Consider the following 72,089-nt stretch of genomic DNA (forward strand, 5'->3'; position numbering starts at 1 on the left):
TCTCACACCCAGGAGAGAAGTTAACCTACAATACAATACAAAAATTTTATGTTGCAAAAGGAATGAGGAGACTAATAAGAAAAATATGCAGAGATTGTGATGGTTGCATAATGAATAAACCTAAAAGGAACACATTGGGAAAGCTAGAAGGGACATTGTACACTCAAAACCCTTTTAAAGAAATTTCTACTGATATATTTGGTCCATTGAGTACAGAAGAAATGTTGGAAAGAGGAGAGGAAGGAAAAGGTTATGTTTTAACCATAACTGACAGGTGCACTAGATGGAGCGAAGTTTTTCCATTAAAGAAAATCGACTCGCAAGAGCTAATACATGTTCTTGATAGAAAATGGATAAAGGATCATGGTATCCCAAGAACACTGCTGTCAGACCAAGGGACACAGTATGTCTCAGAGAAGTTTAGTGAATTCCTACTATCGAAAGGAATCCAACATTTAACTACTAATGCGTATAATCCAACGTGTAATGGAATAAGCGAACGTATTAATCAAGTTGTGGGAAGAGTCTTAAGATGCTATCATAAACTATCATTGGAGGAAGTATGTAGGAGAATTAACATAGCACTTCAGAATAGTCATCATAGGGGAATCAATTTAAGTCCTTATGAATTAGTTCATCAAAAAAGTTTGCTAGACCCTCTAGGTAGAAAACTAAGAAACCATATTAGTGAAGCTTTGGAAACGTCAAGAAAATTAGGTGAACTCAATAACAGAATCAAGAATAAGGGAAGGAAGCTAACATTTAAATATCAAAAAGGAGATATAGTTTGGAAAAGAAATTTTATAAGAAAGAAACTTGAGCCTTATTGGATTGGACCCTTCAAAGTAATACAAATATCCGCTAATGGAAATAGTTTGATAATAACTGATAACATTAAGTCTTACAAGGTAAACATTAAACATGTTTTCCTTGATACAAGGAGGGGAAGAGATGTGGTGGTTATAAACACACCACATACAAAGAATATGAGGATGAAAGAAATAAAGCTCCCTGCTAAGTTAAAGATTTGTCCCTGTGCTAACTGATCTGATAATCAGTAAAAAATTTGCATCATGATCTTAACAGTGATAAGATCAGTGTTTGTCTATTTATGGAAGTGATCTTCCATATTGGGATGATGCAAAACTATATAAGAAGAGCTGGAGAAGAAAAGGGTATGAAGGAGATGATGAGAAGAAATCAAGATATGGTTTCACCCAGGAGAAACATGAGCCAGTCAAGACTCCATGGGGATTCCAAGAACATAAATAAAGACATTATTTATCAGTATAAACCAACATCAGTGTATAATCACTATGTGAAAACCGCGGAGGTACCCAAAGGGTACCACATTTACCTCCATAATTTTCTTTGAAACCCTCACCCTCATAGGCAAATTGGTTACTCCTTATTATTTTCTCCAATCCATTCACTTTCAAAAAGTTGTTTGTGGTATCAATAGTAAAGTGCATATCTGCTCCTCTATCCTTATCAAAAATAGTTTCCCCCCTCAACTCCCAAGGATCAGAACGTATCAATCCTTTTATTATTTCACTTGCCTCATTAAAGTTCATCACCCTCCTATATTCATTGTTAATGTCATTCAATGTAATGCTTTCTTCAGGTAATCCACAATGAACTACAAACCACTTGTTATCTATCACAGATGCCAATGGAAGCACTGAAAATAGTTCATTAAATTGGTAATATATTAGCGTACCATTGACATTTCCATATTTGTCTTTTAATTCCCGGAAAAATTCATATGAATTATTAATATTCATAAATTCGTGCTCTCCTCTATTCAAAAAAACATTGTCCGGATATACAATTCGAAGAAGTAAAAGAAAGATGAAGTTCTTCACTGAGTCAGCATTCTCCACAAAATCTCCATTAAATAGATACTTCTTGGATGTATCTATCACCTCAGTTGTCTCCTCTCCTTTAATCTTGGATAAGATGTCATAGATCTCAAAGAATTCTCCATGTGTATCACCAAATATTATCAACTCCTCTTTATCCTTCATTTCTATCTTTGTTATATTTTCTGATATCTCAGACATGTCATTATACCCTCTCTCTAACACAGCAAGTACTGTTTCTATTGGGAGTGGTACATCTTTTTCACGCAACTCTTTAATAGCCTCTTCAGCAAAACTCTTATCAACGACTACGTCTTTACTATACACCCCATACATCTTATTTCTTATATAATTAATACTATCTTCTTTGCCATTACTATACTTCATATCACAATATATATTAAGAGCTTCTAAATATTTTTTCAATTTAAGACACAACGCAACAACTTGCTTAAATATGGTATAGTTTTTGTTAAGCTCATAAGATGAACTGCAATATGCTATTATTTTACACTGATAATCCCGTAAATTATGAGAATAATCGATCAACTTCCGATACGCAGAGAAAAGTCCATCACGGATATTCTTTTCCTTAGTTTCCAAAAGTGATTGTATATTCTCAACTACCTCGTCTTCTTTCTTATCCAAGATAGAGGGATTTTCTTCCGCAATAATTTCTTTGAACTCAATAAATAAATCACTCTTCATGAAACCATTATCTTTTATCCAAAACATCATCATTTTACACTTTCCATACAATTCTTTCACCCCTTCTATTCCTTCTTCACAATTCTTCAATAACCCTTCCCGTTCTATATCCGATAACCCACCATCTTTCGTTTTATCCATTAATATCCTACACTCATTGTGACTCTTTGTTATTGCTTCATCAATCTCTTTACCCTTAATACAAAAAATGTAGTTTAGCACGTCTTTATCTTCCTTCTTCTTCGAAAGATAGTTATTGACAATACAACCCAGCAATCCACACTTTTCAAATCGTGATAGAGCTATGCTATAGCTTGAGCTATCCTTATTATCTGAAGAACGACTAACTGTAAAGTCACCAGCAGGTAAATCACCATTAAATATCAACTTTAAATCTTCTAAAACGACATTTATATTATCTTTAACATCTATACCGTTCATCTTCTCCTCAAGGCCACCAGCAGGTAAATAACCATTAAGTACCAAGTTTGAACGTTTTAAAATATCGTTCACATGCTCTTTAACATTTCCATTGCCTATATTCTCCTTAAATATCTTAACTAGATCACGGATATCTTCACGTAGCAATCCTATCCTAACCAAATTCAGACAAACCCAAGGTGATACACTCAAATCAACCTTCAGTGTATTTAAATGTTGTATGATCATCTCTAAATACCCATCCTTTCTTTTCATTATCTCTGTAATTTCAATATCCTGCTGAACCATTGTTACAATATCCTTGAGATCCTTTGACGTAATGCCATCTGGTGCTTCGCAACTTCCTGTATTGTTTTTAACTTCATCTTTAAAGTATCCAAAGTGTTTTATTAACGTGTCTTTGGCGAACCATTCTCTTCTCCTTTCATTATTGAATTCTACTGCCATCTTCTCTACTCTAAAACTCTGTACTACATAAAATAAAAAGGATAATAGTATTCCTTTCATAACAAGGGTTACTTTCTCTCATCTATTTATATTTTTTAAAAAAAATTTTAAATAATTCTTTAAATATAAAAAAATACCAAATTTGCAACAAGCAATTTAACACCGATCTTTTTTCTCCCAAAATATAAAAATATTCCATTTATATCTAATCTAAGATTATTTGATTGATAAATAAGTCCTTAAAAGTCACAATCTAGCAAAGGATAAAAGATTAACTGAATCTCCCTAAAATTAGTTGTTTATTGAGTGTACTATACCTGTTATTAAACATTACAGAATACATTAAAATCTTTTGATTTGATTGTTATATTGTCCATAAAATACTGCAATTTTTTTGGTATGCCCATTCCTCTTCTCCTTTCTTCAGAGATTAGCAAATAAAAATATCTCCCTTTTGATTGGTCCAGAAAAGACTCTCCAGACTTAAGAAAAATACCAAGAGATGTGAGAAAAGAGATGATAATTGTCATACCCTCCACGGGTATGGGAAGATTTATTTAAGAATCCTTTATTAAAATGCTTCATTGCCTTTTTACTCTTTCTTACTGTTCTTCCTGTCAGCAAACATAGGGTCATCACTCCCAATCTGTCCTTTGTTTGATCCAGATTTGTTTTTCATAAAAAATCTTTGTGACGTAGGGATTTTAATTAAAATGGTTTATAAGTCGCCTTTTTTAAGCAGCCTTGTGGGCTGGACCTAAGAATATCCTAAACCCAGAGGATGTTCTTTCCGGCCACATAGCTACACATTGGTACAAAGAAAGAATAAAAAATTTGCAAAAAAAATAAAAATTTTATATCCCAAAGTGATAAATTTATCATTTTATACAACATCAACCTTTATGGTATAGTTACGAACTAAAAGTATTCCATAAATAAAAAAAATATAAAAGAAGATAAGAAAGAATATCCATGGTGTTGTGTGCATTTGTAGTGATACTAAAATTTGTATATGGAAGTGTAGATGGAGAAGTCATGATTAAACTGAGAGATGGTGAATATGAATACAACCTTAAAGATGTCATGATATTCTACCATATAAGAAATATGTTAGGTAAGTCTCCTGAACCATTTAAAATAGATATAACAAAAGAAATATTTGATATGATTCTACTACTAAATAAACAGGAACCAAGTATTGATAACTGTGTAAAAGATGTGTCAAAAATTGATGTATTCTTGACAATAAACAACCACATTAAGTATAGTGATGACACTAAAAATCTGTATCAAAGTTTGCTGTTTTCAGTGATGTGGTCAATAGAGGAAAACTATAATTATGTAGTGATGAAAAAAAGTGCCTTATTGAAGAAAATATGGTTGCATGTAGTGACATATCCACACAAGAGATCACATGATCCTACTTGTAAGGAAAGTCGTAAAATGTGTGATAAATTGATTAACAATGGTATTATTGAAGGAGATTCCATGAGAGTACTGTTCCAAGTCTTTCTAGACATGACTGGTGTAAAACTTAGAAGGGATGTGTTGAAGACCAAAGAGGACAACAAAGATGCTGGAATACCCATAGAAGAGGTTGTTTTCGAACCACATGCTGTAACATATCTTAGAAATATAGGGTGTGAATCTTTCATTATTGTGAAGCTTTTCAATGATGATGGCTATTTTAACTCACTTGATATGACAAATAGTGACTTGAATTCCTCCGAGATACGTTACATTACTACACTCAGGTTAGTGAAACTAAAACTTTTCACACCTAACTTTACAGCTGATCAATTGAACATGATATTTGAGAGTGATATACTGAGAAAAAACTTGAAAGTGATGAACATTGTGTTCGGAGAAATAATAAAAGGTAACTTTACAAAGTTATCTAATTTCTCGTTAGAAGAACTCTATATCAGTGGAATGTATGGTTGTGAGATCGTTATACATCCCCAGTTTATCTACGATGGTTGCAAGCTACAGAAGAGTCTCAAAGTGTTAGATATGTCGGGATGTAAGATCACAAATAGTGAAAGTATAAGGATACTATCACATTCATATTCCTTGACAAAACTCGTCCTAGATTGTAGCGACTTTTTTGTTGCACACACTTTGTTCTGCAATGATAGATTTGTAGAGACTCTAAAGGAGTTGACAGTGAAGCTAACCAATGAGATCTCTGATGAGCTAAGAGAAAGAGGGATAGATTATCCACTGAATATAATACTAAAAAATGTGAAGCTACAGAAAAACTTGAAAAAGTTGGGTGTTAGTTTTATAAGAACAGAGGGGGGAAGTGGAGACATGTCTACACAACATATCTCACTTCTGTCACAGTTTAGCTTGGATGAGCTTTTCATTGCTGAGGTCAATGGTTCTATAGGCGAGATATTTGTTCAAGATAGTAGTATTGCCAAGAATCTCACATCTCTTACTTTATTTTTTGATAGTTCACACCCCCTCACTTTGAATGATCTCAAAGCCATTACTACTACTAACACAAAACTCAAAAAACTATGGATACGATGTACTAGAATGGAAGAAATCAAGTTGAAAGAAGAAGAGGTTGTGTTTAATTACTTAAAAGGCTTAGAAGAATTTCATCTCAGTTATGCTGGTAGTGGAGAAGACAGACAGTTTGTTTTGCAAAATCTAAAAGACTTTCCACTAACATCTCTATGTTTTGAAACGACAATTCAACCCTCTACTCTATTTTCTATCTTGGGTGATAATGGAAGACCAAGTATACTATCACAACATTTGGTTTCTTTGGTCCTCATTAGAATTTCTTTAGATAAGAATGATCTCATTTCTTTGTCAAATTATACTAAGTTACAAAGATTATGTTTCTATGAATGTGAACTAGCGAATGATATATCAACAATCTACTCATCTATATCTATGATTAAGTTAAGTGAGTTAGATGAGTTAAGTGAGTTAGGTGAGTTGAGTTTTTTGGGAACAAAAATTCAGAGTATTGAATTTATTGTTGGATTATTCAGGGATAATATTAAAAAGCTTGTTATAGGAGGTAAAGACTTGACACTTCAAGACATAAAAACCATTATTTCACTGTTAAGGAAAGGAACTAGAATAGAGGTACTACAGAAAACTCAGGAACAATACAACTCATTTCAACTAATTTCATACAACTCAAAGAAGATCTGCAGTTTGATTGCAGCTTTTGATCTTTTCTCTGGAATCACTGAATTCAGTGGGAGAGCATTTTATTTTCTCCATTCCCAACATCCATAAAATAAACTTCTAGTTGCTAACCACTCTAACATTTTCTATAGCCATCTCTACACTACTTCTATGATCAATCTCCAGACCAAGTCAATTGCCCTACTCGAGTAATAATCGTGAGTATGTATCCAGTACCTCGTTGTGACCATGACAAAGTAAAACAACAACTTTGTATCCACCTTTATATCACCCTTCCTGTGTTACACAGTGTGTTAGTTCTCACACTCTACCTTGCTCCAAGACTATAAAATGTCCTTTGGTGGACATGGTGATGAAAGATCGATTGGATATGGATGGAGTGAGTCCCAGAAAATTAGAGTGGAATGACCCAATGGTCTAAGGAAGGGTAGTAAATGCACATTCTATTCACGAAACATAGAGAGAAGGGTAACTCAAGATATGTAGGGGTATGGTATAAGATACGGATTCTTAGGTGTAAGAAGTGTTATACGAATAAAGAGGGGTAAAGATCCTGCAAAGATAGCATAACATGATCCAGCAAAGCTGTGTTCTTGAGAGTGTGAGGAGGAGTCAGTAAAGTTAGACCCGAACTCGCTACATTGGTGGATATTGAGCTTCTATTCAAGACTTGGTGTATGCTCTGAAGGAACAAAGACAATAGAGTGGTGAACATTGCACTCTAGTGGGCTTTAGAACTGGAAGTTAAACACTCTAGTAAATAATTTAATTGTAGATCCCTCCTTTGTAGCTTCCCAGTTAAAACCAGACCCAGTTCGGTTGAATAGATGAAGGGGCTCAAACAATTGTTGGGAATGGGATATTGTTCTCTTTACCAGAAAATCTAAATAATACAACCTTGTTGATGTGTAAAGGTGTAGTATTAGCGTAGCTTTACCCCAGTGTGGGAAATACAATGGAATCTCCTACAGCCCTATAGATGTATTTTTACAAAGGGTGTGGTCAGAGTCTAGCAATCCTCACGAGTGGTGCAACATTTATATGGTCTAAAAGAGTGTAGCTACCCTACCCACACCCTTCCGTAAGCGTCATTAAAGTTATTTATCTATATATGGCACACACTTTATTAAATTGCTCTTCCAAAAACGTTAGTGACCTCTGGATATTTCCAAGTGGAAGAAAAGGGTACATCAATGAGAATAGTGCAGTACATTATTATTTTTGTAGTACTCGTAGCAAGCTTGCTTTCTTTATGCAGTGTAACACTGGTGAGTGCGAGAAACAGCTCTGAAGTGTTGAATACTAGCTCTAGCCATGGTGTTGATGGAAAGAAGGACACTACCAAGCTTAGTAGAAGGAAGAGAGGTGTATTCCTATGTATAATTATAGCCATAATTCTAAATACAGGTGTGGTTGGAGCTATGACTGCGGGAATAGTAATAACGGAAAAGTTAAAGGACAAAAGATTAAAAACTATAAGATATTTATTGCGTACATACAACCATGAAATGTGTAACCATCCCATCTGTATACCTGATATCAAAATTGTAGATGCATGTTCCAAGTATTTGGATCTGGATGTGTCTTCGAGAATCTTCGATGCTTTTAGCCATGAGATTGAGGAGGGTAAAGTGTTCAAGGTTAATGATTTTTTGAAGGAATGCTTTGCAAGAAAGTTGGGTAAAAGTGAGATAAATGGTATAATAGTAATGTTAAATTGCTTTAAACAGGAATATGACATTTATATTCTACACAAAACTTCTAATTTCTCTACCATCATGTAGCAAGGATTTAACTCTATCTTGGATTCCAAACTTCAAAGACAACCTTTGGGTTTGAGATAATTAAAAATGACGTAGTCTCCATAAGATTCTATTTTGACATATTTTTTCAACAACTCTTTTCTAGTAAATGAATCCAGTACTGTCTGAAGATATGTGCCGAGTTAGGGTTCATAACATCAAAAGATATATTTATCAGGGTTATAATTTACTTATTTACCAGTACCTCTGTAAAATAAAATTTAAACATTTTTAGTGAAATTATTGAGACATATCATAGTATATCTCATTGCTTCTAAAGATCCATTCCAAAGCCTACCATTATGTTTTCTTCGCCAAATAAACACTCCTAGGCTATCTCCAATATTTCTAACCCTACTTCTTGGTCTAATCATTATCTTTAGTGTATTGTTATTTCCCTCAACCGTGTTTGTATTAACACCTGTCTTTGGATTGGTAAAGTTTTGTGTGTGATTGACCGTCTTATGCACAAGTCCCAGTTCTGCTGAGAGCTTGGAGTATCCCTTGAACATATCAGTATGGACTATAGATCCAGGCAACACATGTGTTCTTATAATTTAAAGCAGGGTTTCTGCAGAACGGTCTTGTACCTCAACCAAAAACACTTTTCTTTGCTCTGTCTTCTCAACATCTGCTACTACCCAAACACCGTCAACCCGATGACCTGATCACTTACTTCCAATGTTGAAGTTACTAACCTTCTGTTGCAAAAACACACTGACTGTACGACTAGAATGTCCACTCTGTGCCATAATTTGTGTTTTAGCACAGCGATTAAGCCAAAGATAGGCCATGTATAGGATCTGAGCACAGTTCAAATGACTTCCAAAAAGTGTGTGTTCTAGCTTATCTCAGTGTTACACTGTCTTCCACCACTTCTAATGATCTCCTTTCTACATTTCTTGCCATAATTTTCGAACACTCTGGACAAGGGGGCTTGCCATAAAGCACATCAGCCTCGTCTTTATCAAAGAGAAGCTTTAATATTGAAGAGATTAGTGGGATTGACACCATTAAATTTTGTTTTACAGGGTACTGGTAAATAGGTAAATTTAATCCATAGTTAGTATAAAAAAGAAAAGCTACCCATAGATGTTGAGTATATTGGTAGTGGCATTACATTTGATAAATAGTGAGATGAATTGCAGAGAAGGGTCACTTAAATATAATCCTGACAGGCTGTACTATCTCTCATTAGATTCATTTATGAACATTGTAGGGACTATAGGAGAAGATGATTCCATACCTGACTGTCTAACTAAATTGTTCCATTCAAAAAGAATGCGAAACCAGTTGCTTGAAGAAGTTGTGGATAAGATGGGGTTGAGCGAAGGATTAACAAATACACGTGACAATTACAAACTAACAATTCAAGGTGATGTTATTGATCGTCTCAGAAACTCAAAGTATAAGTTTTTGAGAATATTCAGATTCTTTTGTGAGGCTGGATGTTTAAAATCGCTTGAAATAATATGGGGAAGAAAGAATTTATTGGTAAGTGAACTAAAAATTGTATCCAAGTTTAGTGCAGAGGTGAAGTTGGTTGATCTAAGCGCTATTTCGATTTTCAAATTTTATCCCGTACTAGAAGCTGGGGGCTCAGTAACATCGCTTGGAGTAAAAGGTCATAAACTATCAAGGGTCAAATTCGAAAAATTGCTCAGACTTCCGTTAAGAGAGCTTTATGTTAATGTACATCTTCACTGTGGAAACATAGACCACAACTTTCCAATTCTTTCCTACCACCATGATTTTGGATCGTGTCGCAGTACTCCCATAACACCACTAGTTATATCGGGCTTTAGAATTGATGGCAGAAAAAGCGTAGCAATGCCCCTACAGCCATGCTCCTTGAAAAGTCTTGCTTTGGATTGTAGAGACTTATCTGTTATGTACACACTCTTCTTCTACAATCAAGATTTAATTAATCAGCTTGAAGAGTTGGAAGTAATGGGAATAGATGATGTTTTTTCTTTCTATGAAGTAACGAAGGTATCTACTTACAGAAAACCAAATGATGCTTTACATGAAAGGATCGTTAAAGAATTAAAAGAGGATGGAATAGAATCTCCACTGGATTTAGTACTAGGAAACAAGGGGTTACAAAGAAATCTGAGAAAATTAAAGATCACAATGTGTAATAGAGAATGTAATTCTACGACTCCACGTCTATCAAAGTTTAAACTGTTTGTAAATTTTATACTAAAAAAATTGAAGATCACAATGTGTAGTGGGGAATGTAATTCTACGACCCCACGTCTATCAAAGTTTGAAAAGTTAGTTGAACTTGTCCTCATTGACTTTAGGGGCTCACTAGAAGGTATTTTTGAAAGGGGTAGTAAAATTACTAGAACTCTCGAATCTCTCTTTATTGTGACTTTTGACTCTGTCGTGTGGTGGGCTGGATGGGACAGGTTCTTCTGTTAAAGGAACATCTTTATTTATTATTTTCTTACCCATAGTCCCGAGTTCCTTGGGGTATTAAATTCAACCCTCTTTTATACTCTCTTTCCCACTTTTGGCGGGAAAGAGAGGCTAATCACCTGTTTAACAGGATGATTATACAACAGACTCTAACACAAAGTTCTCTCCAAATGATCTGGAAGTCATTATCACCGATCCAGAAAGCAAGCTAGAGAAATTGATGCTAGCAGGATATGAGAACTGCATTGATTTGGTCACTTTAAAGAGTAACACAAAGGTTTTTGAGAGATTGAAAGAACTAACAACGTTCTGCCTTTGTTATTTATCTGCAGAGGGTTTGGATTTTGAAGAGTTGAGAGATCTTCCACTAACCACTCTATCCCTCTCCCTTCCACCATCTCACGAACTTAGTGTTTTATCACTTATCTTTGGTGAGAAGGGAAGCCCAACACTGATAACAAAAAGATTGAGATATTTGAGTTTCGAATCCTACTCCCTAAGAAGAGATGACATCACCGCTTTAGAGAATTGTGAGAGTCTCAAAAAATTATATCTCAAATGCTCTAAAGTAGAGAAGGCTTTGTCTGACATGGATCCATCAGAACTTAGGATAAAACCAGGTATAACGCTGTATATCTCTGTTCATGGAGACTCCTCTCTTGATACCACTGTCAAACTAAAAAGACTGTTCAAAGGTAGGATTGATGAGACTATTTTCGTTTGAATGATAGTTAGACCAAGTGTTACATCTTGTTATCACTCGGTTGCGTTCTAAATAACTCTAAAACAACACTTTTATTGGAAGCTCGCCTTATCAAACTATACCATCTGTAAGTCCTTTACTCACTTTGGTAGGGTCTAGAAGTAAAGCATCAGAGGAGTACCACTGGTGAAGTCAAGTCATCCCTCAATAAACAACAATTTTAATCGATATCCACCCATTCTTGCTTTTGTTGTAGTTGTTATCACGAACCATTGAAGATACCTCTTTGTATCATCCACAATTCACCAATTCAATTTATCAGAATGGGAGAGATGTTAAAAACAAGTTGTTAGGTCTACTAACAAGAGATAGCTTCTCAAACGTTCAAGTGAATGATTCTAATGGGAATAAATATAAGAAGAGAGCTGAGAAACACTCAGAGTTATCAAACATCTTAAAATCTTACACATTTCCTCTGGCGAAAGATAAAACTCCAGGATGTTCATTTTCAATTGCCTCTTCTCCTAGTACAAATCTATCTTTTGCTAATACTTCTTTGGTTTACAAAGGCTGTCCTCACAGCTGTATTTTCTGAGACATGTAATTTCCACCAGTTGCATCCAATTCTTGTTTATTCTTCAGACTTTCTACACCTGTCTTAGTTTCTGCTTCTTCCTAAATTGTGTTGATCAGTAAAGAGTAAGATCTAGGAAATGGTTTGACTATCCCTTTCCGATAGTAAATAGAATCTTTATTTGGTGTAAAGTAACTCTAATCGTAGATTAACATAAAGATCTCACAAAAATCATATTTACTTGAATTGGTCAATAAAAAATTTTAAATAGAGACCAATCTTGACGTTCCATGAAACTTTTCAAGGAAAGGACTATGGGAACAATTTTAAATTTCCTTTATTTTGGTGTGATATTAGAAACAGAGGGAGTGAGATGTGTAAGGAAGAAGAGAGTACCTAGGAAGATAGAAAGAAAGTGTATATTTATGGATAGCTTGGAAAGTTTAGATGAGCATGGTAGAACTGGTGGAAATCTACAAAATTGTAGAGGGGGAACGGAATATAACCAGTTTAAAAGGGATGTAAGTGTGGAGGTACGATCAAAGTTAATTTTCAATTTAAACACTTTTAGTGGTGGTACTGTGTATGAGTGTTCGGATATCCCTAACCAAGTATGTATATCACCCTTAAGTGAGGGTGATATATACGTGAAAAAGAGAAAAATATCAAATGAAGATATGAACAGTTCTTTTAATGTTCCAAAAGCTATCCCATCTTCCAGTCAAGACACGTCTTTACAAAGCTGTTCTATGAGTGTAACACCAGGGGTCTTACCATTTACGAGTAGTGGAAGAGTCTCAGGATCTGATCCACTGAGGTCGATCAAGGATGAAGTAACCCGATGGTTTTTCCTTGGTACATTTGATCCATGGTGTTTAATGAACTCCATCAGTGAGAAGGATGGAAGGTTTTATGAACTGAGCTACGAAGAAGTACTGAAGATATTCGAATTTGTGAGGAGCGAGGAGAATAGCTATTCCAGGGTTATTATCACAGAGGAGATGGTTAGAGAATTCAGTGACCATTTAATTAGAGTAGTTGAAGAGACACTAAAATACTCGATGTTGGTGTACTTCAGAGAAATGATAAGCTTTGGTGAGTTCTTAACGAGGAATTACAAACTTGGGTCGGTAGATCATCACTTCACCAATCTTTTTATCTTTCACTACCTTCTCTCCAGAATGGTAAGACACGATAACAACCTCAAGTGTAAAAGTGGTGGTAATAGCAGAGTTAAAAATAAGCACAATGCTAGAACTTCAGCTACATTTGGGAGAGATTTCCCCATATTCTATCTCTGTATCAAGGAGTTTCTCAGATCCTTTAACGATAAGCTATTTTATAACTTTTTTGGTTATTGCTATGAGAGAAGGTTTGGATGTAAAGAGTACAAAATTGGAGATGATGTGTACTTTGATAATGATTTTAAACTACGTAATGGGGTTGGAATTTATAAGAAATTCTTTTCACTTATCATTTTTGTTCTAAACGAAGATAGTCTCCAATATGTTTATGAAAATCTTGATGATATCACGAGATATCTCGTTACTAGAAAAAGTAGTGGATACAACAGGTTTAACATTCTAAAGATAGTTAAGATAGATGACCTCTTTTGTGGATATTTATTTTTATGCCATAAGCTTATTCCTATTATTTCAGACAGTTCCCATAAAAAGTCAATTCCATCATCTCTTCATAGAATTCAGATAGCACTATCTGTAATTGAAATGAAATTTAACACTTCTGATGATCAACAAAAGCGTATTGAAAGTATACTTGATCTTTCATCAATACTTTCTATACTTTTTAGTTCAATTCTCATAGACAGGTACGTTGGTACAACTAATGGTTCTTTGCTTAAATTGAATTATTGCTTATCAAAGTATAATTGTTAGAAATTTAATTTAGTAAAGTAGTTCCAATTATTGGCGATCTAATCAATGGTTCTTTGAGTTTTATCTCTCACCTCTTCTTTGTTAATTTATTACTTCTATCCAAAAATGGAAATTCAAAGGAGGGGCGAGAAATAAAACTAAAAGAACCAACTACCAGTTCTATCATAATGAAACGATTCAATAAGAATTAAACATCTTACCTTTCATCTCCCTTTTAGCTGATTGGCACATTGAATTTCTAGTTGGATGATCATTTGTCAATTTAAAGACTATCAAAACTTCTCCCTTTTCTTTTATTGGTTCTCTATAAAGCTATAAAATATATAATGAGGGAATTATTCAGTATTACATGAAATTTTCTATCATTAGATTCTTAGATTGTGCAGCTATACTCCTTGCAACCTACTTTTTGGGACTATCCATTTGTGTTGATCCTCCTCCAGCTGGTGGAGATGATAAAGGTAAAACTGATAAGGATAAAGGTGAGAATGAAGGATTTGTTAAGAGGCATAAGGTGAAGCTTGCGATAGGAGGTGGTGTTGGTTTATTGATTATTGGTGGAGTACTTATTGCCGTTTTTATGAAAAAGAGAAGAAGTTAGAAAGGAAAGGATATAAAGAAATAAAGAAGTTTTTATAACATAAAAATTTTTACTTGTACTTTCCATCTTCTTAGGTTCAGAGATTCGACCCTTTAAAAATGTAAAATTTGACCCTTCCTTCGATGGCTGCATATGATGACAAGGAAATTCATGTGGAGACGATCACAGCAAATGCAGTGAAACCAAGACAGGTTCTGATGCTAGAGGAAGGTGGGTCTAAGAAGTATGTTAGAGTAACCAACGTTTCTAAGGTAAAGACTGGTAAGCACGGTGCAGCAAAGGTTATAATATCAGGGAGGTTGCTAGATACTGGAAGTAACTCAGAAAAAACTTATAATGGTGGTTTTAACCTGAATGTGGTGGTTCCCAAGAAGAAGAACTACATTTTGTTGGATATTAGCGAAGAAACAAATTGTCTCTTTGCTAAGGCTAACGATTCCTCAAATGATCCACCCATTGAATTCAACTTCAATGACTTTCAGAGTGAGGATTTAGAGAAGATAAAGGAGGTATATAACTCAGCTAACGGTGTTGAGATCACATTTTGTGTTGTGACTGCACCTCAATATGTCTCTTTAGAAGATATTCGCTTATCTAAATAAAAAGTTTAATTTAATCGAGTTATCTTTTAGATCTTGGAAATATCACAAAACAAAGAATAGAACTGCAATTTTGAGTCCACTCCTTCAATGATTCTCAGGTGTGTGCGTCCAATGCACTTTAACAGTTCGTAGCTGTCTCTGTTCTTAGCACACCTAAAAAAAGATGAGATGAGGTCTAAAGGATCGAATTTATCATTCCAAAGATCATCAAAAAGTTTCAAGGCTTGGTCCGTCTTTTTATCGAGTAGTAGCTCTACAATTCTCTCAACGGCCTTCGGGGAAGGTTGACCTGTCACTCTAAGTATCACCTTATCTTTTATTACTCCATCGTTCCCAAGAGCAGATTGGAGGATATTTAGGGCCTGTCTCATATCACCATCACTGAGTGTTACTATCATCTTGATTGCTGACTCTTCCACACCAAACTGTTCTTTGGCTATAATACTCTTAAGATTAGAAAGTACCTCAGAATCACTCAATCTATCAAATCTTAGAACTGCACATCTACTTTGTATTGGTTCAATTATTTTAGAAAATGTGTTACATACTAAAATAAATCTACAATCTAGAGAACAGGTCTCCATTATTCTTCTCATAGCTTGCTGTGCCTGTATTGTCATTGAATCTGCTTCATCTAAAATAATGATTTTATACTGGTTATCCTCCAGCTCTATCTTCTTCATTGCAAAGTTTTTTATTTTATTTCTCACTACATCTATCCCCCTATCATCACTCGCATTTAGTTCTAGTACACACTCCTTGAATCTTTCATTTAGAATTGTTTTTGAGATTATCTTAGCACAGGTTGTCTTTCCTGTACCGGGTGGCCCTGTAAATAATAAATGTGGAATCTCTCTGCTCTTGAGAGCCAATTTTAAAATTTCTATCGTTTCTTTGTTTCCAACCACGCTGTCCAGTTCTCTAGGTCTATAACTCTCCACAAAAAGACTAACCATTCCCAAGGGGTTCGCTTTAACCCTAAAATTAAAGGGTGGGTTGTATCACAAGAACGCTCTTCAAATTTGTTTAACGGTGCTTTTAATTAAAATTCTCACTATTTTATAATCTTTTCCTTTAGTGTCTTATCACATCCCAGATGTGGACATTTTGGTTGTTTGTATTTTTTAATGAACTTCATCACTGCATCTCTCTCAAAGGCATGGTTGCATTCACTCTCAAACTTGTCAACGATAATGTCCTGAGTTATGGGGCATCTCATTTCAATCTTAACTTCCTTCACATCTATTGCTTCTATCTCTCCAATTATCTCTTTATATTCAGGAGAACTTTCTACCAATCTTTTTAGATATTCATAAAAATTAGCTCTTAATATTAAATTATCAGATTCTAATACCTTTAATTGTATTAATATCTCTTTATATATCCTTTTATCACTACACAGCTCCTTTATTAGCATTTCTTTGCTATCTCGCAGCAACTTCCGTCTCTCATTTATGATTTGCTCCATACTCCCCTTTGTAGGGCACATTTTGACGATTAAAAAATGGCTTGAGATTCTATAAGGTCCTCCTGTGTTTTAAAGTGTGTTGTTAAGCTTTGGGTATAACGCCACTTAAGAATCAGAGATGGTTTTGTAAGAGAATCCCTTCAATTGAAAAATTTGATTTTTGGAAATGTCTAATTGCAAGATTTGTAATAAAGTGGTAAGAAAGTCCAGTACACCTTGTAGTATCTGTTATTTGTCTTTTCATAATTACTGTGTAGATATCAAAAATGGTGATTATGTGTGTAGTGATTGTAGGAGATGTTATATCTGCTCTAAAGACGTAGATGAGGAAAGCAATACTAAACTTTTAGGTAAATGCTGTGAGTGTACAAGGTATTTTCATAAGGAATGCAACAAAGGAGTGATGGTGTGTTCTTATTGTAAAGAGGACTTCTACAAGAGCTTAAGCTTAGAAGAGATTTACACGGTAGAGAATCTTTTCAATAAAAGTATTAAAAATGAGGTAGTGGAGCATGAGAATGTGATAAGAAGATTAGGTGATAACCTTAAAGTAAGGAAAGAGAATATTAAAAAAATAATTTTTAATGAATTTACAATGAATGTAAATCATTTCTCTCCCTATCCTATACAATCTGAGATCTTTTATATCTGTGAGAAGTGTTTAGATGGATTTAATGATAATATCAGGTACTCTAGACATGCCCTGCGATGTGGAATGATTGTACCACCTGGTACACCGATTTATAAAGAGGGTGATGTAGTGATTTATGAGGTAGATGGTGCCATGGAGAAAAGGTACTGTAGAAAGCTCTGTCTGTTAGCAAAGTGCTTTTTAGATAATAAGACCCTTTACTACGACGTGGAACCTTTCATTTTCTATGTGCTAATGGATGGTAAAAGCTTTGTTGGGTACTTCTCTAAGGAGAAGGATTCTTCAAATTTTAACCTTTCCTGTATTGTAGTACTCCCAATATATCAGGGTAAGGGATATGCTCATCTCTTGATAGATCTAAGTTACATTTTAGGGGTCCTTGAAGGGAAAGTTGGTACACCAGAAAAACCCTTATCTGCTCCTGGGTTGAAAGTATACCAAAATTACTGGAAAGACTCAATTGATAGCTTACTTAGAAATTTAGAGGGTGAACGTGTTTCAATAACTTACATCTCTAGGTATACGGGTATGACATATGATGATGTAATCTATGGATTAGAGCTACTGGGATATTTAAAAATAAAAGAGAAGGAGTATTCCATTGATAGTTCTCACAGAAGTGCTCCAAAGGAAGTAAAGAGGTGCAAAATCAACTGTTTATTGTTGGATTAAGAAACAGAGGATAAAACATTAAATTTTAATTTTAACAAGGATATCTATGGAGTGTGGTTGGCTAACACCCACTTTTATCTGCTAATTTTTTAACTCCTAGCACTTTAGCTACCTTAAGATATATTTGGTATCTCTTTTCAGGCACTCCCTGTCCACCCTTACCACTACACTCTATAGGTCCATTAATGGCTTTGGTGGTTGCACCAAAATGATTGGCTGAGACTCCCGGTGCCTTCTTAACAACATTATTCCAGAACCAAAGGGCCGTTCCAACAGCCATATTCGGATCCTTTGCCACTAGATCCGGGTTTTCATACAATTTGTTTCCAAGACCTAACCCTTGTGAGGCCTTCTTATAGTTATCTGGCCAGGATAATTGTATCAACCCCCTACCGTAATATTGTTTTCCAGGGGCTCCTTTATTTGATCCATACTCTTTAGAGCATGCACCGGGATTTTGTTTACATTTTGTTTCTTCAAGATGTGCCAGACCTTGTGTTTCGTGGATGCACTGGGCTATGAACATTGCCGCTTCCTCGTTATTGGGAAGAGATGAGCTGATCTTCTTAGCGTAGATTTCCAAATTTTTTTCGGGTGGAGCCTTAAAACCGGCAGCCTTGACAGCCTCTGCAAGGTTTTTTGCTGTGACCTTTGCACCACCCTTTCCTCCCCCACTTGATCCACTCGACGATCCCGTAGGTTGTGAGCTACCATCTGAAGATGAGCTTGGAGGTATAGAACTCTTGGAAGATGGACCTGAGGATGTGGAACCTCCATTGTTCTCACCTCCAGGCGAAGGTATTCCAGCACTAGCATCCCCCGTTTGTTCTTGTGTTTCTCCAGTAGATCCTCCTCCACTATTTCCACCAGCTGGATCTCCATTGCCCCCGCTAGGAGCGATACCAGTATCACCACCACTTTCTATTCCATTAGGAGTGGTACCACCAGATGCACTATTCCCACCACTACCATCATTACTAGGTACTCCACTGCTACTTCCACCTCCCATTCCCTGTTGAGGGGATGAGATTGGTTCAATTGGTATAAAGGGACCGCCTCCAATCATTGGTCTATAGACGGGACTGATTTCTATTCCACCGTCAGAATTTCCTTTTACTATCTCAAATTTGATCTCAGAAGGAGATATTTGCGATGTTACAGTTTTAACAATTGTCACAGTCTTCATATCTTTCTTGTCTTTTTCTGATTTTGGCTCACTCTTCTCAATTACCGTCTTGGATGGCTGTGACTTAACAGTTTTTGTTATAATTATTAATTTCCCAAAATTGCCATTTCCCCCTTGGTCACTCTTATTATTTTCCATTTTACTTAAGTCACTCATACCTCTACCCCTTGAACTATCCCCATTTCCTTGTTTGGTATCATTCATTTCACCACCTAGTTTTCCTGAGGCGTTATCGTAACCCTGTGGTTTACTATTATCATTTTTATCACTGCCTTTACCACTTTCATCTTTCATTTCACCTCCCATTCCATTTCCAGAGCTTTTTTCCCTCCCATTTGACTGTTGGCTAGTTCCTTCTTTATTTGGAGCTGTTTGTGACATCTCTTCATCACTTAACATACAAGACAATACTTCACCTTTCACAGAACACTTCAAATTCCCCGGACAATCTGTTACAACCCACTCCTTGTGGAGACCACAAATATGCATTGCGTTATCTTTACACATTAAACTCCCTGGTAGGCATTCATCCTTCCCCAATACAACATACATTATTAATAAAATCACCTTTGCAAACCCTTTTCTAATCATTTTTACAGTTTAATCTTAAAACCAATTTTTGTTTTCCAACATCTTCTTTTCTTTTCTGTTTCTGTTTCAAATTTTGTATCACAATTGGTCTTTCCTATCCATCCTACCAAATCTCGTTTCATTTTACAAGAAACACTTTAAACTAGAGCAATTATCATATTTAACCTTTCATATTACCAGTGTGATAGGTCTTTCTTTTAATTTCAAAAAAATTACCTCACCCTCCACTCGATGAAGTTCAAAGAGTACAAGGAAAGAAAGCAACCGAAGAGTAGAGAGCATTTGGGTGATTTAGAAAAAAAGAAAGGAAATAGAGAAAGATTGAGAAAATTAAAAGAAAGGGATGAAATCCTCAATGAAATAGAAAATGAAGTAGAATATAAAACAGGGAAGGAATATTTTTTTGGTATGAATTCTTGTATTGAAAAGGATGGTTCCCTGTATAAGATATCATCTACCTCAGGAAGTGATTTGACTAAAAGATTAAGACTTGTTGAATCAGAGATTCTTAGAAGTGAAAAAAAGATTGAAAAGTATCTTTGTAAACCTTTATCAATACATACAAAATTTGGAGATGAATCTCTAGATGGTAGCACGGAATGTAACATCCCTTTGGAGATATCCCAACCTTTTGATTTTTCTAAATCAGAGAAGGTGGTTAAGAGATACAAGGAGTACACAAAAAGTTTGGAGAAAACAAAAAAGGAAATATTGGAATTGATAGATAAACAGAAAAAATAAAAATTTAGCCATTTTTAATTATCTCCTTGCATATTCCGTGGTCAAACTCCTCGCAGAATCTTTGTAGGTCCTCATTGAAATACTCCCTGTAGTTTCTGTGAATTACCAACAACAAATTGAGATGGGTTAGAGTGGGTAAAGTGGTCTTGAGAGATTCTGAGAGCATCTCTACGATTTTAAAAAGAACTGTTCCATCCTCAAATTTTATTTGTTTACATAAAAGACTCGTTAGAATGATAAGTGAAGTACTCTTCTCTTTACCAACAAGATATTCCATTAATTTCACGGTGTTTTTTAATTTAACTTGCATTAGGGCCCTTCCTATTACAATACTTTCCTTTTTTGTCATCTCACCCAGAGATTCTAGGAAATGATAAAATTCCTTTTTATTTACCAAGTCTTTGAGAATTTTAAAATTTTCACTTTTCAAACTTCCTTTCTTCTTTACTTCCTCCCTAAAAAGTTCAAAGAAATGCAAACTTTCATTTTTAGAACACGAAAAACTCAAAGGATCTACCGAAGAAGTGATGTTTTTCACTTTATTATAATTGTCACTATCACACCTTTGATAATTCATCTCCTTACTATCGCTTTCAATTTCCTCACCTTCATTCTCCATATAATCGCATCTTATCTTTGAGAAATCATAGAGTCCCTTAGTTACTGTCTTATTTCGTCTCTCCTCCCTTCTCCGTTTCTTTTTATGCATTTCTGGGGAAAGATAAAAATTATAAGATAAAAATCATTTTCCTTTTCATGGAGTTCCTACATTCATTTTTATGTTGTGATAAACTAGAGGATAGTTGGGTGGACACAACTTAACACCAACCTTTCTTACCTTTCTCTTAAAAAATTAAATTTTTTTTGAAGGTACCCTTTGGAGAAAGAATGGCAGAAGCAGAGACCGTTTACATAGGAGAGATAGTGCGTTTGTGTGGTAAATCTGGACCAGGTGGTGCACTAACAATGTGCCAAGTAAAGTTAGAGACAGGAAGGGTGATTGTGCGTGCATTTAGCGGTCCAATTAGAGTTGATGATAAGGTTGTACTTCTAGATTGTGAAAGGGAACATCGTCTTGGAAGGTTTTAAATAAAAGGTTTTATTTACACTCCAGGAAAGATGAAATATTCCTCCTGTGATGGTTCTCCCTTTCAGTTGGAATAGAAATCTTCTAAGAGCTCCTCGTTGGAAATGCACTTGGCTGAGTAGTGACATACCATAACTAGAGAGGGGAATATACAGCAGTAGTACTCCATAAACCCCTCAGGAAATGACGTGTAAATGTCCTTTACATCTTCTGGTAGTTCTTTGTAATGTCTCCCTTTGTTCCTTATAGCCCTAAGAAGACCCTTAACCGTTTCAAAGTTATAAGCCCTAAAAATACTCAAATCTTCCTCTATTTTGTAATCTATAGACTTATTCCACCTCCCACTGAAAATTTTCTTCTTGTTCCTTTCTAGCCTGTTGTTAACTCTTCTCCCTTCTTCATTCTTGTTTTCTAAGATATCACTCAAATTTGCTATGAAGTTGAACTTTTTATCGTTATCCCAGAAATAAGGGTGATTAGCTACCTGATTCATTGTCATCCTCTCTCGATATCTATTCTTTATGCAATGGCATATCAAATCATGGAGAGAATGATCTTTCAGATACTTTAATTTGTAATTATCCCTTAAAATGTTGTTTTCTATCTTTGTTATGTGATCTAAAGAGAGAGGATTAAGCTCTTTATTTTTTGGAGAGTCACCAAACAACTCTCCACTATCTTTAAGATTATTCTCTTCCACATCATCAAAACAGTTCTCTCCAACCTCGTTATAGTATAATAGCATTCCAAGGCTAAAGACATCGTTTGTGAGTAATGTGCCATGTTCTATATCTATAACCCTGTTATTATAAAGTATTATCTCAGACCCTCTCCAATTCTCGAGTCCAATGAGTTTAGGAATATCTTCACCCTCTATAATTGCATCTTCAAAATTACTGAGTAAAATAGACCCATTCTCACTTAGCATCACACTTTCTATTGAAATATTATTGTGAGATATTCCTTTACCATGTAAATACTTTATAACATTAACTAGATCTATCATCTCTTTCTTATTAATCTTTCTATTCACTCTATAACACATTTCTAACACAATATAAATATCCTCATCTATTATTTCCCTGTAATAATACTTTACAATGTTAAATCTTTGATTTTCCCTTAATATTCTTATCTCATTTTCATATCTCAAATCCTCCTTTTCATATTTCTTTATTATCTTTTTACTTTTATCAAACTCTCCCTCATAAAACCTTAGGTTTCTAACTTGAAAGATCTCATTCCCCAAAATTATCAAATTTTTATTTCTAGAGAAAGGTTTTACCATTCTCAAAGCTAGAACACCTAAAATCAGAGGTACACATCCACTGAGAGAGATAAAAATAAAAAATTTAAAATTTAAAAATTCCACTTTTTTTTGTATTTCATGGATAGTCTTTAAGCTATGAGATGTAGAAATGAGGTTAAAATCTCCTTTATAGTTGTTTTGATGCTCTGAACGTATTCTTTTTTTATCATTATAAATCTTAGAAAGATACAAATTGTTATTAAACAATACCACTTCATATACACTCTTAACATCAGAAATATCAATCTCCATATTCTTAAAGTTCAAAATATCACTCACAGAAGAGGTATCTCTGTATGAGCTAAATGGGTGATACAAAAAGTTAAAAAAGATCCTTTTTTTATAAAAATTGTCTAAATCCGTTACTTCTATTATTATTGATATCAAGAAATGGACTATATCCTTTATTTTATGTATTATCACCTCTTTATTACCAGTTATAATACACCTATTAAGAATTTTTGGTGTACTTAGAATTTCATGGATTGAAATATTTGTTGTAATGATGTCATCTAAGGAGGGTGTAGAAGAGGGAAGAGAGAGGTATTCCCCTATCTCTCCATTATTAATGCTATCCCTTCTTTTATAGCAAAGAAAACCATCCGAATTAATAAAAATGTTATCAATAAATGTCTTGGATGATATCTTTACCTTATTGGAATATATTTCTAAGTTTCCAGTTCCTACTTTCTCATTTCTGTTTTCTTCTATCAATCTTAGATTTCCTCTACTCTCCTTGTATTCAAGGATGTTATAACTTGAGTATCCTTCTAAATACTTAAGAGTGTCCTCTCTATAAGATTGTATTATTTCATGAATGTTACCTTCTTTTTCTAATATCTTGGTATCCTCAGACACAGAATAAATGTCACCACTTCGTGTTTCAAAGATGAGCTGAGATGGTGCTATGGTAAAGTGAAATAGTAAAAGGTAGAGGATCATTTTGAAGAAAATTGGTTTTAAGGGGAAAATTAGCCGAAGGGTGTTAAAAACTGAAGGGAATGTTTTTTTTCCACCGGGAGAGGGAGAATCTTTCGTGCACACTCATCGTGCCCATCTGTGAAAGTGGGCTGGGTACTACGACACCCTTCCAGTGTCCCTCAATGGTGGCAGACCCCTTTGGACCCTAGAGTGCGGTAATCACGGTCATTCTTGTGTAAAAGCACTCTCTACGTGACTACTGCTTGCCTAGACCAACCATCTTGTAGGCCTCGGTTCCAAGAAAAGTGGTGTAAGTGGAATGATTGAGAGGGTTGAATTTATAGTACTTTAAAGAAAGAGGGTTTTAGTAACTCCTTAGCACCCCAGCGATAGGATAAGATATTGAATTGGAATGGTTAGTAACGAGTATGAGAGGATAGAGGAAAGAAGAAAGAAAGAGGTAAATTTCTTAATTACGAAGTTAATAGAAGAAAGAAAGGTAACAAACAATAGAATAGAAAAGGAATTAGAAAGAATTGAAATGTTAGAAAGAGGTAGATCAAGTGATAAGAATATAAATCACATAGAAGAGAAGGAGGTATCTTTCACTAAGCTAAGAGAGTGTGTAACTGACTTAGAAATAGAAAGTGAGGATCTACAAGATATACCACCTAAAGAAATAGAAAGTAAGGGTATAAGTGAAGAGGAATGTGTCAAAACTAATATTCCCTTTGCTAAAGCATTGGTTGATGAACTAATACTAAATGAGGAGTATCCAAGGATAGAAAAGAAAATAAGGGAAGAGAAGTTAAAAAGCAATAATTTAGTAGAAATAAAGCTTAAAATAAACAAAAGGTTATCACAAACAAGCGCTGATATAAAACAAGTGGAGGTAATTGGAAAGGATATTTTGAAAATAAGCGAAATATATCTTTTTATAGAAATATTCACTCTAAAGATCTTAGAGCAGGGTAGAATACAAATTTCTACAAGGTTAGATTCTTACAAGGAATATTCCTACCTCTTTTTCATTATTCTAAGTAATTTAAGGGATGGAGTGGATGGGAGTAGCTCGAAGAAGGATCTTTTTTGGTATTTTAGAGTTCTACTCTTCACCAAAAAGGGTCTTGGTAGTACCTTGAGAGGGATATATTCCGTATACTTTGGTGTCTTGAAGTATTGTGGTTTTATAGAAGAAGCTTGGTTTGTTATTTCTGCTATTTTAAATGTGAAACCAAATGAATGCTCTCTTTATGTGGTAGAGGTGTTCTTTATAATTCTTGGTGATCTTTTAGAACAGTGGAATAGAAAAGAGCTCCTTAAAATTTGTAGATATACAAAAAATATTTATCTTGAAATGTGTACCAACGAAGCTCTCAAAGTTAGAGTCACTAACTGTATAGAAAGATATATGAAGTAGTAGTGCTTTAAGGAGTGTTTTATTAAAATGGAAATTCGTGCTATTAGGAAGAGTGCGAACTTACACTGTGACATTCTAGAAATAAAGAACTTACCTCCCTATAATTTAACTACCACAATGTATCACCCCTCTACCCTTCTTACGTACTACACGCCCCCACTCTTCCCTGGCCCCAAAATGGGTTTTAATTGAACCTCCATCTAACAATCAAATCCCTAATTCTATCTAAAGGCGAGAAGTTCAATCTACCCTTCAAAAGTCTTTCTTTTTCTATATGCTCATCCATGGACTCTTTAGCCCTGATGAACGACTTGATTCTCTCCAAGTTTATCTCATCAATCTTCTCTCTGTACTTCTCAGGGAGATTGAAGGATAAAAAGTTCTTTTCTTTGAAAATGCTCCATTGAACCTTTTCGTACTCCCTAAGAAAGTTCTTGCCTCTGTAAGATGAAATGGTCCCTCTAACATCGCTGAGCTTTAGAAAGTAAAGATTTGTTAGAAAATTAAGGAGTGTGAGTAGATCTGTGTCACTAGACCCTTTCCACTTATCTAAATGCAAGATGTTACCGGCAAACGCGTCTCTAAATTCCTTTCCAGAGGGGCCATCTTCGATTCCGCTTGTTGAGAGAATCACAGTGTTGGAGAGTGGTCTATTCAGATGCTTTGGTGTAAACTCTGATTTATCTTGTAGAAATACCCTGTAAGAAATACATCCGTATGGATCCATCTTACCCGAAAGATTCTCACCTTCTTGTAGTGGTAGATCTGTAAGGAGCACCAGTTCGTACAAATGCGCTAAATTAAATAAAAAGACGTCTGAGTATGGTCTTTTCGCTATTTTATTGAATACCAACCCGAATTTTGATTGGATGAGGAAGTCTTGGATGTCAAATAAAATTACAGGTTTTTGTTCCTTTTGACTGGGCAGGATTGGAACATACAAAGCCTTCTTTGTGAGACACTTGGTGATCTTTTCTAGAGATCTCTTTATGTACTGTCCAACTCCCCCACTCTCCCCGTCTTTTGGTTTACCAGTGGCATACACACCCAATCCCACAGTGAGTATTGAGGTGGAGAAGATTGGAAACTTTTGTGTCTTGCACTCCCTCTTTATGTCCAAAAGAAACTCCCTAATGGATCTTAGCATCAAAAGGGTATCTGGAATATTTTTGCCAAGACAACCTTTGGATCCTCTCAATGGGAGGTACTCTACAACGATCTTTTTTCTGGTTCCAAAGTCTTTCCATCACAGCTCTATAATTTATAGTCAAGAGCTGTCCCACAAGATACATTAATAGCGACTAGCCACATCCTCTATAATCCTCAACTTCACCTCTATATGGGTAGACCTGAACATCGGTTTATACTCCGATCCTTCCATCCTCAGAATGGTCTTGGTGTTTAAGAGATCAAACTCATCCAAAAAGTAAACATAAAACCCGGTTTTTATTGAATTACCACCCTGTTGTCAGCTTTGCAATTCTCTCAACGCGCTTCCCGACCATCCTTTCTGCATATCTTGCGATTAAACCTGTCCAGTAGGTAGATGCACTTAGAGGTATTCTCGTTGAAAGCCCTTAATTAGATCCTTCCACCTAAATATTTTAACTTACCTCCACCTCTTCTCTGTAAGAGCTGATGATCTCACCTAATGACTTCTCAAAGTCTGTCTCCTCACTCATCAAGGGGCCAAAAGTCCTTGACTTCTCTAGAAAAGGGTTTGTCGTTTGGTGGATGCTACATCCCTTGTTAATGTAGACTTCTAAACAACCTGCTCATTCTCAAGGCCTTTTGTCTCGGTGTCTCTTCAGCATGTCCCAGACCCGTCACATTTTTTGTTTTCCGGCTCTTAAAAATTTTGGAGTTTCCAGGCCTTAGACAGGAATGGTGAGAGGAGTGGAAGGCAATTCACCGCTTTTAAAGAGGTTTATAGAACATGGAATGATAAAGGCTGAATTGGATGACTACTTTAAGCAAGAGCTCCAGAAGGAGGGATATAGTGGCATGGAAATGAGGATGAACACCATTCCAATCCACATAACTTTGAGAGTGAACAAGACACATGAGGTGATAGGAGAAAAGATGTCGAGGATCAAGCAGATCAAATTTCTAGTTGCTAGGAAGCTGGGAGTAAGCGAAAACGGACTGAAGATTTCCGTTGAGATGGTCCACAACAGAGGACTGTGTCCTGCAACACAGGCTGAGAACATAAGAAACAAGCTTTTAATGAGTATGCCGCCCAGAAGAGCAGCAGTTGGCGCGTTGCGGAGTATTAAAGAGGCTGGTGCACAAGGGGCAATGGTCATCATTTCGGGGAAGGTGAGAGGGCAGAGAGCCAAGAGCCTCAAGTTCTCAGATGGTTTGCTCATTCACTCTGGACATCCCAGGGAGATGTACATGCGAGAGGCACAGTCCTCGGTGCTTCTGAAGCAGGGTGTCCTTGGCATTAAAACCTTCATAATGCTGCCGTTTGACAAGAACGGGGTAAATGGGCCCAGTAGGGAGGTTCCAGATAAAATCCACGTCTTTGAACCAAAAGGAGAAACATCTTAATTAAAGGACTACAGTGATATCGTTGTTTTTCTACATCTTCCTGGCTTCGAAATCCACATTCTCTGAGTGAGACATTTTCTCCCGACAAGGACCATGTTGTGGTCAAGATGATCCCTGATTTGAGAAATGAAGGATGGAAATGTGGTGAGCCCTAGGGATGGTGTTGAGTCCCCCGTTGCTCATTTGTGTGGCGGCTTGTTGGGGCTATCGGAAAGAAAGGGTCTAAATAGTACTCTACTTGTGATAGGTGGGTCTGAAATGTATGTGGGAGCACCTTACTTCACGTCTCTTAGTTCAATGAAGATGGGGACTGATCTTGTGTACATAATGTGTACAGAGGGAAGTGAAACACCATTAAAGATCCTGTCACCGGAATGTGTAGTTTTACCAGTGTCATACAAAGAGTGGATCCTGAGAAGAGTTAGCTGTTGTGTTGTTGGACCTGGCTTGGGAAGACAGGAAGAATTAACGGTTGGAACGATCCTAAAGATTCTGAGATTTCTAATTTCCCGGAGTGTTCCTTTGGTTTTTGACGGAGATGGAATATCTCTCTACGTGGGCAACGTTGATGTATTTAAAGGGTATCTTTGGATTGTTCTGACGCCAAATTTGAACGAGAGAGGGAGAATAGGAACAAGCCACCATTTTGCGATAGAAAAGGGGGAAACAGACGTGATAAGGTATAGAAAGGATGTGTTGAGAAGTGTTTCTGATCAGGGGTCCTCCAAGAGATGTGGTGGGCTGGGGGACATTCTCTCAGGAATTCTCTCGTTCTTTCTCTCACGAATCTCCCCGAGATTGGATCAATCCAAGAAGATGACAAGCGATCTCACCAGAGATATGGCTGTTTCCTGCGAAATGAGCTGTAAGATTCTCAGGAGAGCGTCTCTTCTTTCCTATCTAAAACACGGCAGATCACTCATCGCTAGTAATGTCATAGACCACATCCATGGGGGATATAAAGAGGTTATCGAGGAAGTGGTGGAAGAGGCGTGCTAAATAGTTTATTTAAAGGTACTTCGTTGTGTCTCTAATAGTTAAAATGTATTTACCTCTCACAACCTGTCGATGTCATGTCCTATGCTTTTACAAATCTCCCTGACACTCTCCATGCTAATTCTCAGTTTGTAGCACTCACCATTTTTAGCAGCAATCTTTTTGTGTACCAACCCATTCAGAACTAACAGCACTCTAAATGCATTCTCAATTCTCCCGTCTATCCTCTTTATGTTTTCAGATATCTCCCTGAATTTGCTGTAATGCACCATACAAAACACCAAGACACTCTCAATATATGACAATCTCGGGTGGATCATCTCCTTTGTTTTATCTAACAGAAGATCCTCGAGCTCCACCAACGTCTTTATCTTCCCGTAGGCCTTGATCACATGTTTTATTCTTTTTGGTGTAATATTCGCCAACGCTCCCTTTAAACACTTCCTCTCGTAACTGGTACATCCATCTCCTCCATGACCATCGTTGTCACAATCACTACACCTTCTCCCACCACTTAGCCACTTCAAGTATCTGTACCGCTCTTCATCCGACACCTCGAAAATAAAGCCCACAAACTCACCAAAACACCTCTTGGAGTATAGGATGAACCTTCCTCCCAGATCCAAAAAGCACGAATTCAAAGATCCATCAAACTCTACCAAGTAGATAAAATCCAAGTTTGAAATATCAAGGGAAGAAAATGTAAATTTGTAGGTTATGTTCTTGTGTGTCAAGAACCTTCTGAACACGGAGATGTCCTCCAGGGAAATGACCTGGACTCTGAAAAACCTCTCATTTCTCGCAATCTCAAGGATTTTCTCCAGGGAAGAGAAGCTCAGTGCCCCAATTTTTACGCTCTTCAAAACCTTTCTACCATCCATGGGGAGCAGAAAGCGTACAGTAAAAAGTGACTGGGGAGATTTGCCTAGCCGAGAGATTAAGGCACCAGAAAGATGCTTGTGTTGAATAGATTTAATCAAAATCGTTTGGTTTCAATACTCCTCCACAAGGAGATCAGGTAGCTCTGAAATAGCGAAGATGGTGTCATCCCCCTGTACCTCCTCTTTAGCGGGGTTGCCCGCCCCGCTGATCCTCTTAGAATAATTCCATTTGGAGACAATTCTATTCCATGCGTTGACGATGGTCTCCCTGTTCCTTCCCCTGCTCACAAAGTAGATGTAATTAGTGGGCAGCCCGTATCGCAGGACACACTCCATGTACAACCTAAATATTTTCACGTGAACCAGCAGGCTAAACACCTCACAAATACCCGTGTCCAGGAAAATAATGAAGTTGTTTTTGGATATCTCATACTCGCTTAGTGTGGCCAACCTTTCTGTTTTTAGTGTCTCAAACTCTTTTTTGTCCACTGTCTTGTAGAAGTGTCCATTCTCTGTGATCTTCTTCTTGATCTCAGGCTCGCTACTCTTCATCCCAATGAATTTGTACAAAATAAATTCCTTGTCCGAGATGATCTTTTCCAATGTCTCAAAACACACTTTCTCCATCGACCGTAGCAGATCCTTAAACTCATCCTCTCTACTCAACTCTATCACCACGTAACAACTCTTCAGAAACTCTCCCTGTTTTTGCGCTTTTCCACCAATCCCACACCCGGGTGACATGCCATTGTCTCCACCAGCATTCACTCCCCCATCTCCATCATCCTCCATGTCTCTGTCCCTGACCAAGTACGAAATGTCCATCTCCCTCAGCGTCCCCTTCATCTGCTTTTGTGTCACCAGTGCCTCTCTCTCCATCTTATCAAAATACGAGGACCTAGAAGTGTAGGATTGCTTGTACTCCAGAAGCTCGTCCCTGAAAATTTTCAAGATTTTTTTAGCCGGACTCCTCATGTCGTATCTTTCATTGGTCCACTTAAATGTCTTAATGGCATAGTCCAACTTGTTGTTGTTTATTTGAACATCCCCCAGCCTCTTTTGGTGCATCCCCTTGCTCCTACCCTGGCCCCTCAGCATATCATAAAATAATTCGGTGCATGTCTTATCTATCTCCTGGAGATCGTCTACAAGAGATATCATTGATTCAAATGAATCCAGCATGAACTTTGGGATTCTCAGCACTTCCAGCTCGATACTTCTTTTTGCCCTAATATTCATCAGTATCTCCTCGTCACCCACCTCTCTGTCCAGAGGCAAACCTACAAAAGTATACATTTCCCAAGGGAGAGAATTTTTGGATTTGAATGTCTAAAAAATAGGAGTTACATGGTGCGGTGATTATGTGGAAATGTATTTTACAAAGGTATAAAGCAAATTTATTGGAAGGATGATCAAATCAAAATTTGTAAAGGCATCTGGTGAAAGGGCCGAGTTACTGAAGTTCCAAAATTGCAAGCTTCTCTTTGCTCTCCCTATTGTGATACTAAGCTGTCTTAATTTTATCTAAAATGCTACAATAAACTCTTTTGATCAGAATAGCATAAAAAAGCTTCATTTTTTAATAAAAACTTGAAATTTATTTAAAGTTTTCATAAATCTTACTTAAAATACACATTTTCTCTATAAAAATAGTTTTGTTGTATAAAAACATAAAATTATTACCTTATAAGCACAACAAAATTTTTGATCAATTTGTCCATTGCACAATTAAAGTAAAATTAAAAAATCTATAAATTTTTAGATAAAAACATTCTTGTTATGATGTAAAAGATATAAATTTATTATTCCTTAAATATAATTTTATATTCAAATAAAAGTATAAAAAGAAATGTCATCGTTTTTAGTCCATAATGGAAATGAAAAAATGGTTAAATATTACAGTACTCTTGTATTTATCTTGGATTATTGGATCTAATCGTGATCATGATGATTATTGTAAAAGATTTGAGCAGGAGAAGCAAAAAAAAGACGCTGAACTTATTGCACAGAGAGCAGTTGAAGATGCTAGAAGACGACGAATATATGAAGACCATCTAAGAAGAGAAAGAGCTGCTAGAAAGAACACATATCAAACTTGGAGTTTCTAATAAATATTTTTTTTTTGAAAGTCTCGTGAAAGTTGTTCTTACTTTTTTTTAATGAACCCGTGAGGTACTCTCAGTGGAGGACACCCCTATACAACCTTATTTAGGGTTAAATTTACCTATTTACCAGTACCCTGTAAAACAAAATTTAATGGTGTCAATCCCACTAATCTCTTCAATATTAAAGCTTCTCTTTGATAAAGACGAGGCTGATGTGCTTTATGGCAAGCCCCCTTGTCCAGAGTGTTCGAAAATTATGGCAAGAAATGTAGAAAGGAGATCATTAGAAGTGGTGGAAGACAGTGTAACACTGAGATAAGCTAGAACACACACTTTTTGGAAGTCATTTGAACTGTGCTCAGATCCTATACATGGCCTATCTTTGGCTTAATCGCTGTGCTAAAACACAAATTATGGCACAGAGTGGACATTCTAGTCGTACAGTCAGTGTGTTTTTGCAACAGAAGGTTAGTAACTTCAACATTGGAAGTAAGTGATCAGATCATCGGGTTGACGGTGTTTGGGTAGTAGCAGATGTTGAGAAGACAGAGCAAAGAAAAATGTTTTTGGTTGAGGTACAAGACCGTTCTGCAGAAACCCTGCTTTAAATTATAAGAACACATGTGTTGCCTGGATCCATACTCCATACTGATATGTTCAAGGGATACTCCAAGCTCTCAGCAGAACTGGGACTTGTGCATAAGACAGTCAATCACACACAAAACTTTACCAATCCAAAGACGGGTGTTAATACAAACACGGTTGAGGGAAATAACAATACACTAAAGATAATGATTAGACCAAGAAGTAGGGTTAGAAATATTGGAGATAGCCTAGGAGTGTTTATTTGGCGAAGAAAACATAATGGTAGGCTTTGGAACGGACTTTTGGAAGCAATGAGGGATTAAATTTACTTACTTACCGGCACCCCTGTAAAATAAAATTTAAATATTTTTAATGAATATTATTATGTTATATCATAATGTATATCTCTCATTGCTTCTAAAAGTCTGTTCCAAAGTATCCACTCTGTGCCATGGTTTGTGTTTGTGTGCAACGGTTAATCCAGAGATAGGCAATGTGAAGGATCTGAGCACAGTTTAAACGACTCCTAAAGAAAAGGATGTGTTTTCTCTGGCTTATCTCAATGTTACATTGTCTTCCATCACATCTAATGATCTCCTCTCTGTATTTCTTATCATTATCTCTGAACACTTTGGGCAGGATAACTCACTATAAAATACATTTCTTGTTGACAAAAACGCTTCAGCTTCATCTTTATCAAAGAGAATATTTAATATTGAGAAGATTGGTGGAATTGATGTCATTAAATTTTATTTTACAGGGGTGCCGGTAAGTAAGTAAATTATAACCGCAATGAGATATACTATGATATGTCTCAATAATATTCACTAAAAATGTTTAAATTTTATTTCACAGAGGTGCTGGTAAATAAGTAAATTATAACCGATGAATATATTTCTTTTCACTTGTTAACAACTCGATAAATTAATTTACTAAGTTATAATTTCTAACTATAAAAAGTCACTTAATAGTCTATTTGTAGATCATTCTCTTCTAGGAAGATTCCTCTCTTAATTTGATATCGAACCTCTTGGCAAACTTCTTTTTATCCATACCAACTCCCATTTCCCTTGCCATATCACTCAACCCATTACCCTCTATTATTCCAATACCTCCATTTATTCTGGAGGAATATCTAGAGGATTTAATACGCCTTACTATAGCTTTAGCATCATCTTTTGATATAACCTTATGAAAATCAAAGAAAAATTGAGTATTTCCCCATAGGTACATTTTATTATCCCACTCTTCTTCTATTTCATTAATGATCTTCTTTTTAATATCATTTTTTGGTTCTAGTTTAACTTTACCTTTCTCATCCACTAACCCACGATGCTGTTTGATAATCACTATAACCTTTCCTCTTAGTTTATTCATCAATTTTTCACGCTCTTTATCATTAAATTCATCTTTGAGTGAAAAGTTGATGACAATACACTCTGTTCTTGTTTTGTAAAAGACAACTATTGTGATAATAACAAAAGAGAGTAGCAGAAGATAAACGGACTTTAAAGATGGTTCCTGTGGACTAACTATAAGTATGAGTTGTATGAAAATCATGAAAATTGCGGGGAATAAACCATTCCAATCCCATGACACAGATGCATCCATCGTAAACCTTGTGACAATAAACAACAATACAGTCGCTAGCACACTAACACCAATACATAGAAATCCTATTTTTCTTGTGACCCAATCCTCATCCTTTGTGTCCATTTTCTCTGGCCCCCTTTTTTTTCAATTTATACCAGCCTAATCACAAACTTTATAAACCCCATATTAGGTAGTATTTTGCTTCGACATCTAAATGGAATTTGAGCTGTCAGTATGAAGTAGTAAGCTATGCTAAATTTTATAAATAAACTCAGAGTTTTATGGGGAATTAACAGTATAGATATTTTTATGAATATTACTCGTTTTTCTACACATCTCTTAGCCCCCCGAATGAGAATTGCTAGGATCAAGGAAGTTCTTCCAGGAGATATGATAAATGAGAAAGTGTTGGGAATTGGAGTGAAAAATGGAAAATGTTTGTTATATGGAGAATTGATAAAATTAGAGGATAATTACTTCATAAATAACAGAACTAAGAAGTATACACCACAAATAGATGATTTGATTATTGGAACAGTAATATACAAACATGTTGACTATTATAAGGTGGAATTAGGTAATTCTTATTTTTCTTGTTATGGATACCTTCCCTCTCTGTGGTTTAATGGATGTAATAAAAGAAATAAACCGGAAGTAAATGTCGGAGATCATATTTTTGGTAGAATCGTTAGAATTGGAGTAGAATGTGTACTTTCATGTATTGGAGAAGGTTTTGGAGTACTCAACGGATGCTTTTTTGAATTGGATGTTTGGATTGTGAAGAAGCTTTTGATTTCGAAGGATTTAAGTGAGGTAGGAAGAGAATATAAGTTTTCAATTGCTCTTGGAATGAATGGAAGAGTGTGGATAGATAGTGAGTCACCTATTCTGATCAAAAGAGTTTATTGTAGCATTTTAGATAAAATTAAGACAGCTTAGTATCACAATAGGGAGAGCAAAGAGAAGCTTGCAATTTTGGAACTTCAGTAACTCGGCCCTTTCACCAGATGCCTTTACAAATTTTGATTTGATCATCCTTCCAATAAATTTGCTTTATACCTTTGTAAAATACATTTCCACATAATCACCGCACCATGTAACTCCTATTTTTTAGACATTCAAATCCAAAAATTCTCTCCCTTGGGAAATGTATACTTTTGTAGGTTTGCCTCTGGACAGAGAGGTGGGTGACGAGGAGATACTGATGAATATTAGGGCAAAAAGAAGTATCGAGCTGGAAGTGCTGAGAATCCCAAAGTTCATGCTGGATTCATTTGAATCAATGATATCTCTTGTAGACGATCTCCAGGAGATAGATAAGACATGCACCGAATTATTTTATGATATGCTGAGGGGCCAGGGTAGGAGCAAGGGGATGCACCAAAAGAGGCTGGGGGATGTTCAAATAAACAACAACAAGTTGGACTATGCCATTAAGACATTTAAGTGGACCAATGAAAGATACGACATGAGGAGTCCGGCTAAAAAAATCTTGAAAATTTTCAGGGACGAGCTTCTGGAGTACAAGCAATCCTACACTTCTAGGTCCTCGTATTTTGATAAGATGGAGAGAGAGGCACTGGTGACACAAAAGCAGATGAAGGGGACGCTGAGGGAGATGGACATTTCGTACTTGGTCAGGGACAGAGACATGGAGGATGATGGAGATGGGGGAGTGAATGCTGGTGGAGACAATGGCATGTCACCCGGGTGTGGGATTGGTGGAAAAGCGCAAAAACAGGGAGAGTTTCTGAAGAGTTGTTACGTGGTGATAGAGTTGAGTAGAGAGGATGAGTTTAAGGATCTGCTACGGTCGATGGAGAAAGTGTGTTTTGAGACATTGGAAAAGATCATCTCGGACAAGGAATTTATTTTGTACAAATTCATTGGGATGAAGAGTAGCGAGCCTGAGATCAAGAAGAAGATCACAGAGAATGGACACTTCTACAAGACAGTGGACAAAAAAGAGTTTGAGACACTAAAAACAGAAAGGTTGGCCACACTAAGCGAGTATGAGATATCCAAAAACAACTTCATTATTTTCCTGGACACGGGTATTTGTGAGGTGTTTAGCCTGCTGGTTCACGTGAAAATATTTAGGTTGTACATGGAGTGTGTCCTGCGATACGGGCTGCCCACTAATTACATCTACTTTGTGAGCAGGGGAAGGAACAGGGAGACCATTGTCAACGCATGGAATAGAATTGTCTCCAAATGGAATTATTCTAAGAGGATCAGCGGGGCGGGCAACCCCGCTAAAGAGGAGGTACAGGGGGATGACACGGTCTTTGCCATTTCAGAGTTACCTGATCTCCTTGTGGAGGAGTATTGAAACCAAACGATTTTGATTAAATCTATTCAACACAAGCATCTTTCTGGTGCCTTAATCTCTCGGCTAGGCAAATCTCCCCAGTCACTTTTTACTGTACGCTTTCTGCTCCCCATGGATGGTAGAAAGGTTTTGAAGAGCGTAAAAATTGGGGCACTGAGCTTCTCTTCCCTGGAGAAAATCCTTGAGATTGCGAGAAATGAGAGGTTTTTCAGAGTCCAGGTCATTTCCCTGGAGGACATCTCCGTGTTCAGAAGGTTCTTGACACACAAGAACATAACCTACAAATTTACATTTTCTTCCCTTGATATTTCAAACTTGGATTTTATCTACTTGGTAGAGTTTGATGGATCTTTGAATTCGTGCTTTTTGGATCTGGGAGGAAGGTTCATCCTATACTCCAAGAGGTGTTTTGGTGAGTTTGTGGGCTTTATTTTCGAGGTGTCGGATGAAGAGCGGTACAGATACTTGAAGTGGCTAAGTGGTGGGAGAAGGTGTAGTGATTGTGACAACGATGGTCATGGAGGAGATGGATGTACCAGTTACGAGAGGAAGTGTTTAAAGGGAGCGTTGGCGAATATTACACCAAAAAGAATAAAACATGTGATCAAGGCCTACGGGAAGATAAAGACGTTGGTGGAGCTCGAGGATCTTCTGTTAGATAAAACAAAGGAGATGATCCACCCGAGATTGTCATATATTGAGAGTGTCTTGGTGTTTTGTATGGTGCATTACAGCAAATTCAGGGAGATATCTGAAAACATAAAGAGGATAGACGGGAGAATTGAGAATGCATTTAGAGTGCTGTTAGTTCTGAATGGGTTGGTACACAAAAAGATTGCTGCTAAAAATGGTGAGTGCTACAAACTGAGAATTAGCATGGAGAGTGTCAGGGAGATTTGTAAAAGCATAGGACATGACATCGACAGGTTGTGAGAGGTAAATACATTTTAACTATTAGAGACACAACGAAGTACCTTTAAATAAACTATTTAGCACGCGTCTTCCACCACTTCCTCGATAACCTCTTTATATCCCCCATGGATGTGGTCTATGACATTACTAGCGATGAGTGATCTGCCGTGTTTTAGATAGGAAAGAAGAGACGCTCTCCTGAGAATCTTACAGCTCATTTCGCAGGAAACAGCCATATCTCTGGTGAGATCGCTTGTCATCTTCTTGGATTGATCCAATCTCGGGGAGATTCGTGAGAGAAAGAACGAGAGAATTCCTGAGAGAATGTCCCCCAGCCCACCACATCTCTTGGAGGACCCCTGATCAGAAACACTTCTCAACACATCCTTTCTATATCTTATCACGTCTGTTTCCCCCTTTTCTATCGCAAAATGGTGGCTTGTTCCTATTCTCCCTCTCTCGTTCAAATTTGGCGTCAGAACAATCCAAAGATACCCTTTAAATACATCAACGTTGCCCACGTAGAGAGATATTCCATCTCCGTCAAAAACCAAAGGAACACTCCGGGAAATTAGAAATCTCAGAATCTTTAGGATCGTTCCAACCGTTAATTCTTCCTGTCTTCCCAAGCCAGGTCCAACAACACAACAGCTAACTCTTCTCAGGATCCACTCTTTGTATGACACTGGTAAAACTACACATTCCGGTGACAGGATCTTTAATGGTGTTTCACTTCCCTCTGTACACATTATGTACACAAGATCAGTCCCCATCTTCATTGAACTAAGAGACGTGAAGTAAGGTGCTCCCACATACATTTCAGACCCACCTATCACAAGTAGAGTACTATTTAGACCCTTTCTTTCCGATAGCCCCAACAAGCCGCCACACAAATGAGCAACGGGGGACTCAACACCATCCCTAGGGCTCACCACATTTCCATCCTTCATTTCTCAAATCAGGGATCATCTTGACCACAACATGGTCCTTGTCGGGAGAAAATGTCTCACTCAGAGAATGTGGATTTCGAAGCCAGGAAGATGTAGAAAAACAACGATATCACTGTAGTCCTTTAATTAAGATGTTTCTCCTTTTGGTTCAAAGACGTGGATTTTATCTGGAACCTCCCTACTGGGCCCATTTACCCCGTTCTTGTCAAACGGCAGCATTATGAAGGTTTTAATGCCAAGGACACCCTGCTTCAGAAGCACCGAGGACTGTGCCTCTCGCATGTACATCTCCCTGGGATGTCCAGAGTGAATGAGCAAACCATCTGAGAACTTGAGGCTCTTGGCTCTCTGCCCTCTCACCTTCCCCGAAATGATGACCATTGCCCCTTGTGCACCAGCCTCTTTAATACTCCGCAACGCGCCAACTGCTGCTCTTCTGGGCGGCATACTCATTAAAAGCTTGTTTCTTATGTTCTCAGCCTGTGTTGCAGGACACAGTCCTCTGTTGTGGACCATCTCAACGGAAATCTTCAGTCCGTTTTCGCTTACTCCCAGCTTCCTAGCAACTAGAAATTTGATCTGCTTGATCCTCGACATCTTTTCTCCTATCACCTCATGTGTCTTGTTCACTCTCAAAGTTATGTGGATTGGAATGGTGTTCATCCTCATTTCCATGCCACTATATCCCTCCTTCTGGAGCTCTTGCTTAAAGTAGTCATCCAATTCAGCCTTTATCATTCCATGTTCTATAAACCTCTTTAAAAGCGGTGAATTGCCTTCCACTCCTCTCACCATTCCTGTCTAAGGCCTGGAAACTCCAAAATTTTTAAGAGCCGGAAAACAAAAAATGTGACGGGTCTGGGACATGCTGAAGAGACACCGAGACAAAAGGCCTTGAGAATGAGCAGGTTGTTTAGAAGTCTACATTAACAAGGGATGTAGCATCCACCAAACGACAAACCCTTTTCTAGAGAAGTCAAGGACTTTTGGCCCCTTGATGAGTGAGGAGACAGACTTTGAGAAGTCATTAGGTGAGATCATCAGCTCTTACAGAGAAGAGGTGGAGGTAAGTTAAAATATTTAGGTGGAAGGATCTAATTAAGGGCTTTCAACGAGAATACCTCTAAGTGCATCTACCTACTGGACAGGTTTAATCGCAAGATATGCAGAAAGGATGGTCGGGAAGCGCGTTGAGAGAATTGCAAAGCTGACAACAGGGTGGTAATTCAATAAAAACCGGGTTTTATGTTTACTTTTTGGATGAGTTTGATCTCTTAAACACCAAGACCATTCTGAGGATGGAAGGATCGGAGTATAAACCGATGTTCAGGTCTACCCATATAGAGGTGAAGTTGAGGATTATAGAGGATGTGGCTAGTCGCTATTAATGTATCTTGTGGGACAGCTCTTGACTATAAATTATAGAGCTGTGATGGAAAGACTTTGGAACCAGAAAAAAGATCGTTGTAGAGTATCTCCCATTGAGAGGATCCAAAGGTTGTCTTGGCAAAAATATTCCAGATACCCTTTTGATGCTAAGATCCATTAGGGAGTTTCTTTTGGACATAAAGAGGGAGTGCAAGACACAAAAGTTTCCAATCTTCTCCACCTCAATACTCACTGTGGGATTGGGTGTGTATGCCACTGGTAAACCAAAAGACGGGGAGAGTGGGGGAGTTGGACAGTACATAAAGAGATCTCTAGAAAAGATCACCAAGTGTCTCACAAAGAAGGCTTTGTATGTTCCAATCCTACCCAGTCAAAAGGAACAAAAACCTGTAATTTTATTTGACATCCAAGACTTCCTCATCCAATCAAAATTCGGGTTGGTATTCAATAAAATAGCGAAAAGACCATACTCAGACGTCTTTTTATTTAATTTAGCGCATTTGTACGAACTGGTGCTCCTTACAGATCTACCACTACAAGAAGGTGAGAATCTTTCGGGTAAGATGGATCCATACGGATGTATTTCTTACAGGGTATTTCTACAAGATAAATCAGAGTTTACACCAAAGCATCTGAATAGACCACTCTCCAACACTGTGATTCTCTCAACAAGCGGAATCGAAGATGGCCCCTCTGGAAAGGAATTTAGAGACGCGTTTGCCGGTAACATCTTGCATTTAGATAAGTGGAAAGGGTCTAGTGACACAGATCTACTCACACTCCTTAATTTTCTAACAAATCTTTACTTTCTAAAGCTCAGCGATGTTAGAGGGACCATTTCATCTTACAGAGGCAAGAACTTTCTTAGGGAGTACGAAAAGGTTCAATGGAGCATTTTCAAAGAAAAGAACTTTTTATCCTTCAATCTCCCTGAGAAGTACAGAGAGAAGATTGATGAGATAAACTTGGAGAGAATCAAGTCGTTCATCAGGGCTAAAGAGTCCATGGATGAGCATATAGAAAAAGAAAGACTTTTGAAGGGTAGATTGAACTTCTCGCCTTTAGATAGAATTAGGGATTTGATTGTTAGATGGAGGTCCAATTAAAACCCATTTTGGGGCCAGGGAAGAGTGGGGGCGTGTAGTACGTAAGAAGGGTAGAGGGGTGATACATTGTGGTAGTTAAATTATAGGGAGGTAAGTTCTTTATTTCTAGAATGTCACAGTGTAAGTTCACACTCTTCCTAATAGCACGAATTTCCATTTTAATAAAACACTCCTTAAAGCACTACTACTTCATATATCTTTCTATACAGTTAGTGACTCTAACTTTGAGAGCTTCGTTGGTACGCATTTCAAGATAAATATTTTTTGTATATCTACAAATTTTAATTTTAAAGTTGGTGTTTTTCTCTACCGTTAAATTATCAAGAGAAGGATTATCAGAGATATAGGAAGATTGAATCCCATCCCTGTACTTACTAATTTAAATTATGAAAATGTATTGTGAGATATTAAAGACTTTACATACTGAATGTGGTAAGGTACTCTCTGTTAATGTGAACAAAAATGAGATTTTATGTGGTGGAACATCTAAAGCTATGATATGCTATAAAATATCAAATTATGAAGGTAGCATTCTGTGTGTACATAAAAAGTCAATCAGAAATGTTACTTCTAATAAGGAGTACATGGGATGTGTTAGTTATGATGGTACAGGTACTATTTTTAAGAATAAAAAATTTATAGATACCGTAGAAGGACCAGAGACAGAAATAAAGAGTATATCCTTTAGAAATGATAACAAGTATCTTGCAATATCTACTCGAGGTAAGACCGTGTGGATATTAAAAATGGAAGAAAATGAGACAAATGATCCTAAATGTGGTATAAAGGATACTGTTACTAATATAGAGATAGATTGTATCTTAGAAGATCATACACAGGATGTAAAAGGTGTTAAGTGGAAAAACAGCTTATTATATACCTATGGATATGATGATACCATAAAAGTGTATGAAAGTATCCCCAATATAGATGAATCATGGGAATTGATCCAATCCATAGAAGAACACACTTCTACTGTATGGGATATCCAATTTATAGGAGATGATAAGATGATATCTTGTAGTGAGGATGGATTTATAAACCTGTACTATATGAATAGTGAAGAAATGAATAACAATGGATATAGCACTTTGTTATGGAGTATAAAGTCTAAATTTAAAGTTTCTCTATATCCAATTTATACACTAAGTGTTATAGATGATAAGGTTATTACCTTTGTAGGAAATAGATTTTCTTTAATTTTTGTAGATTTAACTTTTAAAACCCTCGAGGTATTAGAAGGTTTACATTCTATGGATATAAATTCCATTTCTTATTGTAAAGAAAATGGTATTCTTGTTACTGGTGGAGACGATGGAGTATTAAACATCATAAAATTAAATCTGGAGCTTATCTAAGAGATACTCCCATTTTAAATTTTCGTGTTGTTTCAGAGATCTTCACTTATTGGTCAACTCTCTAACAAAAGGTTAAAGAGGATATAAAAGGGTACCAGGGTTATAACACTAAGTAAGGCCCTATTTAGAATGTTAGATCAAAAAATACACAAATATAAGATATTTGATGGTAGAAACAGAGAGATAGGACATGGTGTTAAGAAAGAAATGAGATACGGGAACAACAAAAATTTTTATGGGATGGAGTCCTACAATGAAGAGAATATTCAAATACCACCTGAGAGAGGTACCTTTTTGATAGATACGAATTTTGACAAAGAATTTGAAGATTTTAATAAATTCTTTACAGAGGGAGATGGGGTGAATAACAGCTCTGAGAATCTTCCATATAAAGTTAATTTGCTAATTTGCGGGTTGTTTTTGCTGAATTCTTTATTTTGTTAACCTTTTCTGGTGGAGAGAGTTATTCCAAAATTTAGCATTGTTAATTAAATGGTGATAAATCACACCCTTCATTCTTTCTCTTCACCCCCTTCTTTGAGAGATTTCAAAAATTTTAAAAAATTAAAAGTTTTTCACCACCCCAGGGAAAATAATGACGGAACAAAAAAGCAGGACAGTTGTTCTGAAGGAATTGAGTGAGGATGTAAATCTGCAAAGATTGTTAGATACATTCTCTAAGTATGGTGAAATGTAAGTGATGAATATTTCTTGGTTCGTGTTTCTGAACCGTGAAGAGAGAACGCTCTGATTACTAATTTTTAGGTCTGCTGTTAAGATTTCTATGAGGAAAGAGAGAAATGCTTCCGAAGAGATGAGAATTGGATTTGTTTCTTTTGTGAGTGGTGACAGTGCTAAAAAGGTGTTGGATGAGCAAAATGAGATGAATCTTTGCGGAAAGACTGTTTCTCTTTCATATGCAGAGAAACCTCTCTATAAAAGAAGAAGGGATGGCAGAAGTCAAAGAGGTGAGTATTCCAGGACCAAGTTGCATGTTTCTGGTGTCCCGGAAACAATGTCTACCGATGATCTTTGTAGACTTCTTGGTGGAGTTGAAGTGACTGTTCCCCCAAGGGGTAAATCTGGGTATTGTTTCGTTAAATTTGAGAACGAAGATAAGAAAAAGGAGGCTATGGACAATTTGAATGGTAAGGTGGTTGATTCTTCTCATACTATCAAATTAGCACCTGCTTTTGTTCCGAGAGATTCCTATAGGAGATATAACAACTCCGGAAGGAGAGGGTATTACGATGAGAGAAAAAGGGAGTTTAACGATAAAAAGAGGGCATGAATGTTTAGTTCAATAAATCATTCGTTATTTAGTTACTTCTTGTTACTTTAAGTTTCTTAGGAGTGCGTTCTCTTCCTTTCTCTAATTTTATTTTCAATTTCCCTCTTGACCCCGAGAGAATGGAAAGTGAGTTTAACTCTTCCTTGGTTTTGAGTGTTGATGGGAACATTGAGAATATATCTCTAATTAACACCAAGAAGATTTATTTATTAAACGATAAACACACCATCTTGTCTATGAATGGTATACCACAATACATCTATTTGTATAAAAAGAAGTGTTTTAACATCTATCAAATACATCCTTTTAAACCACACAGTTCATTTCCATACAGAGATGAGGTATTATCATTTAAATTTTCGTATTCCGGTGACTTTATGTATGTCCTATCACCTGGCCATCTCTCAATTTTCCATAAAAAAAGATTTTTTGGTAAAATTTTTGGCGATTTTAGAAATTCCAAGATTGAGGTTTATAAAGGGTACTTGGTTATAAAAGGAGATGGGAAGATTAGATTGTATAGAACAAATGAAAGAGTATTTAATATACCACGGAATATTAAAAATGAACTATTGGAGAGTGGATTGGGTGGAATTGAAATGGATAAAAAAGAAGTAAATGACAATAACAGTGGTAATGAGATAGAAAGGGGAGAGGATCAAAGAGATGTCTTGCATCCTATAGAAAGTGGAAAAGATGGAGTTTGGGATAAATTAAAATTTGTTGAGGAAATAAAAGGAGATGAGATATTTATCACAAATGAGGTATTTCTTATAGCTAGGAAAAATGAGGTACTTATTAGAATAAGTGGTTTAGAGAGGTTGAGTTTAGTATTTCCAGAGAATATTAGCAGTGTTTGCTGTGATACTTTAGTTAGTAGGATTTATTGTTGTGGATCTGGTGGGAAGATTTATACTAGCTATTTAGAGGAGAGTGTCATAACTGAGAATGACTTTGTCATGTCCGGTGGAAACGTTAAAAGTAAGATAGCTTTATCCTTTTGTGAAAGGTATCTCTACTCTTTAAGTGATGTGTTGAGTATTTGGGATCTGAGATTTAATAACTTGATAGAATCTCTGGAGTTAAAGGGAAATGGTCTTGAGATGAGTGTTATCTTAGAAGGGAATATAACACTTGAAGATCCTTTTGTTATTGAATGGGAAAAATAAATTTTTTGAATAATGGAAAGTGTTTTATTTGTTGTTTCATTGCCTTTACTTTTATAACCTTATCCTTTTTAAGGGTAGCCCCTTCCAAGAAATGGCTTACAAGAAAGTACACCATAGATATAAACTAATAATAGTAGGTGAAAGCTGTGCAGGTAAAACTAGCATATTAACTAGATTTACAAATAATGTCTTTAATTATTCACAAATAAGTACAGTTGGAATAGACTTTGCATCTAAAGATATTTTAATTGGAGACAACACTGTTAGATTGCAAATATGGGACACTGCTGGTCAAGAAAGATTTCAAGCAATAACAAAGAGCTATTACAGGGGAGCACATGGTGTGTTTTTAGTTTTTGATATTTCAGATCCAAAATCTCGTAGTTCGATTGAGTGGTGGATGAGTGAGATACAAGAAGAGGTATCGAGAAATATTCCGATATTCCTTATAGGAAACAAAGAGGATGAACTATCTTCTAAAGACTATTCTTTGATTGTCAACGAGTGTATAAAGAAAGCAAAAGAATTGAATATTCCATTTTACATTACCAGTGCCAAGGAGGATAAGAATGTAACAGAGGTGTTTTTGGAGATGGGGAATGTTCTCCTAGACAAAAGTAATTTTGATATAAATGTTGATCAAGACATAATCCATCTCAAGGATGAGCCACATAAAAAATGTTGTTAATATTTTAAAGGGTAGATATAAATCATTTACCATAGATATTTAAATAAACCACCATTAGTTCCTTACACATCCTTTACTATGCCTTACCTATAGTAGTACACCATTCCTAGGTTGTTTTCTATATAATTCCTTGATTCTTACCCATAAATAAATTAGCATCTTTGGATTCTCTTACTCCTTTAAAACCCCTTTTTGAGTTTAAATGCAAAAAAAATAAAAATAATGCAAATGAAGAGGAGGAAGAGTGAAAGCTTTAGTGTTAGAATAATCCAAGTAAATAAGCCACAGGATGACAAATACCCAAGAAATACAATAAGAAATCAAAAATACACGTGGTACAATTTTGTTTTTTTAGTCTTTTTAAATCAATTTAGACACTTCTTTAATGTGTATTTCTTTTTAATTTCATTTTCCCAGATATTTCCATCTTACAGCGTGTCCCCACTCATTTCAAATTTATTACCTTGGGGATTGGTTCTCTTTTTCACCTTTCTAAAGGAAGGAATGGATGATATAAAAAGGTATTTGAGGGATAAGGAAGCTAATTCACAAATTTATAGAAAGATTTCTTATGATCTTAATGGTAGGGAGATAGAGGGAAATAGTATCAATAGCAAGGAAAAGGAGCCAGAGCTGGTAGATACTGGTGAGTTATTCACAAAATCAGGATATATGGCGGGAATGAGTGAATCACAGGGATTTATAAATGAAAATTTAATTGAAATGGTCCCCAGCTCCTCTTTAAGCGTAGGAGATGTGATAATCTTGAAAAAAAATGAAAGAGTACCTGCAGATTGTGTACTTTTAAAGACCATGGATTCACAAATATTCATAAGAACAGATCAATTGGATGGAGAAACAGATTGGAAGTTAAGAGTTCCCGTATCCTCTACTCAATCTATAAATAATTTTGATAATTTTTCCAATTATGATGTAAGGATCTTTGCTGATAAGCCACACAAGGATATTTACTCCTTTGTTGGAAAAATGATAGTAACCAATCCATTGGAAAAGGAAATAACAGAAGGTCTAAATTTGGAGAATATTCTTTGGATGAACACTGTTGTGGCTAGTGGTTTTGCTGTGTGTTGTATTATTTACACTGGAAGGGAAACAAGAGCTATGATGAACACTAGAAGACCCCGAAATAAATTTGGATTAATAGAATCCGAATTAGATATGTATACTTACTTTCTATGCTCTATTTCTATCATTATTTCTATTATTTTTACAATTTATAGAGGTATAAACTTTAGATTAGATATCACTTTCATTAGATTTGTTGTCATTTTCTCTTCAGTGATTCCCATAAGTTTAAAGGTTAGCATTGATTGGGCTAGGTATATTTATTCTAGGTGGATTATGGATGAGATTGATGGGTGTATAGTGAGAAATAGTAATATTCCTGAGGAGTTGGGTAGGATTTCTTATTTTCTAACAGATAAGACGGGAACTCTAACAATGAACGAGATGGAAATGAAAAAGGTGCATCTAGGGACCATTTGCTACACAAGAGAATTGAATGATGAAGTTAGAAGCATTTTAAAAAAGGTTTTGACTAAGAAAAGAGCATTTGAGGCAAGTCAGGAGACGGAAGAAAATAGGAAATGCCAAAATAGCACACCAACTGGGCATGAAACACCTACATCTATAGAGGGTGGAGAAACAAAAAAATTGGAGCCTCTAGGAGGTACCTCTCTAGAAAATTTTACAGGAAAAAACTTTATGGGTTCAAAGATTCATAGAGGGAAGAAAGATTTAAATTCCAGGATCTATGAACTAGTGAGAGGATTAAGTATCTGTCATAATGTAACGCCAGTACATGATGGGGTGTCTATTTGTTATCAAGCTAGTTCTCCAGACGAAATAGCCATAGTACAGTGGACAGAAAAAGTGGGAATGAAATTATATAAAAGAGATAGAAGTAAAATGGTGGTTTTAGATTTACTAGGAAATGAAAACGAATATGAAATATTACATGTTTTTCCTTTTACTAGTGAGTCCAAAAGAATGGGAATAATTGTTAGAAATACGGAAGGAATATTCTTTTATATGAAGGGAGCAGATGTAGTAATGAAAAAGATAGTTAAAAATAATGACTGGTTAAATGAAGAATGCGATAACATGGCAAGAGAAGGATTAAGAACTTTAGTTATTGGAACCAAAAGATTAACGGAAATTGAGCTACAAGAATTTGAGGTAGAATATGCAGAGGCAAAATCCAGCATGATTAATAGATCTGAAGAAATTAAAAGTGTTGTAGAAAAATTGGAGTGTGAGTTGAACATTTTAGGATTGACAGGAGTTGAGGATAGACTACAAGAGAATGTCATGTTAACTCTGGAAAACCTTAGAAATGCTGGAATAAAAATTTGGATGTTGACAGGAGATAAAATAGAAACAGCCATTTGTATCGCTATATCCTCAAGGTTATTCCTTAAGTCTAATAGCTATGTTATCATAGAAAATGTACAAAACAGAGAGGATGGATGGAAAGCGTTAAACAATTTAAAGAATAATAGTACAGACTGTTTAGTTATGGATGGAAAGAGTCTACAGGTTATGATAGATCATTACAAAGAAGATTTTATCAAAGTATCGAGTGAAATGATAGCAGTAGTGTGTTGCAGGTGTTCTCCAACACAAAAAGCAGTTATTGCTGGAATTATTAAAAAGTATACTAAAAAAAGAGTTTGTTGCATAGGGGATGGTGGAAATGATGTTAGCATGATAACAGAGGCTAACGTTGGGATAGGAATTACAGGTAAGGAGGGAAATCAAGCAAGTCTGGCAGCAGATTTCAGTATCACCAAATTCAGCGATGTTTACGATTTGATTTTGTGGCATGGTAGGAATTGTTATAGAGGAACAGCAAAGCTAGCTCAATTTATCATTCATAGAGGGACTATCATCTCAGTGATGCAGGGAATATTTTGCTCAATTTTCTTGTTTTCACCAATCTCACTGTATCAAGGAAAGTTAGTTGTGGGGTATGTAACAATCTATACGTTCTTTCCTGTGTTTTGTATTATTCTGTCAAGAGATGTTCCAAAAGAAATAACAAGGAAGTTCCCTGAGCTGTATAAAGACCTCCTTAAGGAGAGTGTTCTAAGCTTTAAATCTTTTTCTGTGTGGAATGTGGTGAGTTTCTATCAGGGGGCTATTATAATGCTTCTCTCCTTTCTAGTCTTTCAGCATGAAATGTATTCCATAATTAGCATAACATTCTCAAGCTTGGTTATCAATGAATTATTGATGGTGTGTCTAACTGTTAGCTCCATCTCTAAGTGGATGATAACAGCTGAATTGATTTCAATCCTTTCCTATGTTTTTAGTTTCTACAAGATACCCTATGAGCTGATAATGCCATGTTCTGTTCACATTTTCATTGCTAAGGTTCTTTTTATCAACCTGTGTGCCATTTTGTTTTCTTGTGTTCAAAAAGCTTGGTACCTCTGGATGCAACCTCCAGGTTATTCTAAACTCAGGGAGTATGACAAAGAATAAATTTAGATGACAATAAACTTTTATTTATTTCTAATGTCACTGTGATATGTCACTCTCTGTGATTCAAACAACTCTTCCATCAGTCCCTTAGATACCCTTCCTCTATGTATGAAGTTACAGGATCCTCCCCTATCGCACCTACTCTCATCATACAATTTACAGCATCCCTCCCTAAAATTACCAATAGGTGATAACTCAACATTTAATAACCTCCCATCATAGTACCTTCCATTCAGTCCCTCAACACATCTAGAGGCATCCATTCTTTTATTGAATTTAATGTAAACATTCCCTAAAAGATGGTCAGAGGCATTAGCACAAATTATAATTTCAATTATCTCTCCATAACAAAGACTAAGCTCCGTAAATATATCTTCATAGAATAAATCTAGATGTTCCTGTACACCTTCTTCAGATAGGGTACTTTCCGGATCATTAAGTGGATAAAAATACAAATTTGGTATTATTACTGTGTTACTTTTTACAGGCTTTGCATGTTCTTTACTACAAGATGCACCATGCCTACATGACCCCACCTTTAGGTAAAAAGAGCAATTCTTAGTATCTTTCTCAGTATTGTTGCTAAAATCATTCATAAACGAGGGGGAATAACATAAAGTTTAAGAACTTCTACAAAGAGGTGGTTCAATCCAAGCACCACTTTACACCCTTTAAAACACGAATTAGACCTCCCCTGTAAAAATACAAGGAAGATGAAAGTTTTGTTAAACAAGGAGGTAGAAATAATCTCCAAATCAGAGGTAAGGTATTTGGGAGTACTCCATGAGTATAATATAAACAATAGAACAGTAACACTTACATCTGTTAGATCCTTTGGTACGGAGCAAAGAGAGTCAAAGGTGTTTGTCAGCAAGAGCGATGAATTGTATGAGTACATAATTTTTAAGATAGAGAATATAAAGAATATCAGAGGTATAGACAAGGAAATGGATTTTAAGAGGAGTTATAGTAAAAAGAATAGAAAGAAGTACGTACCACCTTGCTTTAATGTTGAAATACCAAAGGAGGAGTATGATTTTGGTGCTCTGAGCGAGAAGGATATTAAAAATAGAGATTCTAACAGATCAAAGGGGTATTACGATGTCAATTCTTCTTTTTATGATAATTTTGGTACATAAACACACAAAGAGAGAATGTTTAATAAAAATATTTTTTCTTTTTAGCTCTCTTTCCCTGTCCTTTTTCTTTAGTTAAATAAAATAAAAAAATTGAACCCTTCAAAAAATGGCAAGAATAATCTACAAGGAAGAGGAGGTAATATCGCAAGAAAGTAAAAAGAAAATTGAAAGGGAAGGAATTGAGGGTGAAAAGAAGTTTAATATAGAAGATATAAAGGTATATGATAAATGGGAGGATTATCAACTGAAGGAGTCTCTTTTAAGAGGAATATATGCTATGGGGTTTGAAACTCCTTCTTTCATACAGAAGACAGCAGTAAAACCAATAGTTGATGGGGGAGATATTAGAGCTCAGGCACAGAGTGGTACAGGAAAAACTGGGGCATTTTCTGTTGGCGCACTTCAGAGAGTAGATGAGAATATAAAAGCTACTCAAGTGCTTTTGCTAACCTCCACAAGAGAGTTAGCCAAGCAGAACTCTGAAAGGATGATAGAAATGGCTAAGTACATGGATATTAACATAGCAGTAGTTGTGGGTGGAACTGCGATGATTGAGTGTAAGAGAATGTTGGAGAGTAGTCCCCATGTGGTTGTAGGGACACCAGGAAGGGTGTATCATATGATATCTCAGGGAGTTCTTAGAACCGATAAAATATCACTTCTAATCATCGATGAAGCAGATGAAATGTTAAAATTGGGGTTTAAGGATCAGGTAAAACAGATTTTTAATACCCTAGACAAGAAGAATATAAAGGTGGCTATGTTCTCTGCTACGTGGGAGGAGGAAGAGTTGGATATAGCTGATAAAATTTTGGATAATCCAACGATAATTGAAATCAAGAAAGAGGAACAGACACTTAAGGGCATAAACCAATACTTTGTTTGTTTGGGAGAGAGGCCAAGGACTAGACTGGCAGCAGATAGAATTAAGATAGAGGCTATCTTAGACATTTACAGTAGGGCTGAGATTTCTCAATGCTTGATATTTGCTGATACAAAGCAAAAAGTTGAGTTCATAAAAAAGAGTTTGTCGGATGGTGGTCTTCCTTCGGATGCGATTCATGCAGAGTTAGATACCGAAGAAAGAAACGAGCTCATGAAGAGATTTATAAAAGGTGGGTCCAGGGTTGTTATTGCTACACCTCTTTTAGCTAGAGGAATAGATGTGCAACATCTTTCGGTGGTTATAAAGTTTGATGCTTCCATGTTTGGAGACAAGAGCACGTACATCCACCAGATAGGGAGAGTAGGAAGATTTGGAAAGAAGGGGTATGCAGTGACTTTGGTATTTGAAGATGAGTTAGAGACTTTGAAAAAGATTAAAGAGCATTACAAGGCATCCATTGAGCCCCTACCTGAAGACTTTCTTAAGAAGGGTGTAATGGGTGATTTAAGGCGATGAAAAGATAAAATTAAAAATTTTTAATTAAAAAACTTTCAATTTCTTTGTGTTTTAGTGTTGTGGTAGTACCACCAATAGTAGTATCTTTCCCAGTCAGTTAAGTTCGCTGAGTCTCTGGGTATTTCCTGAACCTCCCTCAATTGAGAGGTTTTGAGAAAATTCTCATTTTCCGGTACATCCACAGCTGATTCAATTACTGTTTCTATTAGATGGATCCCCTTATTTAAATCCAGAAGTGTATCTGAAAGTATAAGACAATGAAGTGGTTCATTATCAACACTTCCATCCTCTTTAAGCGTTCCATACCCTTTAATAAACATTCTCGTATTACTTCTTATTTCCAAATCCCTTAAAGTTCTGCCCTTTGGTCCTATGATAAGACCTATAAAGTTTATATTTGGATACTCTTTAGATGGTATGTATATCCTTATAGAATATCTATATCCCATGGTATTATTCACCTCTATTGTTCTATCACACTCTCTTATAAGACTTGGATCTAACTCTAACTTCAATTTTTTAATAATTTTTTGCTCTAAATTTTTTAATTTTAAAATTTCTTTATTTTCTTGCTTCGAGGTAGTTCTAAGTTTAGATATTCTGATTTTTATATATTCTAATCTTAAATATAAAATGTAATTCTTTAAACCCACCTCTTTAACACTTTTTGGAATATCTTTCAGATGGTTCAGCTCTTCAACCTTTCTGAGTCTCATTGTAAGATCAAAAAATGACATTTTAATTTTAGAAAAGGGAGAATTGATGGTTTATTTATTAAAATGTATGATATTGAAAAGAACAGAGAAGAAGAGAAGTATCCCAAAGCTAATTGAAATGTATGAAAGAATGACATACAATCTCTTTCTCTCTATGTCCATTTTCAGGTAGAATATACCTGGTAGTATTAAACACATAAAAGAGGATGCTGTTGAGCCAATAAGAGAGTAAACCTGTCCTAGTTCTATACCAGATATTGCTATAAGATAGGTAGAGATAAGAATTATGGTGGTGAGGAGTGTCCTAAATATAACACCTTTGCTATGGCTTTCAATGAAAGAGAGGTTAAGAAAATCCAAGAGGTACATTCTAGATGGATTGATTTGGAGTGGATACGAAAATCCCATTATTATAACATACATACCCTGAAGTATCACTGTACTTAGATTACTCGGAAACGATGCTAGTGCATCATCTGACAAAGAGTTTCCATAGGTGATATAATTAGAAATACCAAAAATGGTATAAACCATAAAAGCAGAGAGTATTGTTAGGTACACTATGTACTTCATACCATTTAGGGAGATATTCTGAGATTCATTCTGAACACAGAACACATTTTGGTGGCAAGTAAATGAAAAGACAAACTTCCCTATGCTTGTGAACCATAAAATTGAGATAGGTGCCACTTTAAGAGCTTTAAAAGTGGGTTTTGAATTTAGAAATCTACATACAGAGCACACCACCACAAATAGAATGCCCAACACACCACAAAGAGAGGTATACCTTAATTTATCTATTTTACGGAAGTAGGATAGTGGTCCTGTGAGTAACAGAAACAAGAGAAGAGAAACGAAAGGCTGGGTTATGAAAGTACTTCCAATGAAATACACCAAAACCTTTGGTAATAAATGTTTTATAATTATCAGGTAGGATGTAGCTACGCCAAAACACTTAAAAAATACAGCAAAGTCCACTAAAAACTTGTATTTAGGAAGAGTCTCCTTGGCCAACTTTGACATTGTAGAGGATCTTCCTATCTTCTCATTGCAGGTTATAAACAAAATCAATCCAGCTAGTGATAAAGTACCTGATATGGTTATAAGTAGAATTGTTGGGTATATCCCGTATATTCTAAATAGCATTGGATAGGTAAGTATCCCACCACCAACAGCAGTCTTCAATAAATTTACATATCCAGATGTTAATTTCATCTTTTAGTTTATTTTTAAAGTGTTTTTCTAATAAGAAATGAAACTTTGTTTCACTTTAAAGTATCTCTCCATTTAAGATATCCTCTCTTACAAATTTATAGTACAAAGGAACACTTAAACCTGTTATAAAATGCCAGATAGAATGAGAATCTAACAGATAAAGAATGGGTGGTATATCAAATATTTCAATAATACCACCACCTATGACAATAAAGCAATATGAAAGTATAAATTTTGAATATTTAAAGTACCACAATTTATAAGAAATGTACAAATAGGAGAATATAACACTGCAAAATATAAAACCACAAATATTCTTACTGTAAGAGTAGTTGAAATTAATAAAAGACATGTACAAAACATGAGAGAGTGTTATACCAATGAATAGAAATTTAAATATTTTGATATTTGATATACTTTTGGTGATATTACATTTCCTTTTTAGGAATATTCTAAGAAGGTTTAAATGTAAACTGAAAAGTAAGAAAATGAAGGCCAAGAAATAATCTAAGGACCTAAAGATCAAGTTATCATAAAAATGGAAGAGAGATGAGCTAATCCAAAGAAGTAAGTTAATATAAAATTGTAATTTATAATACATCCTAAATTTAGAATTGCCAATAACCCTTTTAAGATACAAATTATAAAAAATCAAATGGGATGTTAAATTTAACAGAGAAAAGATACAAGAAAGAAATTCTGTAGCTCCAAAAATACTCATAAAGGGATATCTTCCATCTATCTTTATATTCTTTATATTTAACTCTTTACATTCTCTATAATAGCAATGTGTTAATATCTTACTTGCAACATCTCTCCCTACAATTCTATCTAATAAATTGGTTTTTATATTCTTATCCCTAAATTCTCTAATTATACAAAATTTTATCTTTTTATTCAAAGTATCCATCTCCAACTCTAATCCTAACATTTTGATTTATTTATACTTTTTAATCAATTCTTTAAATTAACACTCCTCCCTCTAAAGAGTAATAGAAGGTGCAATGGAACATAAAAATGTAAAAATTATTTAATTAAAGTTCTATTCACTTCTATCCAATCGTTTAACGCTAAATTGATTTTTAACAGTGGTAAACCTACTAAATACCTCATTTGTGACACATCTTCTCTCCTTTTGATAGCTCAATACAAATTCAGTGATGGTATCAATGCATATCTTCTTTATCTCTCCAGTTAACATCCTACCACTGGAATATTCAACTCTAATTCTCTCTAATTCTAGATCAGACTCTAGAAAATATTTAAGGTAATTGTATGGTACATCCACCTCTATATCACCTCCTTTCTTCTTGTGCTCTTCAATGGTGTCACCACCACCAGAAAAAGCATATTTATTAATCTTCTTTCTTATTTTTTCTGGTGTATCAGTCAGGTAAATGGAACTGTTAATGTCACTTGCTGACATCTTGCTGTCCAGTCCACACAAATTGGGGATGAACTTAGAATAAAGAGTTGATGGTTTAAATTCATTTAATAACTTGGCTTTATCTCTAGCCAATCTAAAATAGGGATCTTGATCTATAGCAGCTGGTATTAAACACATCAAATCTTTGATTTTAAATGGAAATGAACTGGGAAAACATGGTGCTATTTCTTTACTTGGAAAATCTATCTGTCCAATGTTAGATTGTTCATTTAATCCAAAGACTTTCATACACTCATTTAAACTGATACTCTTGGAAATTCTAAGGGTGTTCTTAATAAAATTGTGAGAATAATCAACGTTGGAGAAAATGAAGGTTTTTTCTGGATCAAAGCCAAAAGCTATGATATCCTTTATGTTTTCCTTTCCATATTTTACGGAATCTTCTAGTGAAAGATCCTTCCATAGAAACTTCTCATCGTCTGTGATTTGGATAACCAAAGGGACATCAAACGCATCCTGGAGATATTTACAAAACATAAATGGAATTGCATGTCCTAGATGCATACTCTCGCTACTAGGACCTCTCCCAGTATATAAATAGAAAGATCCGCCTTTATCGTAATGATCCAAAATTTTATCAAAATCTCTGTGTGCGAAAACCATCTCTCTCCTTAACAAACGATGTAAAGGTCTTCTTGTTACCCTCTCCATCCTTTCAATCAGATCAACTCCTAGTTTTTGGCATCCAAAATCAGTTAGTATTTTGGCATAGTTTACAGTAGATCTCTTACCATCGCTTTTCTCTCCCTTTACTTCCCAAGGTGTTACGCTTTGCTTTTCTCTCTCCATGGAGGGCTCAATAAATAGTTTTTTAACTCACCCCCTGCATAACTTTTAGTTGTGATGACCACAGTAAGTCAAAAAGATGTTTTGTTAACGCTCTTTTGTTACATCTGTGGTATATAAAGCGTTCTCGAGAGTTGGTATATTTGATAATCTTACCATAGATAGGAACAAACATTTTACTCTTAAATTATTTTTTTCATTTCATGCGATATTCTTTTAAAGGGATTAGAGCTCTTCTCACCCCCTAAATGAGCTTTGAGGAAATTTCAAAATTTTTATCTGAAAACAAGAAATATTTTGAAGAAGAGGAATATAGGACGGTAGAGGGGATAATCTGCAAAGCCAACGAGAAGAGAATTAAGGAAGAGTGTGGAGATAACAGTATAAATAAAGAATTAGGTGAAAAATATAAAGAAAAGGGAAATATTGAGTTTAAAAATGGCAATTATCAGGAATCTATCTATTCATACACTATGGCAATAGAACAAAACCCTTCAAACGAAGTTTATTATTCCAATAGAGCAGCATCTTATGCTAAGATGGGTATGGATGAAAATGGTGTGGATGATTGTCTCAAAGCCATAGAAATCAATCCAAGTTTTATTAAAGCCTATCTAAGGCTTGGATCCTTTTATAGTTTAAAGGATTGTGATAAGGCCATTTCCTACTATGAAAAGGTATTGGAAATAGATCCTGGTAACGAGATATCTAAGATGAGAATAGAGGAGTTAAAGTCCAAGGATGGTCATCTCAATATAAATGATAAGGATGATACCTTTAATTTCTCTGGTAATCCTAACCTTTCAGAACTTTTAAGTAATCCAAAAGTCAAAGGTATGGTAAATGACATCTTAAAGAATAAATCGCCTGAGGAGATAGCTGAGATGATTAACATGTTTAAGAATAAATAAATCTTTTAATAAATTTTGGAGATTTTATCTATTGTTTTTAGCAAGTAAAAGGTGTATACTCTTCCATCTCAATTGCTCCACCTTTCTCCTCCTACGGAAAGATTTTCTTCTTAAAAAAAGACTTAAACTTTTTCCAAAGTGACTTTCTATTGGAGGACCTTCTTTCTATATCCTCTTGGCTTACTCCACCCATTTTAGAAGTCACCCACTCAAAAGCACCATCATCTTTTAGTTTTTCAGAAGATAACACTCTATCAAAGAGTTGCTTTAGGTATTTGTAGTTTGGAGTCTCATCAAATTTTAAATTCTTTACGTAAATGAAATATTCTATGAAGTATCTCTCTCCTATCATTCCCTTACACAGTACCTCATTGGAAATATCCTTTTTTCTCTGTCCTATGAGATAATACTTCTCCTTAGCAGTTGGTGCTTGAACTCCCATCCAAGGAAGGTATCCCAAAATAAAATACAAAATCACATAACCTAAACTCTCCAAATCATCTCTTCTACTCTGTTCGATACCCAGATGTGTATTGATAGATGCATATCTTGCAGTCCCTGTTAGTTTTTTATTGTTCAGGAGCGGAATGTGTTCATTTGTTATTGGATCCACAAAGTGTTTTGACATCCCAAAATCCACTAAATACAGCTTACTCTTATCTTCATATCCCGTAAGCATGTTGTCAGGCTTAATATCTCTATATATCCTCTTTCTAGTATGGATATTCTCTAGAATATCAATCATTCTCTTACCTATCATACAAGATGTCTTAATACTGAAAATTTTCATTCGTCCCAAAAAGATCTCTTGGAGTGAAGATCCTAGTCTATCTAATACCAAATAATACGTATCATTATAAATACCAAAAAAATGTACCGTGACCACTCCTTTACATCCCACTAATTCACTATAAACATTATACTCGTTATTTAGCTGGCTTAATCCATTTGGAGATTGTGTATTTTCTATCTTTACCGCTACTATCTCTCTAGTGATTAGGTTCTCCGCCTCATACACTGTTCCGAAGCTACCTTTTCCTATCTGTTTTATTATTCTATAATTTCCTACATTTTTGCTTTCCTTCAAATTCATTTAGTAAAACAAAAAGAAAGTTCTGTTTAGGGTACCTTAAATTTGCCCATCCTTAAGGTTAAAGAACCTTGCTTATTCTTGGAATGGGGAAAGGAGAGAATAACCTCTCTTAGTGACATTTATTTGAGGGAAAAAAGGTTTTAAATTTTAAAATTTTTATTGTGGTCATTTCTCCTCATCTAAGTTAAAGAAAACCTCATCCCCAGGATTGAATGGAGGAAACCCTGTATATGGACAATCTGAGCATCTAAATGCATCTCCAAGATTACAATTACCACATGAAGATCTGTTGGGTTCTTTGTTTTCCATTCTACCACACGTACAATTCGCACAGGGTCTTTTTTTGGAATCCTTGGGTCTGATTACCTCCACTATTTCTTTATCACAATCTTCCAAGAATTCATCATCATTACTAACATTTTTCCTTGGATCATTTAAAGGTCTTATGGCTCTCTTTAGGAGTTCTTTTAGATCCTCTTCCATTGGGAGGGGGCTAAAACCTCCAAGATGTACACCTTCCAATCTCGATTGGTGTTTAGAGATTCAATGAACAGCAGCAAAATTTTATTTATTTAATTCTCTATAAATATAACTCACTTGTTATAAGATGAAAGTTTATCTTTATTTTTGATGTTTACCACAATGTCTGTAAGTAAGGATCTATCACATTGAATTATAATGTTTGCGTATTTGGGATGGCCAAAAATAGAACTTTTATCTCCTATGTAAAAAATTAGCTCTAGCTCTTCTTTGGATAAGATTCGATCCAGTATTCTATCTAAAGACATTCTGTAGTAGGAATATATCTTTAAAGGATCAAAACAATCACAATTGTATATCATTAGTTCGGATAGCATGGTTCCAAGAGAACAACTTGAAACAGCATAAAGTTTTACATCTTGTGATTTCAACTCCTTAATTGCTCTTTTCAACACATGGAATGTATCCTTTAACGATTTGTTCAGTACCATTATAGCAGATGTATCTACATCTCTTTTCAATGTCTTATTTTCATATAATTTTGTGTACTCCTTAATCCAATAACTCTTCTCTCTTAGTAACTCTTCAACAGTAATCTTATCTCTCGTATATTTAAGATACTTTTCTAGATACTCAGTTTGGTTACTCTCATTACTGGATAGTTCCATATCCTCATCTAAAAAATTAATGAATATTCCTTTATGTTCCATGTTTATAAAATATCTATTCTTAAAGTAATCAATAAGTCTATCCAAATATTTCACTTCGTTTGGAAATGTCTTGCTAATCTTTTGTAAATTAAAAAAATTGTCCAAATTTATAACAAAACAAACTTTAGGCGTAACATTCACCATTTTTGATTTTAAAAAATCTTGCGTTTGAAACGGAAGTGATTCTTTGAGAAGATCTGAAATCTCTAAGGCTCTATTTTTTATCTTGATTATCTCCTCTCTATTTCTTTTAAAAGTATATCTATCCATTTCTATCCTTTTAATTAAATAACCTTTCTCTGTATCTAAAAACATTTGTTGATAATTCTTCATGCACTTAAAAATTTCCTGTACCTCTTTGAATTTAGGTTCTGAGATTAGCTTTTTCTTGTATAATGGAAATAGTAAAGAATATACGTGTTGATTTATATTTGATTTACACTCTAAGGGTTTTAAAATAGAGTTCTCGTCTATATTGAGATCTAACTTATCTATTAGCTTCAAACATTTCTGTACATTTGGTGTGTTTAACATTTTTCTAAGAATTTCTATCGCATTAGGGGAGTCATTAAATACATTTTGCGATTCCTTTTTGTTGTAATACCACCATCTCTGATCCTGAATATTTTCTAGGATATGTTCTATCTCCTTTTTCATGCAAAAAATATCTTAGCCGAAAGGGTTCCTCTTTCCCTCCTTTTTATGGATTGTAATAGCCCCTTATTTAGCTATCAGAATCCAATCCTAAATTTATGAAATAAAATACAGTAACTATGCATAATTGGAATGATAGATTCTTACTAATAAGAGATTGAAAACATAGTTTTAACATTACTCTCCAACACTATTGATATAATCCACGGATAGTATATTGTATTTAAATGAGAACCTTACATACAGAATTGTATGATGAATAACCAATTCTTCTTCTCTAGAGGAGCTTCACCAGTTAATTTTTTTAATTGAGCGGAATTTTACTAAGACCCAAAAGATAAATTTAACACAGTTTAGCATCCACATACTGGCTAATGAGATCTTTAATTTAATTTTTTGTGAAAGATTATAATAATAAAGAAAATATCATTGGATAGTATCTTTCCCATGAAAAAGGAGTGAATAATAAAAAAACTGATGTAGGATGAAATTTGACCCTATCTAAAATTAGTTAATTATTTTTAAATGAAATTAGAATGGAACAACGTAAATATGGAAATATTAACTAAGCAATTGGATAAGGAGACAGAAGAAGTTAGAATACTAAAAAATTGTACTGGAGTAATTAACGGTGGGGAAGTTGTTGGCATTGTTGGATCGGAGAGTAGTGGAAATATCTTTTTATTGAAGATATTAGCAGGAAGAGTGCCAAATAATGCCATAACATGTGGATCAATAACATTTAATGATAAATTAAGAAATGTGGATGAATGGATGAGATCTATAGGATTCATTGACAGAGAGAATGTGATTTTTGATAAAGTAACAGTAGGATGTGTGATGTCATACAGAGCCAAACTAGTAAATCACGCTATAAGGAGTAAAAAGATAAAGACTAAAGTTAAAGAGATTCTCATAAAACTTAAAATAAACAATTTAAAGGATATAGAAGTGGAGAATACATCAAAGATTGAAAGGAAGTTAATTATCCTTGGAATGGAACTTTTAAAGGATCCAAAGATCATATTTTTGGATGATCCTTTCAAGGGAATAGATAGCACGGATTCTAAATTATTCTTTGATCTCCTTATCGAGATAGCAAAAGAGGACAATAAAATAATAATTTTGACACTTCAAAAAATAAATGATAAAATTTATAATAAATTTGATAGGATAATCGCAATGTCCAATGGAGAGATAATCTTTAATGGTAAAGGATGTGAATACAAGAGAGAATTTGAAAGAATGGGATTTAAAATACCCCAAAATGCAACGTTTCCGAAAATACTTTCAAACATTTTAAAGAAAGATTTGGAATATCAAGAAATAAGGGGAGAAAGCAATGTGAAATATGGAATATCTGGAGATGATAAACCGCAACACCTTAGAAAGATAACTTCCAACACCCAAAATTACCCTTTTACAAGTTCTTTTCCAAATTTAATACATGTTGTGGTTCTGTTACAAAGAAGGTTGGACTCAGATTGGAAGAACTTGTCTAAGTGTTGTAAAATTCTTTTTAAGAGGATTTTAATTCTCTGGATTCTTGGATTTTATTTTCTAGGAATGGCAGCTTATCAATTCACTCATACCTCATACCTGCCCGAACCTTTAAATCATAAAACCGAAATATATAAAAAAAATATAGAAGTGATATATAAACACATTCTCATGTCAAACAACACCATTTTTCTTTTAAGTTCTATAATTCTTGTCATTATGGGATCAATCTCTGTTAAATATTCCAATTTTAATTCTATAGAGAAAATAGAGCTTTCTGAATTATTATACTCTACATCTTCGTATTACATTACACTACTCATCTATGAAACACTAATGGAAAGCATACCTCCATATACACTTTCACTAATGGTTTATTTCGTATTTCCATATTTTTCAGTCAGACATACTTTTATCTCTATTTTTATCACTCCATTTATAATTGTACCCTTTTCTCTAATGGTGTCCTTTGTAACAAGATATAAACCCCTTTACATAGCCATACAATTTACAGCTATAACGGTATCTATAATACCAAATAGAGTATTTTCATACTTTCAAAACATATTACAATCCAAAGTATTTGAGATAACAGTTGGATACCTTTCCTATATTCTTATACTCTTTCCAGTTAATTATTACACTGGTTTAATAGGATATTACTCATTAAAATATGCCAATAAAGAATTAAATGGACATAGATACAGTGCTATATTCACTAATAGATTCAATTTAGATCGTTTTGAAGAGAAACAATTAGATTTTCTTAGATATATAAATAATCATTTTATAGCTCCACAGGTTATGTTGTTTCTTGCTGTATTCTTACTATTTCTATGTATTGTTTTTGGTGTTCTTCTATCTAATAGAATCTTAAAACCAACCTTTAGAATGGAGCTTGAAAAGTAAACTTTTTGATGGTAAAAAGGAGGTGGGAAATAGTGAGAAAGATAGAAATGTCAATATTGAAATTTGAATTAAACCAAGAAATCCTAAAATTGGATAATGACATGAATGTAATTGAATTAAATAATGAGATGATAAATAAACTAAGAATGGATATATCTAGAGCTCAAAATAAAGAAATGGATATGATATTCATTTTTATAGTTATTTTTTACTTGGAAAAGGGCGGTGTAACGAGTTATCACTTGATCTCTGATAAGTCTTTACTTAGCTATTTACAATGTGATGCTTCTAAAAAACCTCTAGGAGAGATTTACTTCAATGGTAAGGATATTGATACGGATTCATCTATTAGGAGCAAGGCAATGAAAGGACTGGAACTAATGACATATCAATTTATTGGAAATAAAAAGGTTGAGAGAGTCATTAAAGTAAAAAAAAGTACATATAGAGATATTGGCATGTGTAATATGGTGTTAATATTGGATAAAGTGGTTAAAGGGGAAATATTTACATTTTCAAGTATGGTAGCAGCTCTTTCCGCTAAAGAAGGACAGAGAAAAGCGTTTAAAGGGCGTATCTTTAGAATTATAGTCATTCTCATGCCTTTCTTATTCCTTTCTCTTACGATTTACATCTTTGGTAACCTTTGAATAAATCAAAACCATCTTCGAATTACTTTCCTGATTATCATTGTAGAACCAAGAACTAAAGGGTTCAACCCAAAGTTAGCGCTACCTGTGCAGTGGATCACTTAAATAAACTTGATTTCACCTAAAAAGGATCTAAATGAAATTTCTCACCCTTTCAAATTTATGAGTGTATCTCGCTTGTATCTTTAAAGGTAATTCTCCATCCATCTATTTTATCAATTCAAAAGTTAAACCTCAAAAAATCAAACCCAAAAACGAAGAATTTTTTTGGAATGAAAAGCAAGGTAATTGGAGAGAAAAACAAAAACTATTTAGTAATAGAAGACTATAAAAGGGATGGATATGTTCTAACTTCTCATTCCATATTAAAACAAGATTTTAATAATATAAAAGATAATATAAACGCTATTCCAATATCTGGTACCTTAAATTTTTACGGGATAGAGAATATTTTTGGGTGTGGACAACCAACTTATCATGGGATAAAGAATATTTTATCCTTCCTCTCTACCAAGGAATGTGTTTGGATAAACCTCAGAGAGGAACCTATGATTTATCTCAACTATCAACCGTTTATTCTTAGAGACAAATCTCGACCATTTGAAAATATCAAATCCTTCAAAAGAATGTCTTATGAGAATTTAGAGGACATGGAACAGAGGGTTAAGACAGAGATATTAACAGAGTTCAATATCAATAAATTTTTATTGATACATGAAGAATCTCAAAATGGTATTTTAAGGGAATCATTTACCAGTATTTACGACCTTAGAACAACTAGAGAGATCTTTACTTATTTACTCTCTTCATACCCCACTTTAAAGTACTACAGGTTTACTCTTCCATCTCATGGGTATACAATTGAAAATGACACACTTTCCTCCTTGAACAGAGTTATTTCTAGAAACAAGAATTCTTGCTTCATTTTTAATTCTTCTTCTGGGACCGGAAGGTCTCTCTTCGGAATGATTTTCTGTTATTTGACATTAAACCTCAGAGGAGGTTTTAGGAGTACTAGCAAGTCACTTGAAAAGAGTGAGTCTATAGATCTCAGTAGAGAGATAGAACATAATTCTAAGTTACAGGAACCTCAGAAATCAAAAAACATTTTTTTATTAAATAACCCGCTAGAAGAGAAGGCACTTCTCTTAGCAGATAAGAGTTACAGACCATTCCAAATCTCTTCATTTCTAGAGAAAACCTTTCTAGAGCTATTGAATTTATACGGAGAGAGAAGTGAGATACTTCCACTCTTAAAGATAGGGTTAGAAGGTAATTATAAGATAATAAACAATTTATTATCAATTTTAATACACAAGCACTCTAAAGAGGTTGTAGATAAGGCAATAGGGATATTCTCTAAAGGAGGTACTTTAAAGGAACATTTAATACAAAAAATTGTAAAATTTGAAATAACTAAGAAGAAGAGTTATATTGAAGAGAGTATCTTCATACTAGAGAGGTATATTACATTAATATTGTACCAAGATTATCTTTCCACTCATTGTAAGGACTCAAATTTCAGTTTTCTGGTAGATTTCATTTCTAAAGTTAAATTTACCAATGTTTATGGTTTTATTAGAAAGAAAGTTCCTAGAGATTACCTTTTATCACCTTTAAATAATTTTAAAGTTATCTCTACATCCTCCTGTTTCAGTAATCTTTTTAAGAAAGGTGAATACACCATTTTGGTTGAATATAAAAGGATAGAATTGGATAATTTATTCAAAGATAAGGAGATATGTGATCATATCAATATTTTAGAACAACCTTATGGTAAGACAGTACCTTTGAATGAAAATATAGTGTGGATTAATCTTAGAGAGGAACCTTGTATCTATGTAAGGGGTATTCCGTATCTATTAAGAGAGATAGATAAGTACAGAAAGAACATAACCTTTCTAAGGGGGATAGATAAAGAGAGGATCAATGAGCTAGAAGAGGAGATAAAGAGAAAGATAATTTTGGAATATAATAAGAATAGAAAGATAGTGATTTATCATATAGAAAATGAAGAGTTATTGAATAAGAATCTCTATAACATACAAAATGAAGATATTCTAACCACTAGGGAGTATTTCTCTAAGTTTTGTTGTGGGTATATTTCATTTCCAATAACCTCATCACTTCCTATCCCCTTATACTCCTTTAATTCCATCTTTAAGGTGATAGTAGAAGATGGGGTCTATAAGGATAAGAAGATAATCTGTCAATCACACAGTAAAAAGGGAAGATCAGCTTATTTCTCCATTATCATTGATCTAATATTAGAACATATCAAATATGGGAATGATAATACGAGTTACTCCATTATAGATGGGAGTATTATTATAAAATCCATTAATTCCCTTATTAGGCTATTAAAATATGGAAAGGAGTCTAAAGTGAAGGTAGATGCTCTATTTTTAAAGTATTTTAAGGAATTATTCATAGATTTCATTAAGGGAAGCAACTTAAAGTATTTTATAAGGGGTATTAAGAAATACTTCATTTTAATCTGCTTTTCAAACTTTCTTTATGAGGTAAAAAGCGGAAAGGAGAGATTGGTTAAAGATGACGAGAATGTGCTATTTAGTATTTCATCTTTTGAGGAGTGGTTTAATGAAAGAAGTGAAATAAAAAGAATTTATGAAAATTTGGGTAATATGAAAGATACAACAGAGGAGTTACTAAATTTGTGTAATGAGTATTTGGAGTATCTAAAAGATAGAAATGGAAAGGTACTAAATAAAAACACGATTTTAAAGCACGATTACTTTATAGGAAGTAAATACTTTGAGTTATTGAAAATACCAGGTACCAGGAACTTTAGATATCTGAAATTTGGTGAGAATGTTATTGTAGGACTATCTATGCCACATGGAGATGGAATAAGAGGTGTTATGAGGAAGATTGGTGATATCGTTAAGGATGATAAAATTAAATTGGTAATAAATTGGTTTTGTCTCAGAGAAGAACCTGTTATTTATATCAATAAATCACCATATGTCCTCAGAGAGTACAATTCTCCAACAGAGAACATAGAGAACACGGGGATACCTTTAGAAAGGGTTGAGGATTTGGAACGAAATATGAAGGATGATATTCTAAATGAAATGGAATATAATAAAAAGTATGAAGGAAAGTATAAAATTAAGAATGGCGATAAAAAGGATATTTTGTTATTACACGATGAGGAAATGGTGGGTGATCGGTGTATTACAATAGGGAGATGGGTGAAAATAGAGGAAATTAAAACGGTAAGAGAGTTTTACGTATCACACGATATAATTTATAATAGAATACCAATAACAGATGAACAATCTCCTATACCTGAAATGATAGACAACTTTTATAATTTGATAGTAAGAATAAAAAAACCGAGAATTTTAATTTTTAATTGTCAAATTGGAAAGGGAAGAACCACTACTGGAATGGTTATAGCTTATTTGAGTTTATTTATTAAAGAGTTGGAAGGAATGGTGGAAAGTGGAGAGAAAGGTAACGAAAAGAATTTGTTAACAATTTATCCACCTAAATTTAAATTGATTTCTATGTTATTACAAACTCTCCATTTTGCTAATAAAAGCAAAAGAATCTTGGATTTTGTTATAGACAGGTTAGATCATTTGGAGAATCTTAGAGAGGTAATAGGAAAATATAGCGAGGGAGATGAGATGGTACTCAAGAAAGGAAAAGGGTTTATGGTTAGATACTTTTATTTAATATGCTTTACGGAATTCTTATTGCAGAGAAGGGAAAGAATATTCTCTGAATTTTTAAAAAACAGAGGTGAAATAGGTACACTCGTAGAAGATATGGAAAGGATAGGATTTGAAAGAATTTAGTTGATTCCTTTGAGCAGATAAAAGATTTCTAAATTCCATTACCAATTGTCTTTTATTAAACTTCCGTGTTCCTTAACATTTTCAAGTTTTTTGGTATAGTTTCTTTACCTCGTCAACCGGTAGCATTGTACTCTTATCTTTTATCTTGTCTACACAATTTCCATAACCTTGCTAAAAGACTGTTCCTATTTATTCACTTTAAAATCGCACCATTCATCCCAAAAAGGCTAGAACTTATAAACACTCTCTTCATTAAACCTTAACTCCTTTAAAATACCTTTCAATTCGCCCTGTGTTTTATCCAAAGCTTTAGATCCACAAACAATGTCCATCATTCCTGGTGGCCCACAAGTATAACAAAAGTCAAAAGAACTATTTGAAGTAATATCAAACACTACCTCTTTGTTAATTCTTCCTTTTCTTATAAATTTGCTATTTATCCCTTCATTATCCTCTAAAACATGGAATATCTTCAGTTTTTCCTTGTACCTGTCTAACCTTTCACTTAAAAAGATATCTTTAGAGCTTAAGTTGCAGAATATTAAAACAAAATTGGTCTTATTTCCTTTGATATTTAAAGAATAATCAAGAATTTGCATCATTGGTGCAATACCAGTACCACCAGCTATCATTAAAATGTTGTTAAATTCATTTATAACATACCTTCTCTTTGGATATCCTTCACTAAGCCACAAACTATCTCCAACACCTTTATTACCTATAAATTTTGAAATAAACCCTTTTTCGTACACTTTAATGGCTAATTCCATCTCTAAGCCACTCACTGCTATTGGTGTGTATGGTCTCTTCTCATTTGTATTATCTAAATGTATAAAGATAAAAAATGAAATATCATAAGTTGATATCTTCTCATTAATGTTTATGGGTTCCATTTTTATGGTTATAACATTGTAATTTACCTTTTTCTTTTCAGTTATTCTGTATTCCTTTAGAGCTACACTCATTGGGGTGATTTTAGAGTAAGTTAGCTTTTATCATCTCAAAATTTTAGTGCATGATTGGTAGCTGTATTATTAGTAGTTCTACATTTAGTTAATAAATATAGATCTTCAATAAAACCTTATCTTGATCTATTTCCAAATCAAAGAGATAGGAAAAATGGGATTAAAGGGCTGGTTAAGATGGATCATGGGATATAATATGAATTATCTCTTTGGCTCTGGAAATCGCTTTATTTTTACCCAATTACTTGTATATCCACTATAGACCCAAATTAGTGAGTATTTAATACTTTCTTTGAAATTACAACGAGAGGGCACATAAATATATTTTCCTTTTATGGTGTCTCGGATTGATCAAGGGGTTAAAAATTTATACTTTGTGCAGGAGAAAGAAATGAGCGAAGTTGAAGATATATCAATAAGATTTGATGGAAAAAACAGTGATTTTCTAACTGAAGAGGATATTGAGAAGGAGGCAAATTCAGGTGGTGTGCTAAGAGCAATATTTCATGTTGCTGATTTGGAGAAGCCAAAATTTTGGCATATGGGAGCAATGTACCTTTTAATAACTTACATTTACTTAATTTTGAAAATTACGAGGGATTATTTCGTGACAGAAAGATTAAATTTTGCATCCACATATTATCTAGGGATACTATTTACTGTTCCCTTTTCTTTCTTATTTTATATTGCCATGCAGAAACAAATCATAACAACTCCTAATTCTGTAATTTTGAAGAGGTTAATTCTTGGATTTGGAGTCTTCTTTGTTCTCTACGGAGTTGTTGTACTTCCATTTCAAGAAAAGATTGAAATATTCGATAGGTTTATGGTTATAGATTATTTTGGAGATGGTAAGATGCTTATAAGAGGACTTGAGTTTTTGTTAGGTCTTCTCTTAGCCGTGAACTTTTGGACAACTTCAATTTTCTGTGTTTGTGTTGATTTATGGGGTATTATTGTGTTAGTTCGTCTTTTTATGGGATATTCTAACGATATCTCTCCCACTAAACAATTGGTGAGATTTACTGCTGGATTCTCTACTTTGTATACCATAGGATCACTAATGTCTAGATTGTCTGTGATTTTAATCAATTTTATACGAGCAAGATGTAGTTACAATACTAGCTTATTCATCTTTTACTCTGTGTTTCTAGTTTGTGGTGGGCTATGCTTAATCACTTATTTCCTACAAAGGAGGTTAGAAAGTACGATTTTATCCAAACCGCTACTTATTGTTGGAGGTAAAGCATTTTGAGTGAGGAATTTATAAAACTCTCTCAATAGGATCAAATATTGACCCTCTTATGATATGTTAAAAGTAAAAGGTAAGATCCAAAAGATTGGAGAATCACTGATTTACATTTTAAGGTATTTTTAATTAAAATTAACATACCTTCACACCTCTCTTGAAATATTCAACAATTTTTGAATATTTCTTAGATCGTGCTATATCTAAGGGAGAGATGAGAGAATAATCTTTGGAATTTACATCTAGTCCAAGTTCTACTAATAATTTGATACTTTCAAAATCATTTTTAAGGACAGCATAGTGTAAAGCACTCCTTCCCCTTCTGTCTCTATAATCCTTTGCCATATCAAAATCTTCACTGTTTCTATTTATGCTGATAAAATTTTTTAAGTTTTGGGTACTTCCATGTTTAACAATCTTCAACATACCCATTCCTATGATCATAAACTCATCCTCAATTATTGCTATATCACAATTTATATTTTCCTTTTGATTTATCATCTCTTTATATCTTGTTGTGTTGAACATTTTGTGATGTTTTAAATCCCAATTTTATTAATTTATATTAATGTCTTTGTTTTACTTGTGGTTTCACAGTGCTCACCACTTAAGAATATTTTAGATGATTCTTTTACGCGCAAAGGATATATTGGCCTATCCCCTACTCATTGCAATGTAAAGGTAAAATTAAGAAACACTTTATTTACTTCTCTCTACATTCCTTACAAAGCCACTTTCCAGATGGCGGTGAGACAAGTCCCACACATTCGTAGTGGAACCATTCTGTAAGACAGTTTGGATTATCACATGCAACCATATTTCCCTTAGATCCACTCTTACAGTAACAATAAACACCATCAGCTGATTCAGTATCCTTTATACCATCAATACCCATAAAAGAAGAGAGCTTAGAAGCTTTCAAACAAAGAGAAGATTTACTAACCATTTCTTGGAAATCCTCACATTCCTTATTGACCACTTCTATTTGATCATCTAAAAATATCAGAAGATGTTCTACTAACTTTTCATATTTCTTCTCATTTTCGTAGATCTTTAGAAATGACTTGTTCATTTTATTTATTGATTCGTTGTGTTTGTCTAAGTCATTGTTTGTACTCTCATCTTGTATTAACTCATTCAAAATTTTCTTTCCCTCCTCACTTATCTCTTTATAGAATGATTCTACATTGTCATCTATCTCCCTTAACTCTGTTACTATTCTCTGTACTCTTAGAGGTGTTTCTTCGAGAGACTCTATGGAATTTTTAAAAATCATCGATTCTTTGGAGGGTTCTAAAACAACTGTAAAGAGAGATCTAAGAAATAGAAATGACCATAAGGAATGTGAAGTGAGATAGTGAGATCTTAATTCACATCCCATAATACCATAACTAAGTTTATTTGTTTTGATGTGTCTCTAAATACTCGTTTTGGACCCTAACTACATCAGTACTAGTGGGGCATTCCCTGTACTTTTCTAACAACTCGCCATTCACCTTAAAGAACTCATCTTTGTAGGAAAAACCCTCAAAAATATCAAGCGATTCATCTACGAATCCACAAATGTAAAGAGACGCCGAAAGAGCTTCAACACAATTCAATTTAAATGGTTTACCATAATTAACAGGATTGACTGATACCAAAAATGGTAATAATCTATTATTCTTCGTTGGTAAGTTATTAGTGGGAATATCCATTATCTTGGACCAGGAACAATCAATGAGACCAATCCCACAAGACTCTATAATACCTCTATCCTCCATAGATAATGCTTTGAGACCCATCGGTGATAAAACTATACCTCTAAAGGATCTATTTATTTTTTGTGGTTTAACTCTATTGAATTTTATCAACTTCTTTCCAGAGCATCTCTTTGGATCACACTGATTGAACTCAAAAATTATTTTCTTCATTCCAAATTTTGCTAGGGAGAGGTAGTGAATTAGAAATTGAGGGGGTGTACACCCTAGAGGGTTGTGACTGTAAATTGAATGTCATTGATTTTGTTGAGAGTTATTGGAAATGGAAGTCTCTGTATGGTTAAAACGTTATGTATAACCCTAAAAGAAGTACTAGGAAGAGAGTCTAGTACTAAAATGAGTGTTATGGAAGCAAAAAAGATTTTGAATGTATCTGAAAATACATCTCTTGGAGAGATAAATAGTAGATTCCATAGAATATATAAACAAAATATGGTAAGAGGATCACCATATATTCAATCTAAGATATTAATTGCATACGAGGTGTTGAAGAAATGGAATGTTTGATGTTTTACTGTAATTCCTAAATTTTGAGTGTGAGGTTAGGAGAGGGAGGAAGAAGGGTGAAGAATTGAGAGAGTATTTTGAAATAAAAGACATTTAATAATAAAATCAATGTCAAGGGATAGTTAATCCCAGAGTACGTCTTATATAACCCTTTATCTAACTAGTTTTCTTTTTTTGTTTTCATTTGTGTTAGATTCATCATCTAGTGATCAGTGATCTTTTGAGGGGATGAATTAGAATTTCTAGAATATCGTTTAATAAGTCTTTCAAATTCTATTTTCAGTCTTTCAAGTTCTTTTTGCTGTCCTTCAAGTTCTATTTCCAGTCTTTTAAGTTCTTTTAGCCGTCTTTTAAGTTTTTTTTGCAGTTTTTTCAATCCTTCTTCTCCAATTTCTTTTTCTCCTTCAAGTACTTGTGCTATTTTTCTCATTAAGTTTTCACTCCTTTCTTTAACTTCTTTAATTTTACTTTCACATGTACTACTACTATTTGACTCCTCGAGAAGTATACCATTCTCACCACTTTCTTTCTCTTCTATATTTTCACCCTTTGTGGTTCTATCACAAAATACCATCATACACCACAAATTCAAAATCGTAAAAATTCCCATACCAATCTTCATTGTATAATTTTTCTAAATCGCACTCTTTATATAGTTTTAAAATTGCTTTAATGGTAATATCATCGTAAAGTTACTAATCTATTGATTTATCATTTATTTAAAATATCAATACATCTCTTACCAAACTTGGGAGTATTATTGCTACGATCTTATCAATTGGATAAGAAAGTTTGTAAAAATTTATTGATTAAGATCTCGTGAGAGGGAGAGACCAGAAAAGAAATTGTTGCTTTTAATAAACCTTTCATTTAACTGATCATAACATAGTATTGAGTATTGGTTCCAATTGTTGTCAATTTCACCCACTAACAATATCAACTTAAATACTATACGAATATATACCGTTTTATAGGGTATTATAGGATTTATCACTTGTTATATTATCTTACATTCAAAGGGAATAATTTTAAAGGATTTGGGTTATTAATCGTTCTTTGTTATATCCCAGATTTTAATTCCATGAGGATACAGAAAGACATCGTAGTTAAAACAATGTTTTTATCAATACTAATATTAATATTGGTGGTAAGTGGACCTACTAAAATAAGGATATTTAGATTTGGTAGACCCTCCCTTCCAATTCCCCCACCTTACTACGAAGGTGAGTACATTGAAGTGGGGAAGAAGGTATCTATAAAGAAGAATAGAGCAATATTTGTACCCAGTGTAATGTTATCCAAGTATAAAGTGAAAAATACCTTTTAAATAAATCACTTGGTTTTAATTATCATTTTCTTCTATCCCAACACTTTACCTGTCTTTTTCAAACTTTTCTTTTGTACCCCGAGCCAATGTTAAAACAGAACAAGAGGGATATCTATTCTGTGCCAGATTTCACACCAAGAGAGATAA

The 72,089-nt window shown here is 34.7% G+C and overlaps 1 protein-coding gene across 1 annotated transcript; it reads left to right on the top strand.

The window, feature by feature from the left end:
* Positions 1-42,635: 42,635 nt before the first annotated feature.
* LOC146721527 (putative phospholipid-transporting ATPase IIA) lies at positions 42,636-48,695 on the top strand. The gene is made up of 9 exons (XM_085486645.1): positions 42,636-42,733; positions 42,806-43,282; positions 43,786-44,122; positions 44,574-44,652; positions 44,716-44,841; positions 44,953-45,080; positions 45,477-45,762; positions 45,883-46,757; positions 46,926-48,695. Exons 1-9 carry the CDS (start codon positions 42,636-42,638, stop codon positions 48,693-48,695), a joined length of 4,176 nt encoding a protein of 1,391 aa, XP_085342771.1.
* Positions 48,696-72,089: the final 23,394 nt, after the last annotated feature.

Source organism: Nylanderia fulva, unplaced genomic scaffold (genome assembly GCF_048542155.1).
Source record: "Nylanderia fulva isolate GAGA-0341 unplaced genomic scaffold, ASM4854215v1 Scaffold46, whole genome shotgun sequence".
Classification (NCBI taxonomy): Eukaryota; Metazoa; Arthropoda; class Insecta; order Hymenoptera; family Formicidae; genus Nylanderia; species Nylanderia fulva.

What these genes read in the sequence shown, in the direction of transcription:
- LOC146721527 (XM_085486645.1), top strand. Translation starts at nt 42,636, where the DNA reads ATGACGGAACAAAAAAGCAGGACAGTTGTTCTGAAGGAATTGAGTGAG. An exon ending in TTCTCTAAGTATGGTGAAAT is followed by an intron (nt 42,734 to 42,805) that starts GTAAGTGATGAA and finishes ACTAATTTTTAG; the next exon opens with GTCTGCTGTTAAGATTTCTA. An exon ending in CTATTACAGGGGAGCACATG is followed by an intron (nt 44,842 to 44,952) that starts GTGTGTTTTTAG and finishes TATTCCTTATAG; the next exon opens with GAAACAAAGAGGATGAACTA.